At 46.1% G+C, this 68,395-nt stretch overlaps 3 protein-coding genes across 3 annotated transcripts in view; all 3 read right to left on the bottom strand.

Annotated features, from left to right (window-relative positions):
• Window positions 1-81: 81 nt before the first annotated feature.
• LOC129200937 (ubiquitin carboxyl-terminal hydrolase 42-like) lies at window positions 82-3,762 on the bottom strand. The gene is made up of 10 exons (XM_054812191.1): window positions 3,747-3,762; window positions 2,576-2,776; window positions 2,180-2,290; window positions 2,002-2,104; window positions 1,786-1,853; window positions 1,568-1,638; window positions 1,230-1,312; window positions 860-971; window positions 379-519; window positions 82-186 (listed from the first exon to the last, which is right to left on the bottom strand). The coding sequence occupies exons 1-10, from the start codon at window positions 3,760-3,762 to the stop codon at window positions 82-84; spliced, it is 1,011 nt and encodes a 336-aa protein (XP_054668166.1).
• An 11,489-nt stretch (window positions 3,763-15,251) lies between these two features.
• Window positions 15,252-30,606, bottom strand: LOC129200951 (ATPase family AAA domain-containing protein 2-like; the record flags this gene model as incomplete). Its single annotated transcript, XM_054812203.1, has 10 exons — window positions 15,252-15,349; window positions 22,089-22,215; window positions 23,503-23,817; window positions 24,247-24,337; window positions 25,551-25,710; window positions 26,058-26,146; window positions 26,851-27,025; window positions 29,416-29,531; window positions 29,755-29,863; window positions 30,503-30,606. Coding segments are annotated over 10 exons (1,338 nt in total), but the record flags the coding sequence as incomplete, so codon positions are not given.
• A 22,125-nt stretch (window positions 30,607-52,731) lies between these two features.
• The window catches only part of LOC129200938 (ATPase family AAA domain-containing protein 2-like), a gene marked incomplete at its 3' end in the record, with an annotated part of 115,088 nt that continues 99,424 nt past the window's right edge, over window positions 52,732-68,395 (bottom strand). Inside the window, exons 2-18 of the mRNA XM_054812192.1 lie at window positions 68,088-68,178; window positions 67,535-67,643; window positions 66,414-66,524; window positions 65,648-65,756; window positions 65,309-65,424; window positions 63,850-64,024; window positions 63,057-63,145; window positions 62,550-62,709; window positions 61,246-61,336; window positions 60,533-60,816; window positions 57,992-58,168; window positions 56,201-56,386; window positions 54,827-54,962; window positions 54,484-54,680; window positions 53,438-53,597; window positions 52,963-53,085; window positions 52,732-52,865 (exon numbers count right to left, since the gene is read on the bottom strand). Coding sequence (XP_054668167.1) covers window positions 52,732-52,865; window positions 52,963-53,085; window positions 53,438-53,597; window positions 54,484-54,680; window positions 54,827-54,962; window positions 56,201-56,386; window positions 57,992-58,168; window positions 60,533-60,816; window positions 61,246-61,336; window positions 62,550-62,709; window positions 63,057-63,145; window positions 63,850-64,024; window positions 65,309-65,424; window positions 65,648-65,756; window positions 66,414-66,524; window positions 67,535-67,643; window positions 68,088-68,178 — 2,448 coding nt within the window. The remainder of the gene's footprint in view (window positions 52,866-52,962; window positions 53,086-53,437; window positions 53,598-54,483; window positions 54,681-54,826; window positions 54,963-56,200; window positions 56,387-57,991; window positions 58,169-60,532; window positions 60,817-61,245; window positions 61,337-62,549; window positions 62,710-63,056; window positions 63,146-63,849; window positions 64,025-65,308; window positions 65,425-65,647; window positions 65,757-66,413; window positions 66,525-67,534; window positions 67,644-68,087; window positions 68,179-68,395) is intronic.

The raw sequence follows: 68,395 nt of genomic DNA on the forward strand, positions 1-68,395 counted from the left end.
AGAAACGCTCAGGAGGATGAGAAAAAAACAGCAAATCCAGGAAAAGGAAACATATTCTGAAAACGATTTGAGTACTGGTTGTTACCTGACATAAAACAGTAAATAGGCTTGCTGCCTGAGAACTCTCTCGATGCCACATAGATCCACATGCATATCGTCCATCTCGTACCACAGTCCATTGCTGGCCTGTAAAAAAAGACAACGATATCTGGAGATGAACTGCATGGTTTCTCCACAAAAACACAGGCAGATAACTACAGAACCAAGGGTACGCCCAAGCCAATCCATTCCAGCCGGTCAGGAGACCTTCTAGCCCAAAACCTCGGCTGCCAGTAACACTGCCGTGTTTCCCTTGTTAGGAAGGGAGTTGCTCTTTACCTTTGCATAGCAGAAATAGTGTCCTGAACCACAGCTGACACCGCTATGCACCACCACGGCGTATAAGGAGTAGAGGAGCGGTTCTCCAGCTGTCTCAGACATGTAAGGGCGAAGATCCAAGTACTTGGGATACTCCACAACCTACGGAGAGACCAAGAGGGCTCAGAAACGATCCTCCAATACGACATGCCTCAGCCTTCCAGGACTAAAGGCCAGCGGGGTCTAAATACACCGTCGGTGCTCACCAACACTTGGGTTTTCCCTAAAGCAACAGGTAATGGTTTGGGTGGCAGGAAACTGTTCTCGGCCAAAGCAGCTCTGCCGCAGCAGACTACGTGCTCGTCCTCCCACGGGAACTCTCCTCTCCCCTCCCCAGAAGGGAACACAAAACACTCAGCATGAACAGCTTGGGAGAGAGCGTACTGCTTGGGGAAATCTCCTGCTCCAGGAAGAGAAAGTTGCACTCCAGTTGCGTACACACCTTGTTGATCTTCTCGCCGATGAAATCGTCAAACCGCTTCAGACACAGCGTGAGAACCTTGGGCGGGCGATGGACTGTAAACCTCTTGGAGGCGGCAACCCTCTTGTCACACCTGGAAAGCAAGCCCAGAGCCAAGTGCTGAAATGCACCCTTAAGTGCACCCTTGTTCCCCCAGAAGGCCAGCCAAGCTTTCACGTCTCACACATCCTTACGCTATTGTAAGGCTATTCAGTGCCACAAGGCCTGACGGAAAAACACCTGCGTCTCGTTATTGTGCACCTATGCTATGTGAAACGATGACTGATACTCAAGGGCATGCAGCACCTTCAGGCAGGGTCTGGTATTCACACGTCATTAGCAATCATCTTACTTGCTACATTTAAAGCAGTTTTCGCCATCCAGCTGCTCGGGTTTCACAAAGTCCTTGAGAGCTGCGCTGACAGAGGAGGCTGCCTGGAGGAGTGAGAAAGGAGAGCGCTGAGCTGCGGGAAACGCCCTCGCCCAAACATGCACTAGGAGTCAACAAGACGACCCAGGTAGCCGACGCTGAGGAGACCCACCGTGAACCCGCAAGCAGTGCCCAGGAGGAGGCAGCAAGAGGGCATTATGCTGACCGTTTCCCTCTTTTCCAAGGGATTCCCGGGGCTATCAGGAGCTTCCTCGCTGTGCCTCGGGACATCCTGGAGCACAATTACAAACCCCCCTTACTTTTATATCCAAAGGAACATCCAGGAAGGCCTCGTAGGAGTCGGAAACCGCTTTGCAGCTCAAGCATGTGACTGGAAGGCAAATCAAAATGCTCAGCGATGGGGGAAGTCGACTGTGCCGCTTTACGCTCGTCATACCTACTCCGCCAGTCACACGGGCAGCTGTTTATCACAGGCAGGCAGAGGGGCACAGACAAGTCCAAGGAGAGCAAAAAGTACCTCTGGATCTCAGAAAGCCCGCAAATATTTGATGGATGATGGTAGTTGATTGAGAATAGATGTCCAAGCTGGAAAGAAATGGTGAGGCAGAGAGTTATGTCCTCAAAGAGGTGTACTTTGTCTGAAAACTCTGGGCATGGGTTTTCCCTTGACGAGAGCACATCAAGGAGTCCAAAGGGCTTGGGAACATTGAAAAGGGAATTTGCTTGTGCTTACTCGCTGCTACCACTCAGACAAGCTCTCTGCATGGCATCGACAGTATAGCGTAAGAACTCGTGGGCATCCTCCTGCATGCCAAGCTCAAAATGTTCTCCTATTACTAAGAAAGAAGAAGTCAGTAGTTCTGTCCTACAAGAACAGAAGAAAACCTGCACAAGCACCTGAAATGACTTACGTGGGAGGACATTGATGACAGCCAAAGGCTCGATGGCACTGCCTGAGGAACGCAGGACCTTGTTAACGTGTGCTTCCATTATGCACATCATGCAGAAGCCTCGCTCACGACCTGAAGAGAGAGGGAGGGAGGGAGGGCGGGCGGGAGGGAGGGAAGCTTCTCAGGTTAGCAAAATACCCATAGCGATGGGAAACCTAATGGAGATCTTGAAGTTCTAAGAACAGTCTCCACTGCTCTTCTCCCAAGGTGCCAATGTCGCAACAAGCCCGGGGCATTTTGGTGCATAGAAAACTTTCTTTGGAGGGACGCTTAACTGAGCAGAGTTTTCTGTGCAATAAGCCAGAAAGTGGGAAGTGCCCAGCAGACTTAGAAGGAGATGTTCGTAAAAGTACTCACACGCCTGGCTGTGCTCCCCAGAGAGCAGGTAGTTGGCCAGAGGGGGTGTGTACGTCAAGCACTGCAGGACGGAGTTGAGGAAGCACGTATTGTCCAGGTTGTGGAGTCCCGCTCCAGCTCTCTGTCGTTGCCGCCACTCCATGCAAACCTTCTCCGGAGGAAAGAGGATCCTTTGTGGCGAAGGCATTCCCTCGGCAGTGACTGCAGGGAAATGACATATGAAAAGAGATGACACGATTTTGTTGCGCGAAAGCATACTTGAAAAGGCAAGTTCTGTACAGGAGCACCCAGGAGACAAGCAGCTCTAACCTCCAAGAGAGCAACATTGGGGGAAGCCTTACAGTGCCATTGAAATTGTCTGGTCAAGATAGAGTTTTGGAAAACAGTCTCCTCCCCTGCTTACTTTGCGCACAGTCCAACAAACCCACACTGATTTCCGTGCCTTGGGCTACCTTCCTTTCCCTCTAGAGTCTAGAATTGGATGATCAGGTCAAGTCATAGAATCGTAGAATCGTAGAATCATAGAATGGTTTGGGTCGGAAGGGACCTCAAAGGTCACCTAGTTGCAACCCCCCCTGCCATGGGCAGGGACACCCTCCACTAGACCAGGTTGTCCCAAAGCCTCATCCAGCCTGGCCTTAAACACTTCCAGGGATGGGGCCTCCACAAACTCTCTGGGCAACCCATGCCACTGCCTCACCACCCTCACACGGAAGGATTTCTTCCTAAAGTCTAATCTCAATCGACCCTCTTTTAGTTTCACCCCATTCCCCCTTGTCCTGCCACTACGCTCCCTGATAAACAGTCCCTCTCCAGCTTTCCTGGAGGCCCCTTCAGGTACTGGAAGGCCGCAGTTAGGAAGTCTTCCCTCTTCCTGATTGTAATGGAGGAAGACAAGCAAGTCTCTTTCACAGAAGGTAACCCTACTGATGTCAGGGCGTTCTATGAGCAATGCCATCTTTCAAAGTCTTGTACTAGTGGCGGAGGAGTGATAAAACGCATTTTCCTGTGTCTAGTCAAAATGCCTGGATAAGTCTGGCTGCTCCCAGGAAACGCCCCCGAAGTCACCCTCGGATGTCAGCACGTCAACATGCAGGGATGGAGCAGCAGCCACGTCCGTTACCCTTGGGGATTCACAAAGTCCAAGCCTGCTGGTGAAGCCGTTACTCACAGGAGTCGTTCCCCATTGCGGCCATCGCTCCTCTCAGGAACAGAGGCGAAAGCTTTGGATGACAGAGGCTGTCAGGACGTGCTCCAGAAAGAGCAGATCAGCGCCAATCCCGTCACCTGATAGGAAAGAAAGAACCGTAGCTCCACAAAATGATTCCAAAACCTGGCAAATGCAACCCACAGATCAGCGTCTGCCATCAAAGGTGCTTCAGTGGTACTTGTAACTCCTAGAGAGCAGCAGGCCGATGGCCCCACTGTCCCTGTCGCAGGACTCCAACTGACAGCAATTACCACGGCCCCCTTGAAAGCCCCATTGCGTGCCACCTTCTCTGAGGAGGACCTGCTGCTGACCTGTGGCTACCCTTAGCAGCAGAGCCCTCTGGCTCTGCAGCCCACACTTTCCTGCCGTGTATGCAGGAGCTACCTTTCGGCTTTAACAGAAGGTATGGAGCAGACTATACTTTGATCCCGTATCTACCTACTCTATAATCTGTCCTGCAAGTCCAATCACAGTTACCTTTGAAAGAGGATGGAAGTTGAGGAGAAGTGGGCAGTAATGGAGAAATGGTTGAAAAGAGTCGGTGTGCAAGTAGCGAGGGAAGGAGCCGAGTTATCCCAAAGGGCAGCTCAGCCCAACTGGCTTTCGCTGGCCCGCTTTTCAGCTTATAAAGCCCCAGTCCGGTGAGGTCACAAGCGCCGGGCGGTTGCCGCATCACTGCCCCTTTGTGACACGGGGTCCGCACGGGGACGTGTCCCCTCAAGGCCACACAGCTGCCAGGGCCCGGGCACCTCCCACAGCCATCAGCCGCTGGGCTTCCCCACCGCTGCTGGCCAAGGGCTCTTTGTCCGCCGGCAGAGCTCCCACCTTTTCCCCGAGCTACACCAGCCAGATGAATAAAAACCTGCCCAGGGCTGCAAGCGTGCCTGCTCACTGCTTTGGCTGGAACGCTCCGTATGCTGAGGGTTCTGGGCCACTCTTCCCAGGTACAGGACCCTGTCCGTGAGACTCGTGGAGCAAAGCACCTGGTCTCTTAGAGGTTCATTTCCAATGAATTTGACCTGCCCCCCGAGATACAGCCCTATGCGGACTCTGAACTAGCGCTACCAAAGAAACTCCTTCAGCAACGGTGCTGGGTTGACCTTGTCTGGCTGCCACGTCCCCACCCAGCTGCTCTCTCGCCTTGGGCCTCCAAAAACCATTTGTGGGTGGCTTTTTTGCATCTTCACATTTTCTGCTCCCTCCAGGGTCTCTTAGCTTTCTATTTGCCGCAGCTTTGCCAGATTCCCCCTCGGGGTGGCTGGACTGGCAGTTTTGCTCCTGCCCCGCTTGGCTGCCCCAGTTTTGGGCTGGTTGTTATTGCTGCCCCACGTCAGCTGGTCGGTTTGGCCCCTGCCCTGCTCAGGGATCCAGAACTGGGACAGGGCAGGTCTGTGCTGGGAGGGGTTAAAGGGATCTAGTTTGTAACGGGACAGTGGCAAATCCGTGCTGGGGGAGTTAAGGGGATCCGGTTTATCCTGGAAGGGGGCCCAGTATGTAGTTGGAGGGGGTCATAGAATCAGAGAATCAGAGAATGGTTTGGCTTGGAAGGGACCTCAAACATCATCTAGTTCCATCTGCACGGGGAGTGATGAAAGCCACGAGGCCCCCCCAAGGGACAGCACGGAGTCAGCGGGACAGCAGACAGCCGTGGCAGTATGTCAGCTCTGCAGCTTCTTCCCAGACCTGGGGCCTCCCGGGGGCTGCCCCGGGGTGCTGCAGCAGCGTGCGGCCTGGTGCTGCCGGGAGCTGGTGGGCCCTGCTGGGCCCTGACGCCGGCAGTGCTGGCAGTCAACAGCGCTGTGTTGCGTGTCCCATTGATCATATCGCAGCCCCGGGCAGCGGGGAGCTGTAGCTTAAAGCGCAGGAGGCCAGGGGATGGGGCAAGTGAGGGTCCCTGGGCCGGGCACAGGGCCGGAGCCCCAGGCCAGCGGTTTAAGATCTCCGTGCTGCGGGGTTTCAGTGGACCGGCTACATTAAACCTCTCCCCTCCCGCTGCACGAAGGACCTTTGCCCCCTGGCATCCCCCGGGTTCTAGGTCACTCGGTGGGCATCCCGTCAGATGTTCTCCGCTTGCTGCTGCCCGCTTGCTGCCTGCTGCGGCCTGCCGCCGCACCGTCCCTGTCTGGCTTTCCCTCCCAGAGGGTTTTCCTGTAGTTTGCCACCTGGCACACCACCCCTTTCTTCTCCTTCTGCTTTGGTGGCATGTTGTCCCGCAGGGAGGTCTCGTTCATCTTGGGGGTGCTGGCTGGCGTGGGGCACTTGGCCGGCTTGCCGCCCGCCTTGGCCAATCTGGGCAGCACCCGCCAGGAGATGAGGCCTGGCGGCAGCGGCAAACGGGTCAGAACGACCCGGGGCTGCCTCCGCAGAGCCTCCTGCACCAGTGGGGCCACGCAAGGTTGAATAAGGGAAACTAATTAGCATAGAAGAATTTTAGAACAGAATGTATAACTTGGCAACACTTGAGTCAGGCCCCACAAACTCAGGCTTCCCCTGTCTCATGCTCCAGTATGAAAGAAAACAATTAGTAAAATAGCCGGAATGTAGAAACAGGATAAGAGAAGCCGTAAATTAGGGAACAGTCCTTGGGTATGAACTAGAAAAGACACAAAGTTTGAGGCACCCTGATAAAGGGGGCCCAATAGGCCAAGAAGCCTGGGACCATCTGGGCAGGACGGATAACAAGGTTGCTGAGCTTGCAAAACGGAGATCATGAAGAAGAGGTTGCCCAACTGTGTACACTGAAGAAGAGGAGAAAGAGGAAGATTTGAGGAGGACGACCCCTGACGACCACCTGAGAAAGAAACTGCACAGGTGTATCAGGACATTAGCATATATTCAGGAGTTCCCAGAATAATAATGAATATGTATTAAATTTATCAGAAACCTAATGAATATGTAAACTCTTTTGCAATATAAATCACGTACAATTTGTTTCTCGTCGAGACGTACATTCGTGGAAATATCCCGGTGTGACTCCCAGCGCTGCAATAAAGGATACCTGCTTAACAGTCACATTGGCTCTCCCAAGCATCCCTTTTGCAGCCCATGAGATGCTCTGTGTGGCAAGGGAAGGTGCCCCTTGGACCACTGTCTGAGGCTCTGCAGGGCTTGGGGGACACAGCCCAGGCCAGAGAGACACTCACGGCACGGTGGCTGCTCAGCTCCTCCTCCAGGAGTCTGAGGGAGGGCAGTCGCGTCACCCGGGCTCTCTTTGCTCCTTCAGGTTGCCTGTGCACTGGGAAAGGACAGAGAAAGAGTGAGCCCCAAGCCAGCTCTTCTCTCTCCAGCAAAAGGGATCCCAAACACCCCTGGGTACCGCCCCGGAGCCAAACAGAGGGCAGAGCTGCCTGCAGAGCTCCTGCCTGCCAGGCACACAGCCCTGCTTCCCGCCTGACTCTCCCTGCTGCAGAGGAAGAAGAGTCTTTCTGTTCCTGCTCATCCCTTACGTGCCTGAGAGCTGCCCGCAGGGGACCTGTGTTCCCCCGTACGGCTGCACCTGGAGAATCCCCCCGGCTTACCCCAGCAGTGTGCCCACTCACAGCTCCTTTGCCACCCATGAGGTGCAGAAAGAGAGGAGAAACAGCGTCAGGGAGGAAAACCCGGCCTCCCTCCCTCCTTGCCGGCGTGCTGCCCGCTCCCTGCCCAGGCTCTGCACGGTGGGCAGAGGCCTCTCACAGGATGGCATGGGCACGGTTGAGAACCTCTCCTGCCCCTTGCCAGCCGTGACTGCAGCTGCCAGACGCCAGAGAGGACAGGGGCCAGCACTGTGCCGCACCGCCCAGCCCTGCTGTGGGACGTGGCACCACCACTCACCAAAAGGTGGCAAGGCAGGAGCTGGTGGGCCAGACAAGGATGAGGGACTCGCTGCCCTCGCTGCTGACATTCTCCTCTTCTTCTTCCTCCCTTGCCGCCTCCTTCCCGCCACTCAGCACCCACAGCTGGTCCAGGGCCAGGCAGAGCCCTGTCTCCCACCTGCTGTTAGGACGCACACTGGTGCATCCAGCACCGAGGTCCCAGGGCCTGGGGCTGGTGCCAGCGTGTCCCTGCCCTGGTCCCACGGTGGCGGATGGGGGAAAGGCAGCTGGGGTCCCAGGGTCTTACTGCAACTTGGCGATCACTGATTCCCCCAGAAGGAGTAGAAGGCACCTCTCGCTCCTCTTGCGGCCATGGATCAGCTGCACGTCTGCACTCAGCACCGGCTCGGCATTGGTGAGAGCCTCCCTGCAGAGCAGAGAGCGGCAGGCATGAGCGACGCTGCTGCCGCAGGACCTGGCTGTGCCCCAGCGTCCCAGAGCTGCGGGGGGGAGCCCACCTGGAGACACAGCAGCAGTTGGCCTGGCCCATCCTGCCCGGGCCAGGAGGACCGTCACGGTGCGCAGCGCAGCCTGACACCAAGGATGCGGGACAGCCGGCATGAGTGAGGCTAGGAAGCGGGGTGCTGGTGCCGAGGCAGCGCTGATCAGCTGGGCCCTGCCTCCTCCCAGCGCCACTCTGTGCCAGCACAGCTCCCTCCTGCCGGCACTGGGGGCTGTTGGCTCCAACGGACCAACGTCCCAACCCCAAAGGAAACTGGGGGCGGAGCTGGGGGCAGTACTGGGGTGGGGGTTCTCTCCAGTATGGCCATGTCTGTCTTGCACTGGGGAGCCCAGAGCCGGATGCAGCCGAGGGGAAGGATCACCTCCCTCCACCTGCTGCCAGTGCTTTCCCTCCTGCAGCCCTGCATGCAGGTAGCTTCCTTTGCCCCGAGGGCACTTTGCGGCCTCCAAATTGGTCAACTTGGGGTTGACCGGGGAGGGAACCTCTCTGTTGGGGAAGCAAAGAGGGGTGATGGGCTGAGATATTGGCAGGCAGAGCCGGCTGGGGGCTTACCCGGAGGGCAGGCGCACCAGGACGAGTGGGAGCCTGCTGCTGTACCGGCCATGGCGGTTGGTGAGTGTGGGGTTGGTTTGGGGCAAACTGTGCCCTAGGGGGGTCTGTCCCCACTGTGATAATTCCTCAAGCACCTGCTTCAGCCAGCCTTGCACTGGTTTGCTTTTTCATACCACAACAACTTCCCATCTCAGCGATTTCCCATCCTGATGATCATTTCCTGTCCTCAGTGCTGATTTTCCATTCCCACCATGGCTTCCCATCTAACCATGGGTTTTTGGGAGGTGATTTTTGTCTCCAAGGGCAAGCGATGGCCTTGCAATGCTGACATGTGTGTGCTGCCCCATCTTCCCCAATGGTGGAGATGGGAGGGGGATTTGGGGTGATTTTGGGTTGGTTTTGTCCTCCCCCGTCTCTGGTCTGGGCTAGAGGTCAGTCTTGGTCTTGCTGTCGAGGAAGCAAAACTCTGTGACGTTCATGTGCCCCTTCCTGGGGAGCGCCGGTGGGGCCATGCTGGGGGTCCATCCTGGGCACAGGGAAGCGTGGCGGGGCAGCGGGTGGGCGTCCTTCCCTGCGGGGTCTGCCAGTGCAAGGGGTACGCCGGTGGTTAGCGAGACCTGTGGGGAGCGTTCCCCTGCACCCCAGCTCAGCCAGGCTCTGGGCACGTTCCCTACAGATGCTCAGACCCCGAGGGAGGCTGAGGAAGAGACGTCGGAGGGACCTGATGTTTCCCCCCAGGCTGGGCTTTTTTTCCCCCGTCCTCGTCACTCTGCAAGGCCATGCTCGTCACCCAGGTTAGGGGGAGGACTGGGCCCGGGGCAGGGGTTTTGCAGGCAGAACATTTCTTGAGGCTCCCGGTAATGCAGTTCCCAGGGAGTGCTTAAGAAATGGCGCATTTGCCCATAATTGCTATTGTTGGTTTCTCCCCATCGCTCCCTCTCCAGCTCCCTTCTCCCATTTTTAAATTCCTCCCTCTCTCTCTTCAGCCCCTCACGATTGTTTACTTTCCCTTTCTTTCTCCATCTGGCTCCTCCATCTTGTTTTTCGATTCCTCCCTCTCTGCCCTATAGACTGACACTATTTTTGGTTCCCTCTGACTCCCTCTCTGTCTTTCCTAATTCCTCTCTGCCTGTCCCATAGCCCGTTGCCATTTTTGTCTTTCTCCACATTTCTCTCTCGTGCTCCCTGTCCTTCTCTTCTTCTATCACCGTCTCCCGCTTCCTGCTCTTGTTTTCCCTCTCTCTCCTGCAGCCTGGCCCCCCTTTCCTGCCTGCTCAGCGGGCTGTGCTTCTCCCTTCTCTCTGCGCCTCCCTCCTGCTCCCCATCCCCTTTTGCTCTCCCTCCGTCTCCATCCTGGCGGCCATGGCTGCTCTGTCCTTCTCCGCCTCCTTCTCCTGACCCGCATCCCTCTGTTTCTCAGTCTCTCGGGAGTCTTTCCCGTCCTCCCCTTGCTCTGTGTCCTGCTCTCGGACCCTGCCTCTCCCTTCCTCTCTCCCTTTTCCCTCTCACCCTTTCCCCTCCGTCCCTCGGTCCTGCTCCCTGGCCCATGTCTCTCTCACTCCTCTTCTCTCTCTCTGCGCCCCCGTCCCACTCCCTCGCCCTGCCTGTGTCGGCCCGTCCCTCTGGCCTCCTCCCTGCCCTTCTTCTTCTCCCTCCGTCCCTCTGGCCTGCTGCCTAGCACTAGTTTTCTTCCCGCACCGCGCTCTGCCCTTCCCCTCCAGCTCTTTCCCGCTCTCTCCCTCTGCCGCCTCCTCACCACCATTTTTCCTTCCTCCACTCCCTGTCCCTTGTTCCCACCGTCCCTCTGTAACCGTGGGATAGGGGCTGTGAAACAGAAACTATAGAATCAGGTTGAGATAATTAGTTTGTAACCAAGGTAATAGGTAATGAAGCTAACTGACCATGGCAAGGTACAATGCTGCTGTGTTCCTTGTACAGTCCCTACCCAACCGGACAATAGGCCCGGGAATATTAATCTTATGAAGTAAGTTGCTATGGACAGATGCACCCACAACGAGGATACTGCGCATGCCTGCAAGAAGAGGCTCACCCAGCGGACACGGGTGCGCGACCACTGACGACCACCAGAGACCCTTGAGGACCACCGACTCAAATCACTGAGCATGCGTGACGGGGAGGAGGATATGGAAATGGATTCCAAGAAATGATTATCATAGGACTGCCCTTTCTGAGAAAAACAATGAATATGTATGTTTTGATGCTATATAACCTGTGTGTTGGTGATCACCTGGCATGCACGTTGGGTGGAGCTATCCCCCGTGCATCCAGCACTGCAATAAAGAATGCCTGCCTTTTAACACTGCATTGGTGTTACGAGGTTTATTCCCGGATTTCGGTGACACCTCTGTCCAGCTCTGGGCCTGCGGGGTCCGGGCCGCGCCGGGGAACGGTGTCCCTGCAGGGTCAGACCGCAAGCAGGAGCACCCCACGGCATGCTGGGAGCATGCTGTAGTTCTGGGGCACAGGGCTGCCCGGCGGCCATGTTGGTCTGGCCAGGCTCAGTCTCTGCTCCACCTGTGGCCCGGCTGAGCTGAGGGCTGGGGCTGCCCGTGGGGCCAGCCAGGCCCTTAGGCAGGTGTGGGGGTGTCTCCTGACAATGTGATGTAAGCCACAACACTTCATTTCACCTCTGAGCGTGTAATTTTGTGGCTGTTCTGGAATGTCTTACAGTGAAATGAGAGTTTTAAATGTGTGGTGGGTTGACCCTGGCTGGAGGCCAGGTGCCCACCACAGCCGCTCTATCACTCCCCTCATTCACCAAACAGGGGAGAAAAGGCATAACGAAATGCTTGCACGTCGAGATAAGGACAGGGAGAGATCACTCACTAATTGTTGTCACGAGCAAAACAGACCAAACTTAGAGAGGGAATTCATCTAATTTATTCCTAGGCAAAAGAGAGTAGAGGAATGAGAAAATAAAATCGACTCTTAAAACACTTCCCCCCACCCCTCCCATCTTCCCGGGCTCAACTTCACTCCCGGCTTCAACCTTCCCCCCCTCAGCGGCACAGGGGGACGGGGAATGGGGGTTACGGTCAGTTCATCTCACGGTGTTTCTGCCGCTTCTTCATCCTCAGGGGGAGGACTCCTCTCATCGTTCCCCTGCTCCAGCATGGAGTCCCTCTCACGGGGTGCAGACCTTCAGGAGCAGACTGCTCCAGCATGGGGTCCCCCACGGGGTCACAAGTCCTGCCAGCAAACCTGCCCTGGCATGGGCTCCCCTCTTCACGGGTCCACCGGTCTGGCCAGGAACTTGCTCCAGCGTGGGCTTCCCACGGGGCCACAGCCTCCTTCAGGTGCCTCCACCTGCTCCGGCGTGGGGTCCTCCACGGGCTGCAGGTGGAATCTCTACACCCCCTCATCCTTCCTCCATGGGCTGCAGGGGGACAGCCTGCCTCACCATGGCCTTCACCACGGGCTGCAGGGGGATCTCTGCTCCGGTGCCTGGAGCACCTCCTCCCCCTCCATCTTCACTGACCTAGGTGTCTGCAGAGTTTCTTACATCTTCTCACTCCTCTCTCCGGCTGCAAAAGCTCTCTCCCTCTAAGTGTTTTCCTTCCTAACTATGTTATCACAGAGGCGCTGATTGGCTTGGCCTTGGCCAGCGGCGGGCCCGTCTTAGAGCCGGCTGGCATTGGCTCTATCAGACACAGGGGAACTTCTAGCAGCTTCTCACAGACGCAACCCCTGTAGCCCTCCCGCTACCAAAACCCTGCCACGCAAACCCAACACAGTCTTCCAAATGGATTTTTGGTTTATTTTGACACCACCAAGCCTTGACTGGTTTGGGATGCCTTGATCAATTTTCCTCTAAATTACAACATACAACAAAAGAGGAAAAAAATGACAGGGTCACAAAAGCCTTTGGTGTCACTAAAAACATATCCTCCTACACCCGGGCAACGAGAGAGAACAGTTTTGCCCATTTTACTGGTTACGTCAGCCCTTGAAGAGCTGAGTGCTGCACTGGTTCCTCTCTGCTTTGTGCCGTAGGGAATCAGAAGAGCAGGCAGGAAAGCCAAGGGACCACGAAGGCACCTGGCTGGGATGAGAGGAGGAACCTGCAGTCGAATTCACAATGGAGCATGGGCTTGTTGTTACAGAGGTGGAAAATCAGCCATGCATCCTCTCTGCTACAGCCCACCTTCACGGTAGGAGCGTGCCCTGAGAGGACCGAAGGAAAGGGGCACAAATTAAAGCACATGATATTCCCACTGCACATGAGAAAACAAGTTTTTACTGTTGGGGGACAAATGCTGGCAGAGGTTGCGCAGGGAGGTTGTGAAGTCTCTGTCCTTGGAGAAATTCATAACCCAAGAGAACACGGTCCTGGGCAACCTGCTCTAGGTGACCGTGCTCGAGCAGGTGGGTTGGACCAGACAACCTCCACAGGTCCCTCCTAGCCTCAGCCATTCCCTGTGATTCTGTGCTTTGGTTGGACTCCTAAAGCCTCTGAACTCAGCCCTGGTGCCCGCTGGAAAGGATTCTGGGACAAGGGATGCTCCCAAACTCCTCCAGTGCAATTCATCACCAAATAACCTCTACCTCGTCCAGAATATGGTAGGGCAGACACAGTCAGAAGACAGAAAAGATCCTTTTATTGTGGAGATCCAGTGCAGGAGCCCGGCAGTCACAGTGGTTCAGCCGGGAACAGGATGTCGGCACCTACAACGACAGAGCCAGCAAGCGCTGATAAATCCACAAGGGCAGGAACGGGCAGGACCTGGTTCCCCTTTCTTTGGGGAACGCAGTTGACAAGGAATTGTTTATAGCCCAGAAGAGAGAGCTACTGCTGGCACTGACTAGGGCATGGCTCTGGCGCCTTATCCCCATGGGCAATGCCCTTAGAGAGCTGCGAGTGCACAGAGATACACCGTGGCCCTGTGCCATGCAGCAGGGCTCGATGGGGAGCCCCCAGGCAGCTGCCAGGGAGTTCTTTCCAAACCTTGTGCAGCACCATCCCTCTCCGGCCCTTGCCAGCCAGTTTGACGGACTTTGAGCAGCCTTCAGAGTTGGGAAGGAAGGACAGCAGAGCCGGGAACACCCCGGGGCCTCTTCACCTGCGGCACCTTCCAGCCCCCGTCTTTTTCTCTCCTCCTCCTTTTCTTTTCTTGGAGGCACTCCCTCTCCTCCGCCCAGGCCTCTTTGCTCTTTCTTTTTCTTTTTTTTTGGTTTGCCTGTTCCTGGGGAGAGCCTGCAAACCTTTCCATCCCGCAATGGGATTAGATAGATAAAGGCAGCCTCACCTGGAATCAGGTCTTGGTTTAACCGGAGGTGAACTCTTTTTACCTTCTTTCCTCTGAAAGTCTCTTTACTTCTTCTGCCCATAGCAGGGAGTCTACTCTGGTCTCTGGGCTGGTTGGAGGCAAAGCAACGGGGGCCTAAACCAGAAATGTCGGCGTTAGCAGGTGGCAAAGGACACCCCGGTGCAGTAAGCGACGCTTTGGCAAAGTGCTACCTTAGCTCTACAGAGAAGAGCCCTGCGGCTGGTTTGCATTAGCCCTGCCTTCCAAGGGCCTCCCTTTGGAATACCACGTTCACACAGGTGTGTGACACTCGGTTCATTTGTGGGGCCATTCAGCAGGGAGCCTGCGGTCCTGCTCCGGGCAAGAAAAGGCTTGCCCGCTTCATTCTGCCGGGGTTTCTTCTGCCCTCCCGAGACAGAGCTCTGCAGATACCCCTTTGGTGTAAGGCCACCTTCTGCGGTGGGAGGCTTTGCCTTCTCTAGGCGTTTTGTAGGTATTTCCTTGGATTAAGCACATGCCTGAGGCATTTGAGAAACAACCTTTTTGGGTTTACTTACAATGTATCAGTCTGAGGGGAGAAAAACCAAACCCAACCCCCAGATAAAGCCCCAAGAGGTGGAATGCCAGGAAGAGGCACACCAGCTCCTGGGACTCATCAGAACCACCCTCCTAGACGAGGCACGTTGTCCCAGTGTTTGTGGAGCTGTCATACCTCTGCTGTTTCCGACCCCACCACCGTGTCTGCCCCTGCTGCTTTCTGGAGGACGAGCAGACGAGGTGGTGCGTCCAGAAAGGCTTTTGCCTGGTGCTCAGGTAGTGCAAATGTTGTCCCTTGAAGTCAGCTTCCTTAGCCCAGTGTGTAAGCAGCCAATCGTACGCACCGAGACGAGATATTGTTTCTTCCATGTTTGCGCAAAGATGGGTGCTAGGCAGTTTCCCCCAAAGCTAGCACACCAGTGGAAGTTCCATTGGAGATCTGTACAGCCCCGGGTGTTCTGCCTCCTAGTCACAGCTTCTAAACTGCAGCTGGGGAACTCTTTGCTCGCTTCCATTTCAAGACACAGGACCTTCTACATTCACTACGCATGTCCAGTGAGGCAGGGTCTTTATCTGGGGAGGGGGTGGTGTTAGCACTGGAGGTGTGGTTTTCATATTCTAAGGGGACAGTTCATTCTAAGGACACCAGTTAGAGGAATTTCACTGGCTTTTGACTTTCAAGGATGTACATCTCCTTGTTAACAAGCGTTCCTCTGGTCGAGATCCCTTTGCTACATCTTTTCTAAGTATACCTCATTCTAATTCAATACCTTCGAAGGTTCCAAGGACGGTCCTCCTCTTCTCCAATCCTTAGTCACCTTATTCTCAAGCAATAAGCGCTAAGGAATACACAGCTCAGAATACGCAGTCTGAATGTGAACTCCTTCTTGCCTGTTTCAGACAACACAAACACCTTTCATGCCCCAAAGTAAGTTGCCAGGACTCTGGTTAAAGCTCTGCATAACAACCTAAAATTTTCCTTCGTGCATGATTGCCACAGTGTGGGAGTCTGTTTAGCAATTTGCTGTCGTCGTGGAGCCCGGCAGGCAGCTAAACCAACCATACAGCCATTTGCTCACCCCCCTGCCCCAGTGGGATGCGGGAGAGCATCACAAAATAAAAAGTAAAACTCGTGGGTTGACATTAAGAGAGTTTAATGTGACAGAAAAAGAAGGTAATAAATAAGAACAACAACAACGATAACAACAAAACCACCACCAACATTAATACTAATTTAATTTCATCTAAAATGTGCTCTTTTGCCCATTATACCTTGGAGGGGTGGACTCTAATCTTTTAAACATTTAAAAAAAAATGAAACATCCGTGAATAAGTGTAGGTGGAGTGCCTGAACTGTTGAATGGCAGGCAATATCTCAATGACATCCACAAATTGCAGAAATGTTGCAATCGTGGCCTTGTAATACAAAGACATTAACGTTTACTGGCAGCTTAAGAAACTAACAGCCACGGTAGAAGAGAATTCCTCCCTCTTCTCTCTTTCTTTCTTTCTTGTTATTTTTTTTGCATGTTAAAGTTTCTAATTTAATATCCTCAAATATTCTAAAATACTGAACTAGTATTAGAGAAAAATGAGCGCAAGGTAAGGAGCATCATGCTGCATTTCTTGCTAAATGTCTGGTTTCATTTCATTCAGACTGGAAAGGAAACCAAGCTTGTACCTGCAAAAGAATTCAAAGAGCTGTCTTTGGTGCCCAGAGGGAGCAGACAAGCACTGGGGAGCAGTCTGCAGGATCAGAACTTCAGCCTGCTCCAGGTGATAAACCCTCTGGAGAGGAAAGAGAAACCCCACTTAGGTGGTTGGTTTTATGGTGATCAGACAGCTCAGTAGCAGCCCTCTGCTACAGCTGCAGCATAAGTAGGCAAGTTGCTTAAGCACCAAATTAAACTTTCACTTTCCACTTTGCTGTCATTTTTTCCCTTCCTCTTAATTTTGATATTTAAGTGAACAGTTGAAGTATTTGCTTACTTGGGGAAAAACCAGTGCTATCCTCGTCCTCTTCTGATAAGCTACTAAGTTGAAGGGCAGAAAGCTGAGCCCACCAAGAAGATATTTAGAGGAGGGGGAAGTAGTTCAGAGCCATCGGCTGGATGTTCTTCATCTGGCCAAAAGTGAGGAGGGGGCAGAAGACCTACAGGTAGCTAAAGGGAAGCAGAAGAGAGCTGCTGGGAGCCAGCGGTGTGATGTGGAGATAGCAAAGTGCTACACTGCAGTGTGTCAGGCAAAGTATTTTCAGGGAGCGTAGAGGAGGGTGAATGCCATTGAAGAGAGCACAGCTCATCTGACGTCATTGCCCTGCTGGTCCTTCCCGTACAAGAAAGATGAACTCCCCTGGGAATGACGGCAGAGGAGAGCTGCAGGGATTGCTGGGACATGGGAGATGGAGATGCGCGATGACATCGGGAGTCCTTGATTTGCTTGGGCTAGAAGAGCAAGTGGAAGAAGAGCGGGGTGACTGCTGTGAATGCAGAAGCAGGAAACAGCATGAAGGGAGAAGAGTTACTAAGCTTGAAAAAAAGCGTACCGCCTGGCCCTGAGTAAATTGAAGCAGCAAACTGGAAGAAAACTCTTAATGCTGGGAAGATCTGGGTTCTGCAACAGCCTTCCAATGGGAATAAAGAAAGTAGAAAGCAACCAGCCAACCCCTTATTGCTTCATATGGCGTTCAGTAAGTTTATGGCGAGCCTGGAGATCTCTTCCAGTCTCTCCTTCCTCCAAATGAGGTGCCTCTTCAGGCATTGCCTTTCAAGATATGTCTTCCCTTTTCACATTTTCCTTGCTCTGCTGTCCTCTTGTTTGAAGGCCTGACCCCTTGCTGATCAAGTATTTGGATGGCCAGAAGTACTACGCTGCCAGGATTGCTTCACTTTTGTGAATTGTGCTTAAGGACTTGCTGACCCTTCCCGTTTTCTGACTCGAGTCACTTCTGACAGTCCCTTCTTGCTACTAGATCCTACACTTCTGGTAGAGCCTTGTCTCTTTGTAGATGCTTAATGTCTTTTCTTCCCTTTCTTATTTCAAAGTAAGAGGTTTCAAAAGGAAAAACAACCAACCCCCTCGACACACACACTGTCCCTCAGCCCCACCACTGCTGATTGCTCCTTGGGGCAGCCACCCTTTGCCACGTACTCGGAGAAGTCAGGGAGCTCATTGAGAAGGGCAGTCAAGCAGGGGGCTGTTGGGAACTCTGGGGATATCGGGGACGGTGTCCTTGCAAGCTTTCCTGGGCATGGGATGCCTGCTCACGGGCTCTGCCAATCCCCAGAGCTCACCTTTGGGCTCTGCCTGGGTTCTGCCGTGTGGTAAAGCTGCGATGGGGTGGTGGGGGCTGACGTTGGGGACACTGTCCTTGATGAGACGCATGCCATTGTCGGAGGGCTGCAACGGCTTCTTGGTGCTGCCGGGCAGGGTGTGGACCACAGGGAGGCCCTGCACCCAGTGCTGAGCCGCGTGGTGCCGGGGCTTCCCATCAACCATGGCCCATGGCCCTAGGCCCATCGGCTGGTGGGGCACCAGCGTCCCTGTCACCACCTGCTGTCCCCAGCCGTGGGCGTGAAGCTCACGCCGGGCACTTCCAACGCCCTCAGTATCCGTAGGGGGAACCTCTGTGTTGGGGGAAGCGAAGAGGGGTGATGGGCTGAGATATTGGCAGGCAGAGCTGGTTGGGGGCTTACCCAGAGGGTAAGCTCGTTGAGGACGAGCAGGAGCTTGGTGCTGTACCGCCTGCGGCAGTTGGGGAGTCTGGGGTTGGTTTGGGACAAACTCTGTTCTAGGGTGTCTGTCCCCACAGCAATCATTCCGCCAGCACCTGCTTCATCCAGCCTTGCACTGGTTTGCTTTTTCATACCAGAACAACTTCCCATCTCAGCGATTTCCCATCCTGCTGATGACTTCCTGTCCTCAACTAAACTTAAGAAAAGTCCCAAAGCCTCTCCAGGGGACAAGAGAGTAATGTGTGGGTCGCAAGTGCTAAGGTGCGCCTTGGAAACCTCGTCCTTGTTTTGCCAAATAAGGGAGAATACTCAAACGACCCTACCAATTGTCCAAGGGCCACCAGGAGAATTGGCAGACTCATTGGTAGGCTCCTGGGCAAAGAGCCTTTTTCCCCTTTGAGAGAGGTGAATCCCATCAGAGTTCCTGAAGCCTGGTGCCGTGTAGGCCAACCCATAGTCAAAAACCCCAAAACCGTGGCGGTGACACCAGCCACAGAGCCATGTCTTTATGGACTGTGTCCGTCTGTTCCTCCCAACATCGCTGCCCACAACTGGAAGGAGGGAGGAAAAAATAACCTGCGCTCCAGATCCCTTCAGCGACCGTCCCAAGACCCCGAAGTCTCTTTTGATTGCTTTTGCATTATGCGTCGCAGCTTTGTCCCCACCCACATGGAGGAGCAGTAGTGGGGAGTAGTCAGAGGGCTGTACCAGGCTGGGGAGTTTCCTCGTATCGTCTTTAACAGGGGCCCCAGGGAGGCAGCAGACTTCTCTAAGAGGAGGGTCCGCCCTGCATATCAGACCCTCTGTACCCTGTGCACCACAGTACGCCATTGGCCGCCTTGGCCACGAAGGAACATTGCTGGCTCGCCCTTAACTTGGTGTCCACCAGGACTCCCAGGTCCTTCTCCGCAAGGAAAACACGCAGCCAGTCGTGTCTTTAGCCGTCTGGAGAGCACCCGCTCTCGGCCCTCCACACCAAGGCTGAGCCCAGCTCCCGCAGCAGGGTGGAGCGGAGACATTTCCCCATTCCCCTGGGGCAGCCGTCCCCAGCGCTCAACAGGCAACCTGCCCGGCCTGTGTGCTGCAGCGGCCTGTCGAACAGCACCAGGCCGAGGGGCAGCCGAGGCGAGGGAGCCACCCTGCGCGCGCTCAGCAGGATCAGGCCGCTCTCTCCTCTACCGCCATGAGCAGCGCTGGCAGGATGAGCCCTCCCCTGCCCGGCCTCTGGGTGGGAAAAGGGACATGGCTTTGTGCTGCCCTTACCAGGGGGGTCCCGAACCAGTGCTACACTGGTGGGAACTGGTTTAGGCTGGTGAGCAGGGCCCCCCCAGCTGCCCCCCGCCCGTCTCTCCCCCCAGTCTCCTCAGGCTGCTGGGCCTCTGGCCCCGCCCCAGGCCAGCTGGGGCTGACAGGCCACCTCTGGCTCCGCTGATTGGCTCAGTCCTGGCTCAGTCCTGGCTCAGTCCTGGGCCAGAGGGGCCTGGCCGGGGCAAGGTGGATGTCATCTGTCACCAATTCAAAAAGGAGCAGGAGAGCAGCAGCCAAACCAACCAAAACCAGCTCCTCCCAGCCCTGATCTTCCCAGGCTCAGCCTCACTCCTCCCTTCCCGATGCCTCGGCCCCCTCTCCCGCCCGAGCGGCACAGGGGGATGGGGAATGGGGCTGTGGGCGGCCCACAGCGCCTTGTCTCTGCCACCCCTTCTTCCTGCGGGCCGCAGCTCTGCACACAGAACCTGCTGCTGCCTGGGCTCCTCTCCAGGGGCCGCAGCTCCTGCCAGGAGCCTGCTCTGGCCTGGGCTCCTCTCCAGGGGATGCAGCTTCCTGGTGGAGCTGTCGATGGCTGCCTGATGGTGACAGCGTTGGTGGCAGGATCCTCTTCTAGGCATCCATTTCACAGAGTCACAGGCTACTTGAGGCTGGCTGGGAGGTCAGCTGGAGGGTGTAGTCACCTGGTCCCACCCCCCCTGCTCAAGCAGGACCACCTGCAGCCCGTTGTCCATGACCATGTCCAGAGGGCTGTGGAACATCTCCAAGGACGGGAGCCCTGTGTTAATAAGCAGGACCGAATTCTTCTATCAGTCAGCTACATCAGCTCCCAATGAGGTTACCACTGAGAGCCAAATGTGACATGGGAGCCATGAAATTAACTTTAGTTCCCCTGTCTGACACTCATTTCAATACGTTAGACCTCACCAACAGCACTGTATCCCACAGCATCTAAAACACGGCAGCTGAATACCTGCAAGGTTACTGTGTTTGGGGGTATTATTATATGCTGCTGCCTTCTACAGTTAAAGCTATTTTGGCTTTGGAAGGCAGATTTTCACATGAACTGCTCTCTCTGGCAGATTGAAGGGAGATGTCTCTGAAGACACAGGCAGGGCTGGGAGCAGCAGGTCTATGCCCCTCGTCATCCCTCGCTAGCAGGGGTGACCTACCCAGGCACAGAAGTACCTACCCTACAACTGCAGATGGACGGGGGAGAGCACAGCCTTTCGTACTTGAATTTTCATTATCAATTGGCTAGAATTTCTTTCCTCCCATGAAGATACAGGAAACTCCTACGCTGTCAGTCCCAAGCTGCTAGCAAATTCCTCACGGTTTAATTTGGAATAGAAAATACGGCCATGTACAACATCCTTACTCGGGATTATATGATCTAAAAAGAAACGTGCATTTTCGGACAGAAGTAAACCTAACAGCACGTTCAAACCAGGCCACCTCTATTAACAATGAATTTTGCTTATTTTACTAGTTTATATACAGTTCATGAAGCCTATGAGATTAAAAAGAAAAAAAAGATACCCGTGCACATGTTTCTTCCGGTGATGTGGCGGTAACAAACAAAGCAGGTAGGTCTAGCGTATAAACTGGAAACTTTTCCAGGGCATGTATTACCGCAGGTGCCAAATGAGAAGCTTGCCCACATCCTGGCTCTCCAACTAGTAAGAACCGTGGCCTGCAAGATGTTGGCTGGTAATAAGCATTTCTAGAACAATTAGAAGATAGTAAGTTTCAAAATGAAGTGATGACTAGGCACACAGATGTTAAAGGTTTTTCCCTAACCTCTTTTTTTTGGTAAATACTCTCCATGTTCCAGTAAATAATAAGCTGGTCTGTGATCAGGAAGACTATCAAAGCTCATTTTCTTACAACCTTGTACCATAGCTCCCCAAAGAAATCCTGCCAAACCCCAGCACCTCTGCTATTCGTTTGGCTGGCTTAAGTAATGGCTCTTAAATCACACACGGGGACTTGTCCAGCTAAATACACACACGACAACTGGTCAGTAACCTGATATGGAGGAGAAATACAACTCGCTCTCGCTCTCTCTCTCAACACACACCAATCGGGATCTGTACACCCCAATTTTCAATAGGTCTTGAGTTTAAGTAACTACGAGATCTCTACATCTGTCAAGTTCAGCTGAAATTTGGCCGTAGTTACTGGAGATAGCGGGAAGGAAGGAGCAGAACAACGTTTCTAGGAAAAAATTAAGGTGGGCGCTGAAACGCATTAGCTGTATCTGAAGTACGCAATTGGATTAGTTAAATTACAGCAGTACGCTAAATACGTACAAGATTGTATTCAGTCATTCTAATTGTTTCATCGTTGAATTGTGTATTAATTTCCTAGTAATCTTGCTTTCCTAGCATGAAACACATTTGTGAAGAGCGTTTGTTTTTTCCAGCACAATACCACTGTACCTTTAGTGGCTGAAGTCAAAGGTCTTAGAGACCTAACCAAACTCAGCTGGTCACATTTTCTGGACAGCATAGCGATAGAAACGGAGAAAAATAACTGACCCAACAGTGATGGCAACAATCTTATTTTTTCAACTGTTGGCTTATACAACTTCCACATTAAAATGTCAAAAGCTTAATATCAACATTTACCTGCTAAAATTGAGGAATTTTTCCTTTTCTCTACTGGGCATTTGATGAGTTGGCTTATCTTCAAAGATTGATGGCGATTCCTCATCACTGTCAACTGCATAATTTCTTAAAACATGATTTACACTGTCTGAAAGACAAGAGAGGTTTGTTAACTTTCCTGAATACTCCGTATCTCACTCTCGCATTAACACAGCTTCAAATCAGTGCTGGAAATCCCTTTTCTTCTATTTCTTCATTTGAGGGCACACACCGAATGCTGTTTTCTGAAGAGTTCGTCCTACCACAGACCTAAGGAGACCGCACAAGTCTCTACAAAGCTGTCCTAAGTGCTTGGGAGGTGGTTTGGGTTTTTTCTCCTTAGAAGAAAGATGATTAGGAACAACTTTGGTGGTTCCGAGACACCTGAAAAACCCAACAAGGCCACTTCTTTCTGGGGCAGGTTCCCGCACTGGAAGCGAGGGAATTAAGCGAGTGCGATGGCCACAAACTTCCATTTGTGTAGGACTAGTGAGTCAGAATATACAGACCAACACACCTGCTAAGTAAGGCTCCTCACAGATCACCGAATGAGTAGATAATGGAAGGCAGACAACAGAGAAGGGATGCAATTACCAATCCCCTAGCCTCTCTGCTTTTGTTTTGTTGGTGGATTTCTGCCTCTGTTTTACCAATGCTAACCTATCTGCTGGCTCTACTGGGAGTCATCCTGGTAGGACAGTCTCCAGAGATTAGCATAACTAACTATTAACAGATTTCCATTAATCAAGAGTGGAGTGAGTTTATCAATTTCTTTGCTCTCACCAACTGACAGAGTAAACCTGATCAGGGCTGATGCAGTCAGGGGTGTGAGCTCACGTATGCTAAGCCAAGTCCCAAAGTACACACTACTAAACCATTCTCATCTCCTGTACAAGTGTACAGTGTGATCCACAAACATTTAAGTTAAGAGACTATGGCTAAAAAAAAATCACGATAGCTAAAACAGTATTTAGCTTAAACCGCTTATGCTTGCATTGTGGTCCTGACATTCTTCAGACAGGAATTAGAAGCATTCATGTAAAAATACCTTTTTCCCCTCTATTTAAATATTTTGAAAGAGGTGCCTCATACTTTAAACCTCAGATCCATCTCTACAAATGGTAAATATGATGTTAGCTACTGTCAGAAACAGGGTGCTGTAGTAGAGAACGCATAGTTCTCTACGGCCTATTGTGAGTCATTCACAGCTCCCATCCAGCACTTCAGTTTAGAATCCAGACTAAAACCTATCCACGATGTTCCTGAAATAAAAGCATGCACATGCATATTCTGAAATTCTACTGTCATTATGGCCAGAGGTTTGTGTATGTTGATTGCACAAATGAGAATTTTTTGCTTTGACAGAATTTTAAAGTAGTGACTGTTATTGTTATACCTGGCTGTTGGTCCTTCTGTAGTGCAAACTCTGCGTGGGGAAATACTCTCTGCAAGGCTTGTAAAATTCTTGCTAACGTGTTTTCAAGCAGTGGTTTTGAAACAGATGATAGCGCTCGCCCAGGTGAAGCCACAGCCCTCTGTGAAGCTGGAACAGTCTTCTGCATAGCCATGACAAAATCCTTTGCTGTTATTTTGATAGAAGCAACATCTAACTGCAGTTTCTCGCTACTTTTGTATAGCTGAGGATAGCGGCGGTGCAAAGCACAGAGGGCAGCTTCAGCACATAAGGATTTAATATCAGCACCACAGTACCCTAACAAAGAAAACAAGAATCAAAGGTTACATCAGTCTCAGGCAACACAGAAGTCAAGGCCAAGGTTCCCCAAGCGCAACACTGAAAGACTTTGTATGCGGCCAAAAATTAACAGTTTAAGAGAGAATGTAAAGAGTTACTGCACTGCAGAGAAGTTTTGTTACGTGGCTCGCAGCCTGATATCCTGCGCTTCTTAAGCAGCCCCCTAATCAAAACTTTGCTCCCAGGGAAGATGCCCAAAACCCATTCAACATTCTGAGAGACAGAAAGAAAATTAAAAGAAAAGAAGCATCTAACTTTCTTTGCTCCCACGGCGTGCCAGCCGCCTCACTCTGCAGCAAGGTGCAAGAGCTCGAGTACTGCCTGCTACAAGCTCAGATTCCTTCGGACTCAGTCCCATGCAGTAACTCACTGTATTTTCAAACTTACCAACACATTTTTCAGCTAGCTCTTCAAGAGACATGTCCGATGGCTTTGGGGTCCAATCTCGTGTGTGAATCTTGAAAATCTCTTTTCTAGCCTGGAAATAAAATGGTCGCATTTTAGTTTGTCCAAAGTTTTCTCTTCAAAATCCCCAAACCAACACAAAACCCCCCACACCCTCACATTAATACAAATACTTGGTTTATCTGCTAAACTTTTAAGTATTTTACAGTTCGATTAACACGCTCTCTGCTTTTGCAGAGTAATTGCTACAATTACTACAAAGACGAACAATAATTATGACTCAAACTACTGTCACTGATCCAGAAAATGTCAAACGTTGCCTATCTTCATCTCCGATCTTAGCAAGATCTTTTATTTAAGTATTCCCTGGTACACAGTTTAATTACGGCAGATTTCTAGAATTCTTCCACAGTAGGGAATCATATAGTGTATGTGTTTCACGGCACCTCCTCTCCTGTTCCTGAAAGGAGATAAAAACTGGAGACAAATGTTTCTGTTAAAGATGCTGTTTAGTGCACTTTTACTAGCCTTCAACCATAGCCAAATTAAAACACACAAGACCAGGGTTCCACACTATCTTCCTCCCCATATTTTTTGGTTGCTATACACCTACTTTTTCATTGCTTAGCTATCGCCATTGAACTAGAAGCTTCCCAAGCCCCACACCTGTCCAGCGTACCTCGCATCTTTGTCCAATAAGAAGTTACCAGTAAGAATGTCAGCTCCCAAAATACTTCCCTCCCAGGATACGCAGCCTGGGAACCATCCAGCACAGGTACATCCACTATCCATTCGTAAACCAAGAACTGAGAGCAAGGCCACTTCAGGGTGAAAGTGTCTAAGTGGATTAAGTCAGTCAGCAAACATGGACAGATTTGGGAATGGAAAAAAATTCAATCGCTCCAGCACCAGCCTTGAGAAAAGTTTTTGTTTGCAAAAAGGAATTCTTGTGCGCACACCATTTCTTTCATTTTCAAGATGAGATAGCAGTAATTTACAGCTAATTGGGGCATTCATTCTTTCTTACATGTTTCAGTGACTAGCAGCATCCCATTTTCTTGGCTGGTCACAGTGAAACCAAAACTAATTACAGAACTAACTATTTGTGGAAATCCTCTTAATGGTATATATTCAGTACCGGATCTGCCCTCCACAGTCTCTCTTTTGCCCAAGTTGTCCAACACTGGGTTTGACTTTAACTGCTCTGTAATCCTGCATTGTTACGTGGTTTTGTTATAAAGAGGGACTTTGTCACATGAGCATTAAGGTTGAGTTTAAGTTCTGACCTCTTTATCTGGCAAGCTGAAGAGGAACTCTCGATCAAAGCGGCCGGGTCTTCGTAAAGCAGGATCTATAGAATCCAGCCTGTTGGTGGCTCCAATGACCACAATCTCTCCTCTGCTGTCTAAGCCATCCATAAGGGCCAGAAGAGTTGACACAATAGAGCTAACAGAAAAAATATAATCTTCATTCACTGGTTTAGTAAATTTTGTTACATTCTATGCAATCTTCTGCAATGACCACTCAAAAAGGACAGGCTTTTCTTGATGAGACGCCAATTAGCGAAAGACTTAATTTAGGACATAACAAAACCAGTAAGCTAACACAGGCCTTGTGCTGATATCAAGCTGAGAGAATTGGTTTCAGTTATTGTTTGAAAATCATCTGAATTTTAGTAGCATTGAATTACTAGTTTTCAGGATAAATTAATGTATCACATAAAGTTAAACAGGGTGTGGTGGTCTTTTCACAAAGATCAAGCAGCTTCTATGTAGATACCAAAAATGTACTACCTATGAATTTGGTCTTGTTCACTGGACCGCACAGGAGCAAGGCCATCTATCTCATCGAAGAAGATAACTGAAGGTCGCATCTGGTAGGCCTCGAAGGAAAACAGAGGAATATGGACATAATTAAACCGGGACTATTTTAAAGAGAAAATGCATTAAAAATGTTTTGGTTGGGAAGTCACTGGAACTAGATCTTTCAGAGTGGCATCAGGGATCTCTACTAATTGGGCTAATGGAGTGAGGGGCACGAGTAACAGAAAACGGCAGCTTGTGTCAAGCCACTGAGACCGGGTGACAGGAAACAAATCAGAGCAGTAGTTTTTACAGCTATTTGGCAACCGCCGAGAACAGAGCCGAGACTTAATTCAATTACAGGTTCTGAAAGCAAGCTTCCATTAGGAATTTAAATGACTATGCCATCAGCCTGCATCTGTTTCCCTCGGATCTAAAGCCACCATCCATCTCTTGCCTCTTGAAACCCTTTTTGTGGCTGTTTTGGTTTGGGTTTGGTGGGGTTTTTTTGTTGATGGTTATTTTGGGGGTTTTGGTGGGGTTTTTTTTGAGGTGGGTAGCAGGGGTTTGCTTTGCGAGGTTTTCTCGTTTTATTAATCTTCCCTAATACATCTCAAGATTTCAAGCCCGTAAAAAAAACCACTGAAAAAGGAAACACTAACAAACCCATTTCAGTGGAAAGAACTGACAAAAACCAAAAAGGAGTGAGTTGTTCTTAAAAATACTGACCACAGAAGATTACAGTTACCACTCGGACAGAACACACAGCACGTTTCAACCTTACCTGATCAAATAATAACCGAAGCTGTCGTTCAGATTCCCCCGCCCATTTACTCAGGCAGTCGGCACCTTTTTGCATAAAAAAGGCTATTCTCCTCTCACCTTGGCTGCATTCATTAGCAAGCGCACGAGCAACCAGTGTCTTTCCAGTCCCTGGCGGACCATAGAATAGACAGCCTCTGCAATTACTAAAAAAAAAAAAAAAAAAGAAAGAAAGAAAGAAAGAAAGAAAGAAAGAAAGAAAAAGAAGAAAAGATTCGTGTATGATGGAAAAGTATCTATTACAGTCCTCCTCCCTAAACCACACCCCTCTTCTCTCCTAACCAAAACACTTTGTGTATAAGATCGCGGTAACAGCTGAAGTGTGAGAAAAGTGAAAAGAGATGGAAGTTTTGTGTTCCTACACAATTCAACAAGGCAGTAAACGCAACAAATAAAGAGGATAATGGAGACGTACAAACCTCGAGAAAAGATCCTAGTGTCCCGGAAGGACACTTCCAAAACTGCTGACAAACTACCAGGGGTGGTTACAGCACAGTGGAGCCAAACCAGAACAAACTTGAGCGCAGAATCTGAGACTTGGCTAACTTATGATACGCTGCATATAAATGCTTGTTTTCACAAAAGGCAAGATTTGCTAGTAAAGCATTTCATTCTCCCTTAAAAAGCTTTAAGTTACTGGATTTGGTCTCCCAGGCCATCCATTGCTGATGATAAATGAGGTGGAAGTCTAAACCTGGGAGAGTATTCTGCATTTCCAGATAAATACAGCCATCAACTAGAAAAGCCAATACACTGCTGTTTCAAAAAGAATTTCAATGAAGAAAGAAGCAAACCCACTGGAATACTGTCTTTTCATTATTTGTAATACTTTTAAAGTTACTGAAAGCAAAGAATTTAAAGTCATATTTCACTATACCATAATTGAACTGCGCTGATCAAGAATATATAAAGCTAACAATTAAATCTCTAGTAATGTCATAATGCAGAACTAATTTAGCTGTGTAAAAAGTGGTCAGATCCTTCCTTTAGCCCAAGCACGACAAACACGGCAAGGTTCTAGTTGCAAGTCCTGTCAATTCTAAAATGTATCCCTGATCACTTGAACAAAAAGACAGTTGGTGGGAGAGACAACTGGACTTCCAAGCAACAAATTACAGTGGACTACCAGTAGATGATTCCTTCTTGCTTATAAACTAATCAAGCGGACGTGGACATCGAACTCAAACCAAAAATGACTCAGCCCCACCTTTTAAAGGCAAGACACTTTTAAAGTATACTCTCACCACACGGTACATCCTTGAACCTACATATATTCTGGATTCTATCCATTTTTAAGAAATTGCTTTTTACTACTGCCAAAAAGCCCCATCAACATTGCTGAAAATTCCGAAGTGTGGAAACATATTGATACCTCAGTTGAATATTCTCCTGAAAATGGGTGAATTAGAATTCATAGTTTTAAACAATATCTGTGTCGTGGTTTAGGCCCAGCCGGTAGCTGGGTGCCACGAGGCCGCTCACTCACCCCTCCCCCAGCGGGATGGGAGAGGAGAAGTCTAACAAAAGGCTTGGGTCGAGATAAGGACAGGGGGAGATCACTCACTAATTACCGTCAGGAGCAAAACAGACTGAATGTAGAGAGGAGATTCATCTAATTTATTACTAGGCAAAACAGAGTAGAGCAATGAGAAAATACAATCAAGTCTTAAAACACCTCCCCCCACCCCTCCCATCTTCTCGGGCTCAACTTCGCTCCCGGCTTCAACCTCCTCCCCCCTCAGCGGCACAAGGGGGCAGGGAATGGGGGTTGCGGTCAGTTCAGCACACATTGTCTCTGCCGCTTCTTTGTCCTCAGGGGGAGGACTCCTCTCAACATTCCCCTGCTCCAACATGGAGTCTCTCCCACGGGCTACAGTCCTTCACGAACTGCTCCAGCGTATTCTCTCCCACAGGGTGCAGACCTTCAGGAGCAGACTGCTCCAGCGTGGGGTCTCTCCCACAAGGTCACAAGTCCTGCCAGCAAACCTGCTCTGGCGTGGGCTCCCCTCTTCGCGGGTCTACCGGTCCGGCCCGGACTTGCTCCAGCGTGGGCTTCCCACAGGCCACAGCCTCCTTCAGGTGCCTCCACCTGCTCCAGCGTGGGGTCCTCCACGGGCTGCAGGTGGAATCTCTACATCCCCTCATCCCTCCTCCATGGGCTGCAGGGGACAGCCTGCTTCACCATGGTTTTCACCACGGGCTGCAGAGGGACCTTTGCTCCGGTGCCTGGAGCACCTCCTCCCCCTTCTTCCTCACTGACCTTGGTGTCTGCAGAGTTTCTTACATCTTCTCACTCCTCTCTCCGGTTGCAAAAGCTTTCTTAACTCTTTTGTTTTCCTTCTTAACTATGTTATCACAGAGGCGCTGATTGGCTTGGCCCTGGCCAGGGGCGGATCCATCTTGGAGCCGGCTGGCATTGGCTCTATCAGACACAGGGGAAGCTTCTAGCAACTTCTCACAAAAGCCACCCCTGTAGCCCCTCCCGCTACCAAAACCTTGCCACACAAAACCCAACACAATCTGTTACCTTGGAGGTTGAATTTTGAATCTCTCAAAGACTTCTGGGTAAAGCAGTGGAAAAACGACCATCTCTTTTAAAGCTGAAATGTGGTCAGAAAGACCACCCACACCATCAAATCGCACCTAAAAATAAATTCAACGGAACACGTTTTATATGTTAAAGAAAGCTGCAACCTTGATGAGGTTCCATCAGAAAGTACATGTCAGCACAAAGGAAATGTTCGGGGCAATTTTCAAATTGCTGGAGAGAAAACTGTAAACCAAGGTAGCTGTAGACAGTAGGTTATTGAAAGCTTTCAGAAACACTGGAAACATCTCACGGACACAATGAACTAAAATTACTTACTGAACAATCTATTTGCATTGGATCAACATCAGCCAGACTTGCTCCAATTGTCATTCGATCCTTGGGAATTCCCTTTAGCTCATCTTTTCGAAAGTTTAGTGGAAGACACCTGATTTGAATTAAGGAGAAAGAGAAAGGCACTTTCTAACTTGGGATGCGGCTAGCTTTTTGCTTTTATAACGATGGCAAGTGAATGCAGAAGACCTTATAAATGAGATAAACTTCCTAAATAATGAAATATTTGTTCAGGTTGGTTTACATTTAATGTCCGTGAGTAAAAAAAGGAAAATGGTCACTCCAGACATTAAACTGCATTAATTATTTTAATAACTCTTAGCACTTCTAAATATCCATGCCAGACCACACAGCATATAGAGGAATGCAAGCTTCAAACAACTTACTCCATATGTGGAGACCGTGACCTGACCTTGATTTGTGTGACGGAAGAACTCCTCAAAACACACTGACATCTTTCAAAGATTTTTTCGCATCTACATTCAGACTTACAGCCCAAGGGGCTACTTATTTCAGTGAGGATTAACATTATAAAGGCTGGCCACTACTGCTGGTCCTTCCCAAGGACTTTGGGATCCATGTGCCAGAAGACACACATGTCTGAGAGACATTGGGCTGAAAACTTATTTATTAGATTGTTATTAAAATAGTTTTTAGAAATTGTACAAGAGAAAGTGGCTAACACTTCACAGTCAGGCAGATGCAAACTCCCCCATTCTCCAATTTCATTAACCTTCTTAAATTTCTGTTATGGCTGCGCTTCCTATGTCTCTCAAAATGCTCTTCGTCATCAGATGTGGATGAAGAGGATGTGGAATCTGTGTTGTGGACTGCGTGTCTCCGTCTGCAAACATTTAAACAAACAAGTAAAACATTAAAGTACATGCTAAATAGTATCAAAACTTAAGTGAATTCTGTCTCAGAATTTACTTTGAGATCTATTAAGTTTCCAGATCATTGTACTCCTTTTGAATCTGATTTCAAAGTATATGACATGATTTTCCTTGTGACAGTAAAATTTAATTTTTCTGAGGAAGGTAAAATGTTTAACTATTTTTAAAAGAAATTTCATAAAATAAATTACTCATTTTGTCCAATCTCTCTCTCACACACACACATAAATGGAGTTTCACTTAGCATTATATATCCACTCTGTGAAACAGAAACCTTTTTAACTTGTTTACAAATTTGGCTTCAAAAACCTTTCCTTCCATAACTATCTGCTTTCAAAGACGCTGAACAAAGTGCTCATATCTAGCAAGAGACAGCATTCTGCATGCTCTAACTGCTTACAGGATCCAAAACCTCTTTGTCATTACTACTGTAATTCATAATTGATAATTTCATTTAGCATTTTTCTTGTTTAAGGATAGTTTCATACAGAATCATTAGCTTGTTTCAGACAGAAACCAGAATCAGTATTTGACTGATTAAAAAAAAAAAAAACCAAAACAAATCCATTAAAACTTCCACACAGGTTCTCCCTCTAACTAAATTATCTTCAGTTTTAAGAAAATAATTGGTATTCTTCAAGATGAGTCTCAGATTTTCAGAGAGAGATTCTGGCTTCGGTTCAAGAACAAAAGAATTGCAGCTACGTAATCTCAGCACAACCTCCGGAATTACCTTATCAGTGACCACCAATACTGCATTTTAAAATACCTAATGGCTAATATAAAAAGTACAGTTTACACTCTCAATATTTGTTTTCTTTATACCCTCGGACTACCACAGCGATAATCACACTATTAATCTGTAATTACCACCAATCCAAACACCCTTGAAAGCATTAGTCAGTAATGTGAGCAACAGCACTATTGATAAGTAAGAACTATCACTAACCATATACCAACCTGTTAGCTCTTTTGCAGCAAGAGCCTTCTGACTGAGCACTTCTAAATGAGTATCTCTGTCTGACAGGTGAAGAGCGGCCCGAAAAATCTCTCTTATGTTGTCTTGGTTCTGTTGAAAGCAAAGAATTTAGAATAATGTTTCAAACAAGGTTAAGAGAAAGCAGGATAGTGGAGGAGGTAGAAAATTTCAGGGGAAGTTTCAAGTGATTTGGGGGGGGGGGGAGGATTTTTTTTTTTTTTTTTTTAAATCAGTGCACAGTAGAAGGGAAAAAACACACACTTGTGTTTTAAGGAGAACTGAAAGCCACAAGAGTAAGATTATCAAGTCTGCTTAATTACTATTCTTTCAAGGATACACAGGCCTTTTTTTATTGAAAAACAACAACAAGTATGCCAAATGGCAAAGGAATATAACGTGCACAGGCTACATGCATTTAATAAAATTTACTTGCAGAATGAAGGTAAGAAATTTAAATAGAAGTTGAGTGGGTATATATTTCATTAAAAAAAAAGTCTATGCAAGGAATTAGGTCTTAAGAGAAACTGTGCATATAACCTACTTTCCAATGGAGCCTGATAGCGCTCAACGGTTTTCCTCTGTCGAAAGTCATAACGCTTTCGAGTGTCTTCACCATCCCCTTTCTCTTCATTTTCTTCTGATGAAACTACTGTACATTGACATAACGTTAAACTGTTTAAGTACTGTTGCAAATGATACTAAATTCAAAATGCACTCCACAGATGCCTATAGGTTTTACTATTACCTTCACGTTAATGACAATAGATCTGAAAACTGGCAAAACCTTACGACCAATTTATGCAAGAGACATTCCAGAAATTACAAAACACAGAGGAGCGTACATATAGATACTGTTCTGTGCTCGCTGAAATTGCTGGGTGACTTCTCATCAGCCTTACTAACGCCAATTCTGTCATCTTGCTTAGCTAAGATGCAGCTCCTATGAAAACCGCTATTTCAGAAAGTCATTTCTTGTTATTTTGAGAAAGCGTTTCAAGGAAATGTTTTTAATATTCTATAGTGGTAAGACTAAGCATGGTAAGCTAGCTCCAAGCCCTAGCTCTGCCACAGATTACGTGAGCAATAATGGGCAAGTCTCAGGTTTGAACTTCCCCAATCAGAAAATAATGTCAAATGCATACAGTTTATGCCACTAGCTTCTGCAAAGTAACTTCATTTTTTTTTCATGAAGGATGGTAAGAATGCAACAACCAGAGTATAATTACCTAGCAGGTTCCTAGTAACACCCTCTCACATTAATAGCTACACACCGGGTGAGGAATGTACATGCTCTGTTCACCTCCCTGCTCACTAAAATTAAGTACGTTTGATTCCTTGGAAAGCACTAAGCTTTATTTCTTCCCCCTAAAATGTCACACTGCTTTCTGAATGCAAGATAAGTTACACAAGATAACGTAGACAGCACATGGAAAAGTGAAAAATTATTTTGGCATCACTACTATCCCCAGTCCATGGTTCTCCAACACTCCTGTCACAAAGGCACGAGCTTTTCTGCTCCTCGAGTCCTTCCCCTTGTTCCACTCACTTTCTTTATACTAACACACCTTCCTCACTCCTTCTTGGCACACGTTTCATTCTAAAAGTATATTTTAGTTTTTTCCCAATTTAAAATTCCAGAGTTATCACTTTGACCACAAATGAACTGCCCCATACTCTTATTTCCCTTTCAACATACTATTTGTAATTACTTTCTACAAGTCTCTCCTGCCCAACACCTCGAGATCCACACACTTGAACCAAGCCATACAGTTCCTCCCTCTAGACTGCCCATACCTTGTATTAAAGCTGCTCTTATTAAAGCCTTGACTTGATATTCTCCTAACTAGATCTCCAAATGAGTCAGCTGTCCTCCCTTACCAGTCAAATGTCCTCGGCACACTTGGTCGTTTCTTTTTGGTAATGCCTTGCTCTACCTGGGCTTCTTGAAGTCAGCCTCTCGCTGGACTCCTGCTGTGGCTCCAGGTGTTCTCTCACTGCTCTACGAGGAGGTCTGGTCACCGAGGTATGCACCCAGGAGCCACAGGCTAGGTCTGAACTAATGACAGGCTGAACAACAGGCCTAAAAACAGGCCACGGACTGTTCGCTGGCCTGATCGGGATTAGGAACAAGATCACCCCAGTGCTCATTAACACCTGGACATCTAGCTTGAACCTTTTTGTAGGTCTCCGTTGCCAGTCATTAAGTCGTACACAGGCTGTGTAACACATACAAGGTAACGCCCGCACTGGAGATTGCATAAATCCCCTCTCGTTCAAGTTCTGGTAAGTCTGATGGTCAGACAGGTGACCAGACGCAGGGCACAGGCAGCACTGACCAGCAAACTATTTACATGTGACTGGCCCGTTTTATCCCCTTGCCCCTCTATTTTCCTACTCTTGTTCCTCACAAAGTCACCGGAACGCCTCCCGTGTTCCTGCCCTTAAGATCCCTTAAGTCCTGTGTGAACTGCTTTTCCCCTGCATCCCACAAAATGCCCCACTGCTGGGCAGTAACCCCCTAGTCCAAAAGGTGATATGCAGAGCTGCCCCCGATGAATCCTCCAGATAGGTTTCCCGCCCGGATGCTGGGGCTGAGAGCTCTGATGGGACGGACAGCCCTGGGAGAGGCCCAGACAGGGTGGCTGTTCCTCCTCGCTTTGATCTGGGTGTCTGCCATCGCACACCCACGCGCTCCTCCGGGCTTGTGCAGATAGGGCTTTGATGGACTGATGGCCTTGGGAGTAGCCCGGCAGGGTGTTATGCGGGCTCCCCCTCCTGCCGCTGTCTCTCTGAGCGAGTGTGCAGAGGAGGTCTGTCACAAAACCTAACACTGATCAGCTCAACTACTGCCGCATCCTTTTCTATCCTTAAGTACAGTCTCGCCCCATTCTGTTCCATCCAGAAATCTCCTAAATCACTGTATTAACAATAATTACAGGACATACTGGCACAGGCAGAGGCAGAGGCAGAGGAGGACACCCTACCTGACCAACAGCAATGGAATGTTAGCAGAGGTTGCTTAACAACATCCTGCAAGTTCCGAGCCGTGCCACCCTGGTGGGACTCTGCAGTGGAGGGCACCTGAGCCCAGCAGGTATCACAAGGCCATATCCTATATGTAGTCTCAGCCTAACCACTGAATACATTTAGCTCTTGCTACCAGGAACAGTAATACCTTTTTCTGTTGTCAAAAGAAGGAGAAAGGTGCTAGCTGATACTATGCCATAGCACAAAGGCTTGCTAGTAAGGCTCATTTTAGTAGCTTTGCAAGATGATGACAAAAATCTCACTCACTCTGTTATAAGTTTGTCAAATAAAACAGATTGATTTGTAGTGGTGTAATGGCTTTGTCAAAGCCTGCAGCTTCGGCGGACCTCCAAATCCCCATTTTCTTCATGGACTTGTTCTGCAGCTTTTGCATCAGCTCTAGTCTTCAGTGTCCTGTTGACTAAAATACGTTAATGTATGAAATATTTTGAGACAGAACATATGTTATTCCCTTTATTTCACCGTTATTCTAGTAAAATGTAAAAAAAATCTGCCGTGGATTTTTTCTTTAAATACTGAATTAGAAGTTATTGTCACGACCACAGCATTCAACTTAAATGACTTATGTTAAAAGCACGACTTGTATAGCAACTTTTTATTAGTCTAGAAAGCCAGTCTGATGAAAACAAACACGCAGTTTTTGTTTCATGCAGGAGGCAAGTTTATTCCAGTTACTTCTTTCTGGAAAAGTGAAAACAAGAAATAGGTCTCTCTAAGGTGTTTTCACTCCATTCATGTAAAATTGTATCTGATAGTTTGGTTTTTTAAAAAATGTTTATGTGGGAAGTCTCTTCTTAAGATGCATAGTTTTAGTACACTGTTTAAGCATACATCACTTTCATTTTCTGCATCGTGACACAAAAGCTCTAGAAGATAAGAAATGTCTCCAGATAAACGCCCCAATATCAAAGAGCTCAAACGCTTGCTGCTTTAAAACAACATCTGCCCAGTACTTACCACGCAGCATCCTTTGCCACAGGTTCGTTACTTGCACTATGTCCTGGGTTTGCATGGCAAAGTTTTGGTAGCGGGGCAGGGCTACAGGGGGACCCGCGCTGGAGCTGTCTATTCCTGAAGGACTGCACCCCGTGGAAGGGACCCACGCTGGAGCAGTTCGTGAAGGACTGTGCCCCGTGGGAAGGACTCGTGTTGGAGACGGTGGTGGAGGACTGTCTCCCATAGGAGGGACCCCACGCTGGATCAGGGGAAGAGTGTGAGGAGTACTCCCTCTAAGGAGGAAGGAGTGGCAGAGACATGTGAGGAACTGATCACAACCCCCATTCCCCGTCCCCCTGTGCCGCTGGTGGGGGGAAAGGAGGGAGAGAAATCAGGAGTGAAATTGAGCCTGGGAAGAAGGCGGGGGGTCGGGGGGGGAAGGTGTTTTAAGATTTGGGTTTATTTCTCCTTACTCAACACTGATTTGATTGGTAAGAAATTAATTTTCCCGAGTTGAGTCTGTTTTGCCCATGACTGTAATTGGTGAGTGATCTCTCCCTGTCCTTATCTCAACCCACAAGCCTTTCGTTATATTCATCCAGCTGAGGACGGACAATGATAGAGCGGCTTTGGTGGGCACCTGCCCTCCAGCCAGGGTCAAGCCACCACACACTGTCATTAAAATAATTAAGAGAGGTCAATGAGAAAGTAGAGCACAATTAGAACCTGAATAACTACAGACAAAGTGCATTTCAGGCCCCTTCCCGTGTTCAGCCTGCGCCTGGCAGGATTCTGCCTGCAAATAACAGATTTTCCCAGCTGCCAGCAAGCAGCTTCACGGCACCAAGCCTGTTCGTGTGCTCCACGCCGCAATTCGGTTCCAAGGTAAATCGCTGAACTTCAGGGACACCTTCCTCATGTCTGTGGGTTTGTGCTTCTCATGACTGAATTACTTTTTAACTCACATAGAATACCGCAATATTCCCTCCTATTTGCAAGAACGATTGATTTTCAATCAATTTGTGTCCTGCAGACTCCAGAAAATCCATGTCACGAAGAAACCCAAGCCAAGGAACAGGTTCTCCAGTGCCTAAGAGCAGGCTGGGATTCACACTGCGTTCTCCCCAAGCCTGCAAGGAATTAATAGCATATCCTCCTGTTTGCACCTACCTCTCTTCATACAACTCATAGGAAATTCACTGCCTTTGAGGTACCTATTCTCACAACTTCAGCTGATTTTGGCTGATGAGTTCAGAAGTTTTGGGAGCCAAGTTCAATAGAGTGACCAAAGACAATCCTTCTCAGAAACCAGGCTAGAAAGGAATCCTAAGGAATTATCACTACTTACCTTCTTTCTATTCTTCTTTTTTTGGGTCTGATTTCGGCTTTGCCAACTGCCTACGTTAAGAAAGAAGACAGAGAAAAGGAGAAAAGAATTGTTGTATTACAATTTTTGTATTATAGCATATCATATCGTATTGCAGTGTATAGCTCCCCCTCAAGACTGGGGAACTTCACCAAGTTTACAATCCGGTGCTCCACATCATGCAAAAAAAAGCCTGTGGACCACAAGGATTCAGATGTCTGCTGCATACCATATGCACAATTCCATAAGGACAGACATTTCCTAACCTGCTAACCTTGAAGTCTCAACAGCACAAATAACATCTCAGTAATCAAAGCGGAGGAGAGATCTCAAAGGAGTTGGGAAGATACACATCTTTTTTATACAAGCAGAAGACTTTTACTAAGAAGAGGGATTCCAGTTCTAAGATACTGGCACTGGTATTAACATAATCGTATCCCTCTGCAGATTTTTAGCTGTAGGCGTATCGTGATGTGACTCGTGCATGCTTTCACTTTTCATTCTATAAATTGAACAGAGATTGAACACCTGGAAATACAATACCTTGTAAAGTGTCTTCGATTGACGTTTTCACTTAATATTTCCATGCTTTTGTCAAAGCTAGAGTCTGAACAGGGTGGCATGTTTTTTCTCATTGATCTTAAAGAGTGTCTATTGAAACATCCCATTTTGCCAGAGGAAAAATCCTAGGGAAAATAAAAGAGGAAATAAGAATGTATTTATCCGAACCACATGTATGGAGTTAAGAAGGAACTTCTGCCTCATTTAGGCAAGTTTATTCTGTAACACTCCTGATTCAATAGCGGTGCAACTAACAGCAGGTAACTTGTACACCAAGAAGGAGCTCTCAGAAAAAAAGCCCAACTTGCAAAGCTAAAGCTCCCCTCTGCCACACTCTTCTTGTGGACAACTTGAGCTTAATATCCTTTGAAAAAGTTATTGCGGCAAAGCCTTTCATATGAACTTAGTGTTTCATTAAAAACCCCCAAATCTTTTATTTCAAAAGTTGGTTCAGAGGAGCAGTCGAGCTTGACTTTGCATGTTCTGGGATTAAAATCTAGTTAGGAGAGTTTCTCTTCCTCTCTCTGTTCCATTGATAACTGCATTCAGAGGCACATGAAAAGATTTCCTTCAAGAGGATGGTATTTATCCCCGGGAAACCAAAGGGAACTCAAGATACACTTTTTTATGGCTGTTGATCTTGTTCACATTGGCATTTCTGCAAGGAGGGTGAGTACTATCACCTTTCCTATGTGAGGGGGAAAGCTATACCCATGAGAGGGGGCTTGTTCAGTTTGTTCAGCCAACCCAAAGTTTCATTAGGAGTACGCCAAACTAAGTCTCACACCGAAAAGGGCAGAAAACAGACCAGATTCTTTCACTTCTTGACACTAACTTTACCAAGAGGTACTTCCATTAGTAGCTGATGGAGATGATAACAGAAGCGTGAAGAACGTGGCTACAGGAGAGCAATGACGCACACGCAACGCCCTTGCAGTGCCACACAGCGAGAGCTGTGGCCGCCCGCTGCTGGAGGGTCAGCCCTGAGCCACAGAGCTGGGCGATCCTGACGGTCTTCTCTTCAGACAGCCTTGAACAAGTCATCCCCAACGTTCACCGCACAACTGGCCGTGAGAAGACAGACCTTTCGACGAGGAGGATTTCAATCACCTTTCCTTCATCGCTCGTTTTAAAGAGCGCCTCGCTTCCTGCAGTTCTCCAAGCTGGTGGAGCGAGGCCTCGTAGTATGCTTCCCATATCTGGCTTTAAGTTGGGGCATCTGAGATGAAACCCCTGAAGCTATTTTATAGTTCTCAGATCCAGCGTAGAAGGATGTAACAAGACCTAAAGCTTAATGACAGGCAGTCTGGTCTGTCAGAGTCACTTTTCACATTCTTCCTCTCAAAGGTTTAAGAAAGAAATTGTAACAGAAAGCCTGTCAACTTATTTTTAATTTGTCAGAGCCCTACATTTATTTGAAGGCAGTTTTTGTGCACACTCACACACAGGAGTATAGAAAGACTTAAACCAATACTTTCAGCATTCGCCACTGAGACAACTAGAAAAAAACCCCTAGACCAAGAAATAATCTCACCTGCAAACGTACTCATAGTATTCCTACAGCTGGATGCCTATGGCTTAGACATCGTCCTACAAAATGTATAGGCATGCCTGGGAACTGCCTATAATGTTGGGTTATGCGATCAAAGGCTAATCTGCATAAACAAAAGGCAGCGGGGAAGCACGGGTGGGCAGAGGCACCCCAGTAACACAGCGCCAGGGGAACAGCCCGGCCCCGCTCCTTGTGAGGCCATCGCTCAGCCCAAGGCCCAGCTCCAGGGTGAGGGACCCCCCCAGCGGTGCAGGCAGGAGAGCCCTTGGGGTCACCGAACAGACCAAGTGAGGGCCTGTGCCTAGAATACGACTCGCTGGGGGATGCCCATCATCACAGCCTGTCCTGGCTTCTCCCCACACAGGGGAAACAGCCGTGTAATACTCCCTCTCTCGTCAGGGCAGGTAAAGAGCAGGCCTCCTCTGCTTTGGCCAACCTCCAGGACTCCAACCTAGCAATTTTCCTAACTTCCTCACTGCAATATCCCCTGAAGATGAGGCCCTTGTCCTACCCTCTGCAATCCAGGCAAAGGAATCTCCTTTACCCCCTGCAGCTAGGCCATTTTTAACCCTTTCCCCAACTGTAGCCTAGGATAGCGGCTTCTACGAGGGACTGGAAAACCCTTATAACACTGTAACTGTATGAATGTAAAATTCTCACACTGGATTTTGAAAGAATTTCAGAAAAGTAGGTATCAGTATTTTATCCTTGATGAGCTTTATGTCAACCTAACTTCAGGTTTCGAGTCATCGCTGCTAGAAATAAAGGTTCTTTTCAGGTTCCTAATAACTGAAAACATGCAAACCCCAAAACCAAACCCCCAAATCCATCATAACAACTGTTAAGACATTAGGAACCAACAGTACTAGCAGGCTGCTAGTGGGCTATTTTCAAATTCAACAAGCCCTTTTAAATTAAAGATGAGGAAGAGAACCAAAATCAAGAACAGCAGCCTACACCAGCTGCGGCAACACAGCAGTCATAGTCCATTACAGGTTGAATTATTTCACAAGCTTTATATCCTTCCCATAAATTGTTTTAATTGGCATTGGTTAACTGACTTAATTCACACGTAGCAAGGCAACGTCCTATTTCAGTATTAACAAAATTGAAATTAGACTTACTTTGAGCTCATAGTAATCCACAATCACTGGCTGTGTGAGAATTTCCATGGCTTTATCGGCACACGTCACCTGTTGCTCTTCTGCCTGATAATGTGTCCCACGAGTCGTACAGCATACCCACGAATCTGGAACGACACAAGTTTCTTAAAGTCAGCATTTCTGTTTATCTGGAACACAGTGTCGGCGAAGTATCCTGTACCTGGAATACAGTCGCTTTCTGCGATGACAGAGACAGGATTTCTACCATTTTTTCACTGAGAAATGCTTGACTTTCACTTACTTTCTGGCAAAAGTCACTGCTCCGTAACAATTAGACACAAAAAAAAGCACTAGAGGAAAAAGGCAGGGTAAAACCAGGAAAAAAAATAGAGTCACGTTGCCATTAACAGCACTGCTCGGTAACACTCCAAAATAACTAAGGTTAAGGAAACGCATCTTCCATTGCAAACATTAGGACGTAAGTCTTGTATTCTGCAGGGGACTCTGGGCCCATGCCGCTTGAAGTACAGCTTTTTAACTTACGCTGCTCAGGACTGGGACGATACTCATACAATAAAAGAAGGTCAACGATCGTTTTGCAATTAGGTACCATTTGAAAAACAAACTGCAGAATCAAGAAACCAGCAGCTGCAGAAACACACGACTTTGGCTTGCGTAACTAGAGGGGCAGCATCCTTATGCAAGAAACGCTGTGTGCTGATTTTGGAGAGACACTGCAGAAATAACAGAACTAAAGAAGGCTAAAACCTAACAAATAGTGTAATCCTCAGGAAGAAGAACCACCTAAATAACCTGTTTGACCTTTCACTTACCATTTGAATCTCCGTCTTCAGAACTTTCTGCTGTTTGGTGATCTGGCATTTTGCTCTCCTCTCTTAGGCCTGAATGTTCAGGAAGCATGATACTCTTCTCAGAAGCAGATTTAGGCACAAGAACTCTCTCTCTCTCATTTTCTGTCCCAGATGTATTTTCATTCCCATTTTTCTGTCGCTCCTGAAGTACATTTTCATTTTCTTCCATAAAAGAATCCTGTGTGGACTCAACTTCAGCGTGATCCATGTTAGAAAACCCTTCTTCTGGAGTCTCTTCATCACTCTCAACTTCAGTTTGGTCTTCGGGAACTTTATTCTCTTTATTGAACTGGAAATTCCTCCTCTTTATTGCGATACTTGAAGACCCTTTGTTCTTTCTGCGTTTTCTTTTTGACACATCTACAAAGAGGTATCAGAAAAAGTAATCCAAAACATTACCAAAACCAGTTCTTCCTTCAAAATCCAGCATCCTCATCTTACTTGACTTAACAAGGAAAAGGATCAAAGGAGCTCAAGTACTATCATCTGTCTCCCTACGTATGTCTCGAGAAAGACTTGCAAAAATTTGCAGTGATTTGTACACTTCATATTCATGCGCCTTCAAAATTAAAGGCAACCATGATAAAATGAAGCAAATGAACAGTCTTGAGGAGGACCTAACCCCTTTCCTCCCAGCAGCCACCGAAGCCAGTGGGGGTCCCAGAAGGGCAGGAGCTGCAGGGCTCGGGCTGAGCAGCACGGAGGATTCTTAGGAAGGCTTTATTGCTCTGCCACGGGGATATTAGTGTTTCTGGCTAGCTGACAGCATGTGCAGCGAGTGTAAACATCTGGCTCCAGCAAAGAGATGCAGACGAGGGAGGGCAAGTTATGCACGAGAGAAACAGGGTCCTTGCGATAGCGCCCAGCTGGGCAAGGGCTGTCTCCAGCAGATGTGAGCAGAACCGGGTGCGAGGGCCCGCAGCACCCTCAGGGAGAAGCGGGCACGGGCAGAGGGAGATGCAGCCATCGGTGGGAGGATGGTGGTTTTGCAGTGGAGCAGGGCGCTTGCCCCGGTGCCTCTGCAGCCTCTTGGCTGGCTCATCCCAGGGCCTTGGGAGGTGGTGAGAAAGGCTTGAAAATGCACCACTGGGGGCACCTTAGGGGTCTGAGGAAAGAGCCCAGAAGCAGTATTGAAGATATTTGCAGTACCACTTTGGATCGTGGTGTGGTTTGCATCCAAACAGCAGCCATTTTGCAGGGGACCGCGGGGAAAAAGTGGGTAAAGAGCACCCAGGCCTCTGCTGTCCAGCTCTTTCTGAGCAGACCAGCTGTTCACGCTAGTTCAGGCTTCATTCGTGCTCTGGGTTCATTGCCACAATCTTTCAAAACTCCGGTCTAACCCCGTATGTTGGCACCGGGATTGAACTTCTTGACTCTCTGACTGACGAGTCAGCCGAATCTTCCTCTGTCCTGTGGCGAGCAAAGCCGCGCCCAGGCTCCCGGCTTCGCAGCTGGCACAGGGCGGAGGAGGGAAGAACGGGGAGAGGAGATCGTCCTCGGACTCGAAGGGGTTTAAACCCCCCTGCGGGCCGGGGGTGTGTGTGTGTGTTTGAGGGGAGCACGTGGCAGTCTAACTTCGAAGTTACCCCCGGCTCTCCTTCCACCCTGGCTCCCCCACGTTGCTCGGAGCCCGCCGGCCCCAGCAGGCGATGCCCCCCGGCCGCGGGGACAGCGCCGGCCGCTCGCCCGCCGCCGCCGCCGCCAGACAACAGGGAGGCGAGCAGGGCGGTCGTCGCCGCCGCCGGGCCCGGCTCGGCCCGCCCGCCCCCGCCGGCCAGGAGCCGCCCTTGCCCCGGGGAGGCGCGGGGCGGCGAGAGCGCTGGCGGTGCCCCGTCCCCGCCGGGAGAGCGCCTGGCCGGTTCCCCGGGGGCAAGCGCGGGCGTGCGGGGAGCACGCCTGACGGCGCCGCTCCGCCTCGCCCCCTCAGCCCGCGCCCGCGCCGCCCTCCCGCCTGCCGCCTTCGCTCACGACCGCGCCGCCATCTTGCGTCTCACAAACTACTGCACTTCTTTTGGGGCGGGGGGTGAGCCGGGAACTCCCGACGCCGCCGCCCGCAGCGCCCACTCGCATCCTCCCGGCGCCTCGCTGCCCCGGGGCGGGTGCGCGGGGAGGCCGGGCAGCGGCGGCCGGTGCCTCAGCCGCCGTGGCCAGGGAGCGGGGGCCGAGCCGCTCCGCCGCCCCGCCCGTCAGGCGGCGGACACCAGCCAGAGGGCGGCCCGGCCCCGTCGAGGCAGCGGGTGGCTACCTACCCCGGCGCCGCAGCGCCTCAGCCCAGGGGCCACCGGCGTCTCGTCGTCCTCCGGTCGGGCGAGGTGCCGGCCCGAAGCGGCTGCAGCAGGGAGGCACGGGGATGACAGGCCGGGAGTTCCCAGGTGGCAGCGGCGCCCTCGCAGCCCGCTCCTCTGCCGCCAAACCTCGGCTCCGCGTAGAGCCTCCCGCCGAGCACCCAGGCGGGTTTTAAGGACGGCGTCGTCTCCAGCCCCGTGAAGGCTTTTTCTCCGACGCCAGCCCCGAGTTTCCCTCGGGCATCCCGAGCTGTCGCTGGAGGAGGACATTGCCGCAGGGTCCAGATCCCCAAACTGTCACCGAAATTCGGGAATGAAAGAAAACTCCTTAACACCAATTTAGCATTAAGAAGCAGGCATTTCCTTTATTGCAGCGCTGGGTGTCAGGAGGATAGTTCCTCTAATCAGGCACCCCTAACACTGGTTCTCTTGTCATATTTATACACAAATGTTACAAAGATTACAAAGTTACAATAATTGGTTCATATTTCTTCGCCTAGTATGCAAACTAGAACGCATGCTCAGTTCCTTTCTCCGCCTCTATCTTTTGAGTAGGTGGGATAATTTGGGTAGGGGGCTTATGAGTCGGTGGTTGTGGGGACCCTGGCCCAAATTACCTTTCCCCTAGTCTCTCAATATTTCGGTGTTGGTAATTGTTTGCTATACGCCTCACCAAGATAAGGATGTTGCTGGAGGCAATTAATGTCCTCCCTTTCTGCAAAGTATGTACATAAGGACCTTGAAGTGTCTTGTAGCTCCTCCTTTTTCTCATGATGTGTAGCAGGTGCTCATTCTAAGAATCGTTAGCCTTCTACCTAAAGTAATAATGAAGAGTTTCTTATCACCTATAATACAAGTAGGCCTTCATTACAGGCCTTTCTTCTTGGCTACGTTTTCTTATTATGTATAATATAAGCAGGCCTTCGTTACAGGCCTTTCTTTTTGGCTACAAAACCAGGGACGAGCGACAAGTAACGGCTCTGAGGAAAAAAACCCACAACCTTCCCCCCCACCCCCTTTTTTTTGGTTTAGTTAGAGAATTTGGAGAAAGGAGACCCTTTGCTACATACCTAGATACTTAAGTATTTAGTTTTAACTCCCAGGGCATACTTCTCAGAAATGCTGTGTTTCTACATTCTGTTTCTTTCATCCCTGTTTGCCATTTTGGTTCAGACACTAACATACGATTTGTTTCCCTGAGAGAGAAAATGAAGATGTGGCTTGTGGGAACCGTTAAAGAGTTACCAGTTGGTCATGGAAGACCCACGATTTACGCAATTATAATTAAAAAACCAAAGCCCCTGTAGAGGTACAGTATCCTGTCCAGACTAGTGACAGGAAGGAGTTTGAGCAAAGCTTTGAAGAGCAAAAGTTTTCATCCCAGGATTGTTTCTGGGTCTTCGTTTCCACAGTCACTCCTGTTCAGTTTTCCCAACAGTTACCTGGGGAGCACGGCTAACAAACTGCTCCCACAGTCCCATCAAAAATCAGTGACAGCAGCCAAGGTTAATGAAGAATAACCTGAATTCCTTTATTATATTTCCAATGTAGTATGCATTCATGTGTAAATTTCCAACATATTTGTTCTTCCCCCTGGGCTTGCCTTCACTGTGAACCAATACACCAAGAGTAGGAGTAAGCTGCTCACAGACAAATCTTAAAGTCTTAAGACTCATGCTGGTTTTTAAGAGTAAGGTTGTTAATGATCAAAATTATACTGTGATTAATAAAATAGAGAAGACAAAAAACCCCCAAAAAGGTGATTTCATTTGTTATTGATACCCATACAAACAATACAGCTAAAAGAAAAAATTCTGCATAGTACGCAAATGTTTGGACAAACACTAGAAAGAAACAAAAAAAAGAAAACTGAAACATAGGTAAGAACCCAAACACACCCAGAAGGATTGCACAGTTCGGCGTTCAGTATCACCAGACCTTGTGTACGTGAGGTGATGGAACAAAACAGCAATGTATGGTGCCACATCTTTTATCGCAACCAATAGAAAATGTTACTGTCATAAGATAGGCAAAGTTTTTTAAAAAACAGTAACTGTCAGATTAACTGAGAGAAATTTTCTCTGCTGGTTTGAAGATGCATACATCTTCACAATGGGGCATTGCTTTGCTTGGACTTAAATATTTTTATCACCAACAATGTATTCACTTTTATGTACTAAACAGATAAAATTTTCTCCAGGTAACTAGAAAACTATTTACAATTTAATTCAGCTACAAGCCACCTAACCTGCAACTAACAATTGACATTCAAATGCTATTCTCCAGTATCAAGAAGATTGTCATTATTACAAGCAAGACTAAACTTCACCTTAGAAAGTTAACAGTAGTAAATTTTGCTTTGTTTCAAGTTAGGTTTTTTGGACAGGCAAAAATATGCCATAGCAAAAGTTCTTAAGTGTGTGGAGTGTTTCTCCTACATACTTTCTTTAGGTTGTTAGTTCTGTGAAAGCCCCTTGAGGTGCTATCACACAATTTAAAAAGTCCACCTCTCAACTGCATTGAGAGGTTTCTAAAGGATTTACTTTTCATGTACCAAAATGAGACTTGGTTTAAAACCTTTATGTAATATGCGATGGACTCTACAGCACCACAGACAAGTTCAGAACAACGTATTCCCACAAGTTGGAAAACGATGAGAAAAAGTTTATCCTTTTCTGTTAAAGAGAGCTACTGCAGTTATCTGGGAGATGTTCGGGTCTGCAGCGTTCCAAAGGCAATCACAGCAGTATGTCACATAAAATATATATAGGATGAAAATATCAAATAAAAGCAGTTAAAGGACTTTATTAGAGCTTTCTTAACAAAGTCAAAGATATATTTGTTTAACATATGTAGAAGTAATCTTTATTGAATTACTTATGCGCAGATAACAACATGCAGTGAAAAGAAAACATTAGACGAGAAGTATGTGGAAATCAACACCGAGCATAACTGAAGGCTGCAATTTCTTTCTTCATTTCCTAATAAGAAAAAAAGACAAACTAGCAGTCAGCATGAACAAAAGCTTAAGAGCCCTGTTTATCTCTTCATAAAAAATAACAAAGGATCTGTACACACATACCACTGGTAGTAAGATTTAGCAAATACATGCGCTAGCACCACCGTAACATCTTTCTATACCCACTGGCTTCAAACACATGCTTATGTGTCCCAAATAGACTACAGAGACTGCGTGGTTCTGTATCAAGAGACTATGGAACCGTATCGACAGCGGTCCCAACAGTTAGAAAGAGGAGACAGTTCCTGAAAAGGCACAACTAAAAGCTGGAAACATTCTTTTCTGCACTCGGAATATTTACTTGTTAAAGTCTTATCTCTTCATACAGTAGAGCTTGCTCCTGACTGACCTGCAGTGTCACTCTGAAGAGGAGATTTTTTTTTGTTAAAGCTAAAGGTAGAAGTAGGAAACAAAGAAATCAAGTCTCAGCTTTCAATGCTTCAAGCCACAAAACCTCACAAGCCCCAAGATAACATTAATAAATGCCTTCTCATGCTAAACAACATCATTATACTAGATGAGAGATGGGCCCATTTTTCAGGAACGGCCTCCCTGAATCCAAATAATCCTCCCTGTTGCACAATCAGAACAGAACATCGGTTCTAACTCCTTCTCTGATGTGGAAGAAGAGATCCAGATGACCCGAGCTGAAGAGAAGAGGCTTCCTCTTTTTTAAGGCAGGCTGAGAGGCATAAAGAATTTTCTCTATTCTCAGTCACAAGCATCTCAAAGACAAAGGGAATCAAGGATCTTGAATCTGAAAACTGACTATCCAACCTATCTCAATCGACTCAATGCTGGGAATGCCTGACTGGGACCACGGGCATCTCCGGAAGACTTCTGACAACTCAGAAATCCTCTCTTAGCGGAAAAGAACAGAGAATTTGACTCATTAACATGAAACTGTCAGAGGCAGAAATCTCCCCATGTGTCAAATTAAAGATGCTCGAGCCATGCTTGTTAAAAAGAGATTATGGTGAGACCAGAGAAAAGTCTCAAACTCTTGTTAGGTTTCATACCTAATTTCTTTTCAGGAAGGGAAGGACTACTCTATGAAGTGTTACCATGTCTGACTGCCTGTAAGGGGAGAAAGAGGAAGCAACAGGCTGGGGAAAGCACCCTCCTTATGTAGCCCCCCCAGCCCTAAAAAGGGTCTGGAGAAGGACTATTGACAGACTGAGGTTAACTGCTTTGAGAGGGCTGTGTGGGTGGACCCATTGTCTTCCAGTTCAAGCCATTTCCTGCTGAAACTGCCAACGATTATGCCAAATACAACAATGGTTTTGCAATATGGATAAACCTCTTCCAGACGGAAATGAAAAAGCCTCGTAACACAGGCAACTAAGCAGTAAAGAGTAATGCTAAGGAAGCGTGATGTCCAGAGTGCACACGTACACATGCCTAAGACACACATGCATAACAGTGATAGAAAGTGCTGTAGGAAAAAAAAAAAATTACCTTCACTAATTCAGTTTTGTCGTAATCTTCCCGATGTTGGTATATGGACTGACTCAGAACAGCGTACAGTTTTTCCATACAAAATATACTGAACTTTTTAGTTACTGCCGTGACATAACGCAACAGTTGCTGAAGAAAAAAAAAAAAAGGAAACTACAAGTTTGGAATAGTGCAAGATCCTTTGAATAGGCTCTTCATGTTTTCAGAAGCTAAACAATAACAATACAACACAAACGACATCCTACTTTCTTATTTTATGAAACATGAGTGACACTTCAGAGAACAGACGAAACATCTCACAAGATTTAACTGAAGAAAAGGAGTTACTTTTTCATACTTCGGGAAAAAGGAAAGCTTAAATTTCAGACAGTATTTTATTAGTCATCAATCTATCACATCAACAATCCTAATTGCGAATCAACTGCTTCCAGAACAGCAGGGAATGACACAATCCACTTTGTGGTAGAGTTGCTGCCACAGCAAAGCCACTGTTCCATTTTATTAGAGAAACTGTTGCTGCAATGCAGGGCACTGTAAAATGGATCTTTGGAAGCCAGGCTACAAATCTTGTGGATCCAGCTGTGCCAGCTGGAAACAGAAGCAGCCTTGGGTGCTCACCTTTACCCATTAGCTGAACGTGTAGTGTGCCTAGAGCTCTGCTGGCAGAACACACTGCTCAAACGTCTGAAGCAGCACAGGGAGCAAAGTTACCTCAGTTGGCTCCTGCCTTTAAACTGACGAGTGGATAAACTAGCAGAGTGACTCTGCCTGTAGCAAATTACCAATCTCGCACACAGTCCTTTCTGTTACCAAAGATGCGAATGCAATCATCTCTGGGAAAACGACAGTGACAAACTAGCGGCAGCACCTTCTTCCACTGCTGGGGCTATTCAGTGCCTGTGTGTTGTGTGAGGCTGTGCAGATGTAGCTTAAGAGAGCAGCCATACCAAAGGAAAGTATTACTGCCTCACAGCTGCCTGTCGTCAAACTCTGCCTCCCTCAGATCAACTAGCACAAAAGCTGAGTATTCCCCTCAACTTCATTCTACACAACCCGCAGATAAAACGCACAAAACCCACGCAGCGTGCTTTCAGCTGCTGCAAACAGAAAAGGCAGGATGCAACAGAGGTGTATGGTCACCATCCCGTGTGAAACGATTTCTAATTGCTGCCACATAGATGACTGCATGCGTTTCTACATGTTCATAAAGCTCTAGGCCTATTACCAAGCAAATAAACGAACAAAAACCCCCAAACAAAACCAAGCAGCTACATTTTGGAGGTTCACCTAGCTTATTCACTGCAGGTGAATCCTACAGAGGCTCTCTGGTACGAGCAGCTAGTTCCAATGGCATCCATGTTCATGAAACAAATTTTCCAAAAGATGCGTTTCATGACTGTAGCTCTCACAGCTGAAACATATCTAAGGGCTCTACTGTACCATTTCCACAGTGGGCAGTAACTTTGGAGCACACACTATTAGCACCCTGACTCTCTGAAAAACCTGTGTGGCTTCTCTACACACAGAAGCAGACATGAACAACACCAACCCCCCCCCCGCCCCCGCAATCTGCTTCCTTAGGAAGCCAGCTTTAAAAAGTTGGTTTCACCTCCACAAATTAGGTCACAGCTTAAAAATGTGACAGAAATTGTGTTGGCAAGCCCCTGCACCGCATGGGATTCCTATCTGGTCCCATTCTCCCCACACAGGGGAAACAGCCGTGTAATACTCCCTCTCTCGTCAGGGCAGGTAAAGAGCAGGCCTCCTCTGCTTTGGCCAACCTCCAGGACTCCAACCTAGCAATTTTCCTAACTTCCTCACTGCAATATCCCCTGAAGATGAGGCCCTTGTCCTACCCTCTGCAATCCAGGCAAAGGAATCTCCTTTACCCCCTGCAGCTAGGCCATTTTTAACCCTTTCCCCAACTGTAGCCTAGGATAGCGGCTTCTACGAGGGACTGGAAAACCCTTATAACACTGTAACTGTATGAATGTAAAATTCTCACACTGGATTTTGAAAGAATTTCAGAAAAGTAGGTATCAGTATTTTATCCTTGATGAGCTTTATGTCAACCTAACTTCAGGTTTCGAGTCATCGCTGCTAGAAATAAAGGTTCTTTTCAGGTTCCTAATAACTGAAAACATGCAAACCCCAAAACCAAACCCCCAAATCCATCATAACAACTGTTAAGACATTAGGAACCAACAGTACTAGCAGGCTGCTAGTGGGCTATTTTCAAATTCAACAAGCCCTTTTAAATTAAAGATGAGGAAGAGAACCAAAATCAAGAACAGCAGCCTACACCAGCTGCGGCAACACAGCAGTCATAGTCCATTACAGGTTGAATTATTTCACAAGCTTTATATCCTTCCCATAAATTGTTTTAATTGGCATTGGTTAACTGACTTAATTCACACGTAGCAAGGCAACGTCCTATTTCAGTATTAACAAAATTGAAATTAGACTTACTTTGAGCTCATAGTAATCCACAATCACTGGCTGTGTGAGAATTTCCATGGCTTTATCGGCACACGTCACCTGTTGCTCTTCTGCCTGATAATGTGTCCCACGAGTCGTACAGCATACCCACGAATCTGGAACGACACAAGTTTCTTAAAGTCAGCATTTCTGTTTATCTGGAACACAGTGTCGGCGAAGTATCCTGTACCTGGAATACAGTCGCTTTCTGCGATGACAGAGACAGGATTTCTACCATTTTTTCACTGAGAAATGCTTGACTTTCACTTACTTTCTGGCAAAAGTCACTGCTCCGTAACAATTAGACACAAAAAAAAGCACTAGAGGAAAAAGGCAGGGTAAAACCAGGAAAAAAAATAGAGTCACGTTGCCATTAACAGCACTGCTCGGTAACACTCCAAAATAACTAAGGTTAAGGAAACACATCTTCCATTGCAAACATTAGGACGTAAGTCTTGTATTCTGCAGGGGACTCTGGGCCCATGCCGCTTGAAGTACAGCTTTTTAACTTACGCTGCTCAGGACTGGGACGATACTCATACAATAAAAGAAGGTCAACGATCGTTTTGCAATTAGGTACCATTTGAAAAACAAACTGCAGAATCAAGAAACCAGCAGCTGCAGAAACACACGACTTTGGCTTGCGTAACTAGAGGGGCAGCATCCTTATGCAAGAAACGCTGTGTGCTGATTTTGGAGAGACACTGCAGAAATAACAGAACTAAAGAAGGCTAAAACCTAACAAATAGTGTAATCCTCAGGAAGAAGAACCACCTAAATAACCTGTTTGACCTTTCACTTACCATTTGAATCTCCGTCTTCAGAACTTTCTGCTGTTTGGTGATCTGGCATTTTGCTCTCCTCTCTTAGGCCTGAATGTTCAGGAAGCATGATACTCTTCTCAGAAGCAGATTTAGGCACAAGAACTCTCTCTCTCTCATTTTCTGTCCCAGATGTATTTTCATTCCCATTTTTCTGTCGCTCCTGAAGTACATTTTCATTTTCTTCCATAAAAGAATCCTGTGTGGACTCAACTTCAGCGTGATCCATGTTAGAAAACCCTTCTTCTGGAGTCTCTTCATCACTCTCAACTTCAGTTTGGTCTTCGGGAACTTTATTCTCTTTATTGAACTGGAAATTCCTCCTCTTTGTTGCGATACTTGAAGACCCTTTGTTCTTTCTGCGTTTTCTTTTTGACATATCTACAAAGAGGTATCAGAAAAAGTAATCCAAAACATTACCAAACCCAGTTCTTCCTTCAAAATCCAGCATCCTCATCTTACTTGACTTAACAAGGAAAAGGATCAAAGGAGCTCAAGTACTATCATCTGTCTCCCTACGTATGTCTCGAGAAAGACTTGCAAGTTAACGAGGTCAATTTGCAATTAGATTTTAAAAAGCCAGCTACAGAATTTCATTCACAAAACCATCAGCAGCTTCAAGATTTTATGAGCAGAAAATTCTTCCTTCAGATAAGAAGTATCACTGCAAAGGAAGGTTATTAGGTGAAGTTGCTTACTGTCTTACTACGTGAACTAATACAGATAAACCACAGAAGAGTGTTTGGAGATGAGCCCTTCTTCCAATCTATTATGAAGCTGTAAACTTCAAAAGCCTAACCGCACGTTGGGCAGCATTAAAGATGCAATTTTAAGGGAATATTTGCTGGAGAAAAAAATTGTCCGTAAAGACTTACACCTCATATGCTTTCTGATGCAGTTAACCTTGTTTAAAACAAACTTTGCACTTTTGCCTTCCAGAAAACCCACCGTTCCTTGTATTCACGGAGTACGGCACAAAGCACATGGGTGAAGTCAATGGCAAAATTCCCAGTCATGCCAGTGAGACCAGGAAACTTCACACCACGTCATGCGTTTTAACTGAACGAGATCCAAGTCCCTTTGTTCTTTCATGTCCTCTTCACAGGAAAAGTGAGGAAATAAGGATCTCTCCCTATCTAGTATTATTGCTTCCCCAATTTTTCCCCTTTCCCCCTTCGGCTGGAAATCACAGTAAGAGGTGGCACAGAGTTCAACGTGTGAGGGCAGAGAAGGGAAAAATACTGTTTCGTATAACTAAAAACTAGTTGAGTATTCAGAAACTGCCATGGACAACATTTTTGCCTCCGAGAGGTAGCAACTTAGGAGCCATTAAATGTCGGTTGGGCCATCAGGGCCAGTGTCTTTCAATGTAAACCAACCACTGCACTTGAACTTCATAACCATATTGAATGAACAACCTCTGGATTTATCTCACATTTTGAAACAAATTAAAAAACGTAACGCCTCTGGCATGAAGAACCAGGCATCAGAGAAACCTGTTATGTCACGAGAACAGAGAAGGTATCGGTGACTTTAGCACCTTCTCCAAGGAAGTCTGAATAAAATGCAACTTACTGTTAGAGCGGGGTGTACTGGCATCTACAGGTGCTGCTGCTATCTTCATTTTTTCATTACACTTTGGGTCTGTTTTCGTACACCCAGGAACGGAGTTCTGCTTTGGCATTACACGGTAGTAAGACAGAGCATACTTTGAAGAGCTACAACCTTGCAATAAAGAACAGATAGCAAAGAATTGTGTCTTGCGTTGTTGGTTACAAATCCTGAGACAAGTCTTAAAATCCTTCGTATCAAAAAACCATACCTCTTTTCTTACGAGATTCTTGAATTTCTTCACAGCGTTGTTCAAAGTCTTCATCTATTTCTTCCCTCACTATGGCATACGCAGTATCTCTCAAAGTACAAGCTCTGTGCCTAATGAGACGATCTGCAATGTTACAGTCAGACCTGAGTATTTTCTAACAGCCAACAAAATCCTTTGATTACTTGGAAAGATTTTGCTCTTTTCATAGGTAGGTTCTGAAAAGTCCTCTCAGTGAATATTTTCAGCGTAACAAGATAAAAGTTAATTATTAAAGCAAAAGCACTAGTTACTGATCAACGCTTCTATCACAATTGCATGCCCAAGTAGTTTAATGCTACAACATTTACTTCCTGGCAAGAAATGCTCTCTGTTGATGTTTAAAATGATCTAATCCCAGGTCTACTGTCCACAGATGACATTTATCAATTTATACCTTTCAAATTGTTCCAAATTAGGGATAAAAACACATCCTCACCTCCAGGATCTTTATCTGGGTTGTACTCTAAAGCATTGCTACAGATTAGATCGATGTCTCTTAAAAAGTCTCCTGCAGTTAGGTACTGGTGCAAGTCAATCTTAGAGAGAATTGCCGACAGGTCCATGGGCTGGTTAATAACTGCGTCATAATCAGGTACCTACAAATGAAATGTATGTGCTCAGAGATTTAACACAGTATCTACCAAAATTAATTCTTTTAATAAAGTCAAATAAAGGACTTAAAACCCCCAAATATTTATGGCACCTCCAAAGATGTGGAAATTAACCAGTTAGGTTCTTGAAAACAGAAGGGCTATTTCAACTGGCTTTGAAGAGACAGGCCTGAAGAGGGGAAAAAAAGCAGCAGGGAGGTCAGAAGCACGTGCGGGGCAGAGAAGGGAAGAGACACCCAGACTTACTCAATGAATTAAATGAGAGAGAGAGACATAAGAAGCGTATGGGTGGAAGAAGAAACCACACAGCCCTTAGGGTTGATCTTGTACTGAGGAGCCCCAGCTGAAACAGAGACCAGACTCAACCTTTATTTTAAAAACTGCTGCTTCTACTTCTGTTCTTACAGAAACTATTGACAGTCAGTCAAAGAGCTTTAGGCTTTATTAAAACAGTCCTATAGATGCTGTTTATAAAGAAAGAGACCTCTGCTTTTCACTGCTGTAACATGCCTACACATCGAGGCCTTTTCCTGAGCAAACTGTGTTGGCATTTGGTCTGACTGGCAGTTGGAGTAGATGGTCATCGTAGGGCCCTTCCAACTGAAATATTCTGAAGTTCTAAAAGACATTTTAGAAGGAACCTGGGGCTTTCACTGATTACTTAAAGAACAGACATTTGACAGCCTCAAGGAGTCAGCAAAGTAAAAGCAAAATTCATTGCTTGCTTGCTTGCTGAAAAATTGGAATAGTACAGTCCTAAAAACAAAGACAAACCTTCATATAAAGAGCACACAGACACTGAGAAATACACACGCAGACAAATTATGAACAGAGACAGATAAAATGGTATTACAGATCAACACTAACTTACCTCCTCTGGGTCAACAGGCTTTGTAAATGCTCTGAAACGTCTGTCAATGGCAAGTCTATGAGTCACATCCCTTAAGAAAATCCTAAGTTCACGCAATGTGTCCTCCTCCTGCTCTTCCAGTTGTTTTATTTCTTCCTCAGTCAGCTGTTGAGGCTTAGGCGGTGGTGCTACAGGCAGCACTTCCAATGGCCGCCACGCTTAATTGAATCAGAAACTTTCAGTCAATTTACGGTACTCAAATACAAGCGTATGACAAATTATCGCTAGAAAATTACCGCCAAAGCAAATAGTGTATAGCTATTAACTTACAGTTAGCAAAGTTTTATAAGTAGAATAGCCTCACCTGCACTGTTTTTTGATGCAGGAGCTTTAGCAGCTTGATTTACAATTAAGTCCTCAAAAAACATTCTTCTTTCTTCCTCATTAGGCAACTGGATTTTGAAAACTTCTTCATAATCATCAATAAACAATTCTTTTATCTAAAGCATGAGGAGAAAAGATATTTCAGATATAAGGCCACACAAATTCATACTCTAGTCCAAAAAGATGAGTACCTTTCAAAATTAAACCGAATAATCACCTGAGTAAGACAAACTGTGAGAAGCTATCTGCTTGTCCTTAAAACTCTAGATTTTCCTAGTTAGCACGGCAGATTAAAATATCTTCTCTAAGGAACACCTCTAGATTTAAAGGTCAATGAAGGGACCGTGTGATACACTGATCAAGTGGGGACATTTACCACCTCCAGGACTGCTTATTTGCTATTTACCTGCCTTGCTGGTTTCAATCTCTATGGCATCTAGAGAGGGAACAGGCAGGGTTCAGCAGACAAATGCGGGCTTTTTGGTAAGGTGTTTGGGGTTTTTTTTTTGTTAAATTAATTTCAGTGAGGTGTCTGAGGCTGTATACTTCCAGGTTTTACTCCGTTTTTCAGTCTCTACTACCAAAAGTTATGGAAGGAATTTCAATACTTCATTAACAGTATTAAAACTCCTAGAAAGTTAAGCCCTTTCAAAGCAGTTGATGACAAACACATCTAGGTAAGCCCCCCGCAGTAACTGAGACAAAATAATCAGGGCAGCATATTCACATTTTGAATATCCTCCTTTAATGCACACTCTCAGATGTCTAGGAAGCTAAGCATGTACTCTTACTGAATTTTGTTAAGGAATACCACTAAAAATCCATTTCCAAGTTACTGAAACAGAAGTTGGAACTCGGCTTTCTCATTTGTAAAGCTTTCACTTACATGAACAAAGACATTGAAATTTTTATTAAAGAATTTAAATATGAAATTCCGTTCCATCGTTACAGTGTGACCACCGTACTTTTTCAGTAAAAATATCTTTCAATTTCAGTACAAATGTTTTCAGTAAAAATATTTTTTTCCCATTTCCATTTCAAGCACCATATATTCTTGACTAAGTACATACCTAACCATCCTGAAGTCACTGGATTTATTGTCTGAAGTAAATGGATACATCTGTCTAACAAGCATGAGTGTGTGAGAAGGGGGAAAAAGTTGGGTCAAAGTCAATCTCTTTACTCAGAAAACACTTTAGACAAACGCTTTCGGCATTGTGTTGTCTAAGCAAATTTTAAGAGACCTGGGTAGGGTGCCTGAGTAATAACAGTATGCATTTGCTTAAGTACTCCAATGCTTAAAGGATTTATAGCTGAACAAGAAATTGAATAAAAAAAGTAACGACAGAAATACCTCTGTTGGGAGATCTGCGTGACACACATCGGATGTTGCAAGCAGCAAAACTGGAGCAAATGCTGGAATGTTCTGCAGTAGTGTTGTAAAAGTAGCTTTCAGTGTAGCTCCAACAGCCTCCCACCACAAATGGATATGTGGGATATAAATGATACTCGGCACTGTTCTTTGAGCTTCTCGCATCAACTGGTGAAATGAAAGCTTGGATAAGAAAACTAAACCATGTGCAATAGGCTAATAAATAACTACGTATCAGTCAAACTATCTGACGAAGTGGGAGTACATGAAGCCAAAACACAAAACCAAACCAACAAAAGAACAACTCCTTCACAATAAGGTAAAACGTTTACTTTGACTCAAATATAGACATTGCTACGCAGACAGACCTGAAGCTCTACCTGATTTCAAAACTACTTAGGTGTAAGGGAACTCCTAAAGCGCCTCACAACTTAGCTGGTGTAGTGGTGTGCCTGAAAACACAAGACTAACCCTTCTTCAAGATGTATTAGTCTGGGTGAGTCACTACACGACTGCAACTACACGACCGACTACACCATCTTCAATTCAGAGCGAGCACATAGCCAAGTCAGTCTGGAGCACAGTCTGAACAGACAAAGACAGACCTAGGTGAAAAGATGGGGGCTGATGCTGTAAGAGGAGCCTGGTTACAATTCAAAATTTCAGGTATGTTTTATAAGAGGTGACCAGTCTTCAGCCTGCCTGAACAGCTAAATCACGCACAGCCTCTCATTACCAAAGGATCCATCAGACCCGATTACACGCTTTGGATGGCCGCAAGCCGTTGCCTACAGATGGTACCTCGATCGCAGAAGAGAGCGTGCACCTACTGCGTGAGGGAAGTGGCAACAGCCCTTTCACGTGACAAATTTCTCCGTGGACCCTTTCAGATTATTAAGATTCAGGGCGTTCCTGCCACAAAATGGGAAGCGCACGTGGTGTGTCTGGGCAGTGACTAGACACGGTAGCTATACGACCGCAGAAGCAACCGTAACGTAACAAAAAAGGAATTGTGCCTCTTCTGTGACAAATGAGTATCCAGTCCTGTAGTGTGTCTGTCCTTACTTGTCCAGCTCTCAAATGCTGCTGCCTAAAGGTCAAGATATTTTAATACAGTGATGCCAAACAACAAAATGGCTTTCCTGCCTAAAAGTAAAAAGGAAAACAGCACTACACCTGCTTATATTTAATTTTCACAGTTAAGAAAAACATACCAGTGTACAAATGTAAGTGTTCCATGAATTTTAATGCTTTTACTGCATATACTACAGCAGTGGAAGCTGTATATTTATACACACACACGCGCGCGCGTACATATGTAAAAAAAAGAAACACTTCTTTTCCCCAAAACCTTGATTGCCTTTTTATTATATTTAATAAAAAAGCCTACAAAAAGTGCGTGACCTGCAGTCAGGCTGATGCAGAGCCACCTACTGGGAGCAGAGTCTCGTAAGCAGCAATGAAAACAACTTTCTGGATCCCACCGAAATGGGCAGGATTTCTTGCGATAAAGAGGGATTTATTAGCAGCACCTCCCAGCTTCCCAAGCTGCTAGCAAATTCCTCACGGTTTAATTTGGAATAGAAAATACGGCCATCTACAACATCCTTACTCGGGATTATATGATCTAAAAAGAAACGTGCATTTTCGGGCAGAAGTAAACCTAACAGCACGTTCAAACCAGGCCACCTCTATTAACAATGAATTTTGCTTATTTTACTAGTTTATATACAGTTCATGAAGCCTATGAGATTAAAAAGAAAAAAAAGATACCCGTGCACATGTTTCTTCCGGTGATGTGGCGGTAACAAACAAAGCAGGTAGGTCTAGCGTATAAACTGGAAACTTTTCCAGGGCATGTATTACCGCAGGTGCCAAATGAGAAGCTTGCCCACATCCTGGCTCTCCAACTAGTAAGAACCGTGGCCTGCAAGATGTTGGCTGGTAATAAGCATTTCTAGAACAATTAGAAGATAGTAAGTTTCAAAATGAAGTGATGACTAGGCACACAGATGTTAAAGGTTTTTTCCTAACCTCGGTTTTTTTTGGTAAATACTCTCCATGTTCCAGTAAATAATAAGCTGGTCTGTGATCAGGAAGACTATCAAAGCTCATTTTCTTACAACCTTGTACCATAGCTCCCCAAAGAAATCCTGCCAATCCCCAGCATCTCTGCTATTCGTTTGGCTGGCTTAAGTAATGGCTCTTAAATCACACACGGGGACTTGTCCAGCTAAATACACACACGACAACTGGTCAGTAACCTGATATGGAGGAGAAATACAACTCGCTCTCGCTCTCTCTCTCAACACACAACAATAGGGATCTGTACACCCCAATTTTCAGTAGGTCTTGAGTTTAAGTAACTACGAGATCTCTACATCTGTCAAGTTCAGCTGAAATTTGGCCGTAGTTACTGGAGATAGCGGGAAGGAAGGAGCAGAACAACGTTTCTAGGAAAAAATTAAGGTGGGCGCTGAAACACATGAGCTGTATCTGAAGTACGCAATTGGATTAGTTAAATTACAGCAGTACGCTAAATACGTACAAGATTGTATTCAGTCATTCTAATTGTTTCATCGTTGAATTGTGTATTAATTTCCTAGTAATCTTGCTTTCCTAGCATGAAACACATTTGTGAAGAGCGTTTGTTTTTTCCAGCACAATACCACTGTACCTTTACTGGCTGAAGTCAAAGGTATTAGAGACTTAACCAAACTCAGCTGGTCACATTTTCTGGACAGCATAGCGATAGAAACGGAGAAAAATAACTGACCCAACAGTGATGACAACAATCTTATTTTTTCAACTGTTGGCTTATACAACTTCCACATTAAAATGTCAAAAGCTTAATATCAACATTTACCTGCTAAAATTGAGGAATTTTTCCTTTTCTCTACTGGGCATTTGATGAGTTGGCTTATCTTCAAAGATTGATGGCGATTCCTCATCACTGTCAACTGCATAATTTCTTAAAACATGATTTACACTGTCTGAAAGACAAGAGAGGTTTGTTAACTTTCCTGAATACTCCGTATCTCACTCTCGCATTAACACAGCTTCAAATCAGTGCTGGAAATCCCTTTTCTTCTATTTCTTCATTTGAGGGCACACACCGAATGCTGTTTTCTGAAGAGTTCGTCCTACCACAGACCTAAGGAGACTGCACAAGTCTCTACAAAGCTGTCCTAAAGTGCTTGGGAGGTGGTTTGGGTTTTTTCTCCTTAGAAGAAAGATGATTAGGAACAACTTTGGTGGTTCCGAGACACCTGAAAAACCCAACAAGGCCACTTCTTTCTGGGGCAGGTTCCCGCACTGGAAGCGAGGGAATTAAGCGAGTGCGATGGCCACAAACTTCCATTTGTGTAGGACTAGTGAGTCAGAATATACAGACCAACACACCTGCTAAGTAAGGCTCCTCACAGATCACCGAATGAGTAGATAATGGAAGGCAGACAACAGAGAAGGGATGCAATTACCAATCCCCTAGCCTCTCTGCTTTTGTTTTGTTGGTGGATTTCTGCCTCTGTTTTACCAATGCTAACCTATCTCCTGGCTCTACTGGGAGTCATCCTGGTAGGACAGTCTCCAGAGATTAGCATAACTAACTATTAACAGATTTCCATTAATCAAGAGTGGAGTGAGCTTATCAATTTCTTTGCTCTCACCAACTGACAGAGTAAACCTGATCAGGGCTGATGCAGTCAGGGGTGTGAGCTCACGTATGCTAAGCCAAGTCCCAAAGTACACACTACTAAACCATTCTCATCTCCTGTACAAGTGTACAGTGTGATCCACAAACATTTAAGTTAAGAGACTATGGCTAAAAAAAAAATCACGATAGCTAAAACAGTATTTAGCTTAAACCGCTTATGCTTGCATTGTGGTCCTGACATTCTTCAGACAGGAATTAGAAGCATTCATGTAAAAATACCTTTTTCCCCTCTATTTAAATATTTTGAAAGAGGTGCCTCATACTTTAAACCTCAGATCCATCTCTACAAATGACAAATATGATGTTAGCTACTGTCAGAAACAGGGTGCTGTAGTAGAGAACGCATAGTTCTCTACGGCCTATTGTGAGTCATTCACAGCTCCCATCCAGCACTTCAGTTTAGAATCCAGACTAAAACCTATCCACGATGTTCCTGAAATAAAAGCATGCACATGCATATTCTGAAATTCTGCTGTCATTTTGGCCAAGAGGTTTGTGTATGTTGATTGCACAAATGAGAATTTTTTGCTTTGACAGAATTTTAAAGTAGTGACTGTTATTGTTATACCTGGCTGTTGGTCCTTCTGTAGTGCAAACTCTGCGTGGGGAAATACTCTCTGCAAGGCTTGTAAAATTCTTGCTAAGGTGTTTTCAAGCAGTGGTTTTGAAACAGATGATAGCGCTCGCCCAGGTGAAGCCACAGCCCTCTGTGAAGCTGGAACAGTCTTCTGCATAGCCATGACAAAATCCTTTGCTGTTATTTTGATAGAAGCAACATCTAACTGCAGTTTCTCGCTACTTTTGTATAGCTGAGGATAGCGGCGGCGCAAAGCACAGAGGGCAGCTTCAGCACATAAGGATTTAATATCAGCACCACAGTACCCTAACAAAGAAAACAAGAATCAAAGGTTACATCAGTCTCAGGCAACACAGAAGTCAAGGCCAAGGTTCCCCAAGCGCAACACTGAAAGACTTTGTATGCGGCCAAAAATTAACAGTTTAAGAGAGAATGTAAAGAGTTACTGCACTGCAGAGAAGTTTTGTTACGTGGCTCGCAGCCTGATATCCTGCGCTTCTTAAGCAGCCCCCTAATCAAAACTTTGCTCTCAGGGAAGATGCCCAAAACCCATTCAACGTTCTGAGAGACAGAAAGAAAATTAAAAGAAAAGAAGCATCTAACTTTCTTTGCTCCCACAGCGTGCCAGCCGCCTCACTCTGCAGCAAGGTGCAAGAGCTCGAGTACTGCCTGCTACAAGCTCAGATTCCTTTGGACTCAGTCCCATGCAGTAACTCACTGTATTTTCAAACTTACCAACGCATTTTTCAGCTAGCTCTTCAAGAAACATGTCCGATGGCTTTGGGGTCCAATCTCGTGTGTGAATCTTGAAAATCTCTTTTCTAGCCTGGAAATAAAATGGTCGCATTTTAGTTTGTCCAAAGTTTTCTCTTCAAAATCCCCAAACCAACACAAAACCCCCCACACCCTCACATTAATACAAATACTTGGTTTATCTGCTAAACTTTTAAGTATTTTACAGTTCGATTAACACGCTCTCTGCTTTTGCAGAGTAATTGCTACAATTACTACAAAGACGAACAATAATTATGACTCAAACTACTGTCACTGATCCAGAAAATGTCAAACGTTGCCTATCTTCATCTCCGATCTTAGCAAGATCTTTTATTTAAGTATTCCCTGGTACACAGTTTAATTACGGCAGATTTCTAGAATTCTTCCACAGTAGGGAATCATATAGTGTATGTGTTTCACAGCACCTCCTCTCCTGTTCCTGAAAGGAGATAAAAACTGGAGACAAATGTTTCTGTTAAAGATGCTGTTTAGTGCACTTTTACTAGCCTTCAACCATAGCCAAATTAAAACACACAAGACCAGGGTTCCACACTATCTTCCTCCCCATATTTTTTGGTTGCTATACACCTACTTTTTCATTGCTTAGCTATCGCCATTGAACTAGAAGCTTCCCAAGCCCCACACCTGTCCAGCGTACCTCGCATCTTTGTCCAATAAGAAGTTACCAGTAAGAATGTCAGCTCCCAAAATACTTCCCTCCCAGGATACGCAGCCTGGGAACCATCCAGCACAGGTACATCCACTATCCATTCGTAAACCAAGAACTGAGAGCAAGACCACTTCAGGGTGAAAGTGTCTAAGTGGATTAAGTCAGTCAGCAAACATGGACAGATTTGGGAATGGAAAAAAATTCAATCGCTCCAGCACCAGCCTTGAGAAAAGTTTTTGTTTGCAAAAAGGAATTCTTGTGCGCACACCATTTCTTTCATTTTCAAGATGAGATAGCAGTAATTTACAGCTAATTGGGGCATTCATTCTTTCTTACATGTTTCAGTGACTAGCAGCATCCCATTTTCTTGGCTGGTCACAGTGAAACCAAAGCTAATTACAGAACTAACTACTTGTGGAAATCCTCTTAATGGTATATATTCAGTACCGGATCTGCCCTCCACAGTCTCTCTTTTGCCCAAGTTGTCCAACACTGGGTTTGACTTTAACTGCTCTGTAATCCTGCATTGTTACGTGGTTTTGTTATAAAGAGGGACTTTGTCACATGAGCATTAAGGTTGTGTTTAAGTTCTGACCTCTTTATCTGGCAAGCTGAAGAGGAACTCTCGATCAAAGCGGCCGGGTCTTCGTAAAGCAGGATCTATAGAATCCAGCCTGTTGGTGGCTCCAATGACCACAATCTCTCCTCTGCTGTCTAAGCCATCCATAAGGGCCAGAAGAGTTGACACAATAGAGCTAACAGAAAAAATATAATTTTCATTCACTGGTTTAGTAAATTTTGTTACATTCTACGCAATCTTCTGCAATGACCACTCAAAAAGGACAAGCTTTTCTTGATGAGACGCCAATTAGCGAAAGACTTAATTTAGGACATAACAAAACCAGTAAGCTAACACAGGCCTTGTGCTGATATCAAGCTGAGAGAATTGGTTTCAGTTATTGTTTGAAAATCATCTGAATTTTAGTAGCATTGAATTACTAGTTTTCAGGATAAATTAATGTATCACATAAAGTTAAACAGGGTGTGGTGGTCTTTTCACAAAGATCAAGCAGCTTCTATGTAGATACCAAAAATGTACTACCTATGAATTTGGTCTTGTTCAATGGACCGCACAGGAGCAAGGCCATCTATCTCATCGAAGAAGACAATTGAAGGTCGCATCTGGTAGGCCTCGAAGGAAAACAGAGGAATATGGACATAAGTAAACCGGGACTATTTTAAAGAGAAAATGCATTAAAAATGTTTTGGTTGGGAAGTCACTGGAACTAGATCTTTCAGACTGGCATCAGGGATCTCTACTAATTGGGCTAATGGAGTGAGGGGCACGAGTAACAGAAGACGGCAGCTTGTGTCAAGCCACTGAGACCGGGTGACAGGAAACAAATCAGAGCAGTAGTTTTTACAGCTATTTGGCAACCGCCGAGAACAGAGCCGAGACTTAATTCAATTACAGGTTCTGAAAGCAAGCTTCCATTAGGAATTTAAATGACTATGCCGTCAGCCTGCATCTGTTTCCCTCGGATCTAAAGCCACCATCCATCTCTTGCCTCTTGAAACCCTTTTTGTGGCTGTTTTGGTTTGGGTTTGGTGGGGTTTTTTTGTTGATGGTTATTTTGGGGGTTTTGGTGGGGTTTTTTTGAGGTGGGCAGCAGGGGTTTGCTTTGCGAGGTTTTCTCATTTTAGTAATCTTCCCTAATACATCTCAAGATTTCAAGCCCGTAAAAAAAACCCACTGAAAAAGGAAACACTAACAAACCCATGTCAGTGGAAAGAACTGACAAAAACCAAAAAGGAGTGAGTTGTTCTTAAAAATACTGACCACAGAAGATTACAGTTACCACTCGGACAGAACACACAGCACGTTTCAACCTTACCTGATCAAATAATAACCGAAGCTGTCGTTCAGATTCCCCCGCCCATTTACTCAGGCAGTTGGCACCTTTTCGCATAAAAAAGGCTATTCTCCTCTCACCTTGGCTGCATTCATTAGCAAGCGCACGAGCAACCAGTGTCTTTCCAGTCCCTGGCGGACCATAGAATAGACAGCCTCTGCAAGTATTTAAAAAAAAAAAAAAAAAAAAAAAAAGAAAGAAAGAAAAAGAAGAAAAGATTCGTGTATGATGGAAAAGTATCTATTACAGTCCTCCTCCCTAAACCACACCCCTCTTCTCTCCTAACCAAAACACTTTGTGTATAAGATCGCGGTAACAGCTGAAGTGTGAGAAAAGTGAAAAGAGATGGAAGTTTTGTGTTCCTACACAATTCAACAAGGCAGTAAACGCAACAAATAAAGAGGATAATGGAGACGTACAAACCTCGAGAAAAGATCCTAGTGTCCCGGAAGGACACTTCCAAAACTGCTGACAAACTACCAGGGGTGGTTACAGCACAGTGGAGCCAAACCAGAACAAACTTGAGCGCAGAATCTGAGACTTGGCTAACTTATGATACGCTGCATATAAATGCTTGTTTTCACAAAAGGCAAGATTTGCTAGTAAAGCATTTCATTCTCCCTTAAAAAGCTTTAAGTTACTGGATTTGGTCTCCCAGGCCATCCATTGCTGATGATAAATGAGGTGGAAGTCTAAACCTGGGGGAGTATTCTGCATTTCCAGATAAATACAGCCATCAACTAGAAAAGCCAATACACTGCTGTTTCAAAAAGAATTTCAATGAAGAAAGAAGCAAACCCACTGGAATATTGTCTTTTCATTATTTGTAATACTTTTAAAGTTACCGAAAGCAAAGAATTTAAAGTCATATTTCACTATACCATAATTGAACTGCGCTGATCAAGAATATATAAAGCTAACAATTAAATCTCTAATAATGTCATAATGCAGAACTAATTTAGCTGTGTAAAAAGTGGTCAGATCCTTCCTTTAGCCCAAGCACGACAAACACGGCAAGGTTCTAGTTGCAAGTCCTGTCAATTCTAAAATGTATCCCTGATCACTTGAACAAAAAGACAGTTGGTGGGAGAGACAACTGGACTTCCAAGCAACAAATTACAGTTGACTACCAGTAGATGATTCCTTCTTGCTTATAAACTAATCAAGCGGACGTGGCCATCGAACTCAAACCAAAAATGACTCAGCCCCACCTTTTAAAGGCAAGACACTTTTAAAGTATACTCTCACCACACGGTACATCCTTGAACCTACATATATTCTGGATTCTATCCATTTTTAAGAAATTGCTTTTTACTACTGCCAAAAAGCCCCATCAACATTGCTGAAAATTCCGAAGCGTGGAAACATATTGATACCTCTGTTGAATATTCTCCTGAAAATGGGTGAATTAGAATTCATAGTTTTAAACAATATCTGTTACCTTGGAGGTTGAATTTTGAATCTCTCAAAGACTTCTGGGTAAAGCAGTGGAAAAACGACCATCTCTTTTAAAGCTGAAATGTGGTCAGAAAGACCACCCACACCATCAAATCGCACCTAAAAATAAAGTCAGCGGAACACGTTTTATATGTTAAAGAAAGCTGCAACCTTGATGAGGTTCCATCAGAAAGTACATGTCAGCACAAAGGAAATGTTCGGGGCAATTTTCAAATTGCTGGAGAGAAAACTGTAAACCAAGGTAGCTGTAGACAGCAGGTTATTGAAAGCTTTCAGAAACACTGGAAACATCTCACGGACACAATGAACTAAAATTACTTACTGAACAATCTATTTGCATTGGATCAACATCAGCCAGACTTGCTCCAATTGTCATTCGATCCTTGGGAATTCCCTTTAGCTCATCTTTTCGAAAGTTTAGTGGAAGACACCTGATTTGAATTAAGGAGAAAGAGAAAGGCACTTTCTAACTTGGGATGCGGCTAGCTTTTTGCTTTTATAACGATGGCAAGTGAATGCAGAAGTCCTTATAAATGAGATAAACTTCCTAAATAATGAAATATTTGTTCAGGTTGGTTTACATTTAATGTCCGTGAGTAAAAAAAGGAAAATGGTCACTCCAGACATTAAACTGCGTTAATTATTTTAATAACTCTTAGCACTTCTAAATATCCATGCCAGACCACACAGCATATAGAGGAATGCAAGCTTCAAACAACTTACTCCATATGTGGAGACCGTGACCTGACCTTGATTTGTGTGACGGAAGAACTCAAAACACACTGACATCTTTCAAGATTTTTTCGCGTCTACATTCAAAGACTTACAGCCAAGGGGCTACTTATTTCAGTGAGGATTAACATTATAAAGGCTGGCCACTACTGCTGGTCCTTCCCAAGGACTTTGGGATCCATGTGCCAGAAGACACACATGTCTGAGAGACATTGGGCTGAAACTTATTTATTAGATTGTTATTAAAATAGTTTTTAGAAATTGTACAAGAGAAAGTGGCTAACACTTCACAGTCAGGCAGATGCAAACTCCCCCCAAATAGATTTCTCCCTCCCCTATTCTCCAATTTCATTAACCTTCTTAAATTTCTGTTATGGCTGCGCTTCCTATGTCTCTCAAAACGCTCTTCGTCATCAGATGTGGATGAAGAGGATGTGGAATCTGTGTTGTGGACTGCGTGTCTCCGTCTGCAAACATTTAAACAAACAAGTAAAACATTAAAGTACACGCTAAATAGTATCAAAACTTAAGTGAATTCTGTCTCAGAATTTACTTTGAGATCTATTAAGTTTCCAGATCATTGTACTCCTTTTGAATCTGATTTCAAAGTATATGACATGATTTTCCTTGTGACAGTAAAATTTAATTTTTCTGAGGAAGGTAAAATGTTTAACTATTTTTAAAAGAAATTTCATAAAATAAATTACTCATTTTGTCCAATCTCTCTCTCACACACACACATAAATGGAGTTTCACTTAGCATTATATATCCACTCTGTGAAACATAAACCTTTTTAACTTGTTTACAAATTTGGCTTCAAAAACCTTTCCTTCCATAACTATCTGCTTTCAAAGATGCTGAACAAAGTGCTCATATCTAGCAAGAGACAGCATTCTGCATGCTCTAACTGCTTACAGGATCCAAAACCTCTTTGTCATTACTACTGTAATTCATAATTTATAATTTCATTTAGCATTTTTCTTGTTTAAGGATAGTTTCATACAGAATCATTAGCTGATTTCAGACAGAAACCAGAATCAGTATTTGACTGATTAAAAAAAAAAAAACCCAAAACAAATCCATTAAAACTTCCACACAGGTTCTCCCTCTAACTAAATTATCTTCAGTTTTAAGAAAATAATTGGTATTCTTCAAGATGAGTCTCAGATTCTCAGAGAGAGATTCTGGCTTCGGTTCAAGAACAAAAGAATTGCAGCTACGTAATCTCAGCACAAACTCCCGGAATTACCTTATCAGTGACCACCAATACTGCATTTTAAAATACCTAATGGCTAATATAAAAAGTACAGTTTACACTCTCAATATTTGTTTTCTTTATACCCTCGGACTACCACAGCGATAATCACACTATTAATCTGTAATTACCACCAATCCAAACACCCTTGAAAGCATTAGTCAGTAATGTGAGCAACAGCACTATTGATAAGTAAGAACTATCACTAACCATATACCAACCTGTTAGCTCTTTTGCAGCAAGAGCTTTCTGACTGAGCACTTCTAAATGAGTATCTCTGTCTGACAGGTGAAGAGCGGCCCGAAAAATCTCTCTTACGTTGTCTTGGTTCTGTTGAAAGCAAAGAATTTAGAATAATGTTTCAAACAAGGTTAAGAGAAAGCAGGATAGTGGAGGAGGTAGAAAATTTCAGGGGAAGTTTCAAGTGATTTGCGGGGGGGGATTTTTTTTTTTTTTTTTAAATCAGTGCACAGTAGAAGGGAAAAACACACACTTGTGTTTTAAGGAGAACTGAAAGCCACAAGAGTAAGATTATCAAGTCTGCTTAATTACTATTCTTTCAAGGATACACAGGCCTTTTTTTTATTGAAAAACAACAACAAGTATGCCAAATGGCAAAGGAATATAACGTGCACAGGCTACATGCATTTAATAAAATTTACTTGCAGAATGAAGGTAAGAAATTTAAATAGAAGTTGAGTGGGTATATATTTCATTAAAAAAATCGTCTATGCAAGGAATTAGGTCTTAAGAGAAACTGTGCATATAACCTACTTTCCAATGGAGCCTGATAGCGCTCAACGGTTTTCCTCTGTCGAAAGTCATAATGCTTTCGAGTGTCTTCACCATCCCCTTTCTCTTCATTTTCTTCTGATGAAACTACTGTACATTGACATAACGTTAAAACTGTTTAAGTACTGTTGCAAATGATACTAAATTCAAAATGCACTCCACAGATGCCTATAGGTTTTACTATTACCTTCATGTTAATGACAATAGATCTGAAAACTGGCAAAACCTTACGACCAATTTATGCAAGAGACATTCCAGAATTTACAAAAACAGAGGAGCGTACATATAGA

Source organism: Grus americana, unplaced genomic scaffold (assembly GCF_028858705.1).
Source record: "Grus americana isolate bGruAme1 unplaced genomic scaffold, bGruAme1.mat scaffold_69, whole genome shotgun sequence".
Taxonomy (NCBI): Eukaryota; Metazoa; Chordata; class Aves; order Gruiformes; family Gruidae; genus Grus; species Grus americana.

What these genes read in the sequence shown, in the direction of transcription:
- LOC129200937 (XM_054812191.1), bottom strand. An exon ending in TGTCTGAGTGGTAGCAGCGA is followed by an intron (nt 1,854 to 2,001) that starts GTAAGCACAAGC and finishes ATTTCTTTCCAG; the next exon opens with CTTGGACATCTATTCTCAAT. An exon ending in ACTATTTCTGCTATGCAAAG is followed by an intron (nt 187 to 378) that starts GTAAAGAGCAAC and finishes CTTTTTTTACAG; the next exon opens with GCCAGCAATGGACTGTGGTA.